The sequence below is a fragment of the Mytilus galloprovincialis genome, chromosome 4 (assembly GCF_965363235.1).
Source record: "Mytilus galloprovincialis chromosome 4, xbMytGall1.hap1.1, whole genome shotgun sequence".
Taxonomy (NCBI): Eukaryota; Metazoa; Mollusca; class Bivalvia; order Mytilida; family Mytilidae; genus Mytilus; species Mytilus galloprovincialis.
Genome location: NC_134841.1, coordinates 59,680,922 through 59,753,010, shown reverse-complemented (window position 1 = coordinate 59,753,010; position 72,089 = coordinate 59,680,922). Strand labels below are relative to the sequence as shown.

Genomic DNA, 72,089 nt, shown 5'->3' with positions numbered 1-72,089 from the left:
TTTACGGTCCACTAAACATGGGAAATGAAAGTGGGAGTGCGGCATCCCTGTACTATGGACACATTCTTGTTTTATTTGATTTTGGAACAAATGAAATCATACGGAACATCTCTCCTAACTAGAAGACTTCTCTGAAATTCATGATCCATCATGTGTGTCTTAGTTGTCATTTTTATTTCTTATTTGAATAACGTATTATAAAACTAGGTTACTATCATGAAAACGGAGCTGTACTCAAAGGTAAAATTCATAATCCTCTTTAATAAAAGTAAAACTAGATTAATTAATGCTAATATGATTGTATCATAATAAAGACTTTATTGTAGCCAATATAGCTATAGTAGAATATACATTAACAAAATACCAATGACATAGCATCAGTGAAAGTGGTACATGTACAAACAATTTTAACAGACAATGACCGAGAATAAACAATAATCAGTTAGTAAATTATAAATAATTCCCTAGTTTTTTTACATTACAGACAGACATGCGTAGTTGTACAGACTTGAAATAAGGTCTTTTCAATAGAAATAGTTTAATTATTTCTTACTTATTGAATCATTTACCCCATGCTAAAAAGATACTCGGCGTCTTCAATTCAATATTTAGTACACTTACATACTGACATAGATAGCTTAACATAAATTCACAATTCTTTCAATTTTCTAATATTTACAGTTTGTTCTTTTAATTTCCACAGAATTTGAGGCCCCCCCCCCCAAACACCACCACCCCCACCCCTCGTTTATATTTTGTGGTGATCTTGGTATTTTTAGAAGTGTTTTGTCCACTGTTGGATGTTTTTAGTCGTTTTTCGTCTCGTACATCTCTCATTAACTAAGTCTTGATTTTTACTTTTAAAGCAAACAATAGATATCATGTGTTTTTAAAATCATATGTATTGTTTTGTTATTATTTAAGAACAAGATATGGACCATAAACAAATATCTATTTGAGAAAAATCAATGATTCGTAAAAAAAACGTGCTTTTTTAGTCGCACTTTTATTTTGTTCTCTTTTCCTACACTCATATCGAAATAAATTAAAGTTATTAATAAAGTTTGATTTTGACGTTCTTTATATTTGGATTAGAATATGACTTTGTCGTTCAAAGAGAATGGAGAGTGTCATTGTGGAAATAAAAACATCTATTTAAAGGACTTATGTAACTTGTATACAGAAAAATACATTCAGGGGCTCTTTTCACATTAATCTTAGGAGTAAAATTATACTCAAGTCATACACATTTCAGTATTACTTACGACCAAATTGTATCGTAAGAATTATTTGAGAATAGAGTCGCAGGAACTGTAATCGAAGACTATAGTTACTTAGCATGAAGCCAAGGAGACACTGTGTGTATATCAATTTATCGCAGAATGCTTTTAAATTATATTAGGGTTTCATGGAACATGTTCAAGAATTAAAGGATATGAAAAGAATACGTAAATGATTCAGCAACCCAATAACACACACAAAAAAATGGAGACATCTTCAGGTTAAAATTAAGGTCTAAAAATATAGACAAGAATCTATACAATATGTCAAGTGAAAAAATGTACATATCCCCAAGTTGTGAATAAATTTAACACAAAATTTAAAAACAATATGGCATCAACAACGAATAGTTGACAAAAATGTAATCAGCTGTAGAGGTTTCTAACTTTTAGACAAGTAAATCCCGCAGGATATTTTGCGAAGTAAAAGCTATTTTTCAAGCTAGGTCTCGATCAGTGGAATAAACTTTGGTCATACTTTATGTTTAACAGAAAGTAATTGCATGATACAATTATCAATTCACGAAGAAACTGAGAAATATCAAATGTTTATTCATAAGAAATAACGCTCATCATTTTGAAAATTAAGTTGATCCCAAAATTCAGTTGATTTAAAATCTAAAATGTTTTAAACTTTTTTTATTTTCATGAAGAATGTTTAACTTTTCTTTATTTTTGATTCAGAAAAAAGACGGGTTTTAACGTGTTTTGAGTTACAATTAATGTCCTCTGATGACATTTTTGTGCGCTTGGATGTCATAATTCGTTTTGTAGAAAGTAAACTGTGAAACAATGTACTGGGCTTGGGTGTCAGACGATCACTAGATACAAGAATAAGATACAAACTGTTTTAACAGGCAACCTGTATAGCTTGGGTGTCAATCCCTGATGAGAGATCGGCTTGGATGACACTCAAAACTGACCAATCATTTGTCATCTCTAGAAAGTGAAGTTGAGTCAAAGATTGAACCTAAATATGAGAGGAGATTGTCCACAGAATCAGAAACTTCTCTCTTTTGGAGGTAAAGACACATCAAGAACTCATAGCAAGGTAAGTCATCATTTAAAAAAAAGTGTTATTTCATTTCATAGTTTTGTGATTAAAAAAAAAAAAATATTGGAACATTTCATATTCAATTTTAAACAGCTTATTACTTATTGTTTTTAAAACATTTATGTTTAAATTTAAAGCACTATAATAAAAATGATATACAAATCAGATAAAAGGCAACATGTCACGTTATTATTCTTTTCAAAAATATTTTTACAAATATTATAGTGATGTAAATTGAATAGAAATATGTTCAATCAATTATTTCAAAAAGTCTTTTATAAAAAGGTTCAATTAACAGATAGTGAAATTGTAGTCAAAACAAAAAACAAGAAAAAACTTGGTGTAATCTCGTATGAAGTGTGAATAACATCTTCCAGTGTTCATAATCTATCATAGTGATTAATACTTAGCTAATTACATACCTTAATCTATAGGTAAACATCAAAGACAATTATTATATATATTCATACAGGTGATAGGTGCATGTCAGCAGGTAGCATTGTTTGTCATTAGGATAATCTTCTAGATGACATTATCAAAAAATATAAAAAAAAGTATAAAGATATCAAAACAAACTTAAAAGATTTAACTGGAGAAATGAAAAGTACTTGTATGTTTTTCAGAGGTGTGAAAGTCAAATTTTCTCTTATATGCATGATGGTACATTAGAAGTATTATTTATTGTCATAGTCAACTGACGAGGACGGATAGGTATTACAAGGTTTTAACAACACTCTATATTTAGAATTATTAAGGAAAAAAATGTAGATTTAAAAATTTGTATACAAATTCTAGAACATTTGTACTTTTATACATACAAATGTTCACCTATTGTGAAAAATTTAATCAGTTAAATTTTGGAAAATTAAAGATTTAAATTTGGGAAAATTAAAAATTTAAATGCAATCCTTTTTTTCCGATTTTAGTACTAGTAAAACTAGCCAAAGTTTGATGTAAAATTTTACCAAATCTGTGATAAAAGCCATATTTTGTATCTTGGCTTTATGGGAATCTGACAAAACAAAGTTTGTTTTACACTTTTCCCAGGGAATTTATTTCACAAGTTTTAGCGCATGACACACCACTTGATCATATTGTATTCGTTTGTGCGTTTGCTTATTTCTGAGTATCGAAATATCATTGTAACTATTTAACCTTTTGATGCTCTTTAATTTCAATTTTGCGAGAATAATGATTTAAATATTTTTGTAGATATTGACAGTAAGAAACATAAGTTGCTTATAGAACCAAATTTAAGAATACGTTCCAAGGAAAGAAGAACAGTTAAAAGGTAAGACAATTTTCATTAAACTAAGAATACATACACACACTATTTAGAAAGTATCGGCTGTAGATGCCTAAGCCAAGAAATTGATCATGATAAATGTTCTTGGTTTCTATCTTGTCCATTTGGTTTTAAAAATTGTGAGAAAATCATTGTAATTTTAGATATGTAGACGCGTGATTGAAACAAAAAATAGTTATAAATACGGAAGAGAGGCATCTTTAATTTCGAGATTTTCTTTACCTGTTGTTTATGGTGAAAACTGAGCAGTAAGATTAGTTTCAAAGTACCAGTAATTCTAAGCACACTTTTGTTTCGCAAAAAACTATAACTGTATTGAATAGCAAATAAATGACACGAGCTTTGTTCCTTAATTTTGATATAAATAGAATAAGAAAAAAGGATGGCAAAGTTGTCTGCAAGAAGCCTTTGTGTCGGTTGTAGATAAAGGAAATTGTTGTCTTTGTGAGTACTTAGGTTAGGGTGTAACTGAGAAAAAAAAAGTTTTCACAAATTTCTCATCATAGTAACCGGAAGGCACTGACAGATGCCAAAAGTTAAGCATTGTTGGTCATCAATTTACATATTTCCTTGTCCATATGTTTTGTCGCATAGTTGTGCACGGAATATTTATGTCGACAACACTCTGAGCCAGACTGGGTTTCTAAGTTTGACCTTACAATTATCAAATCAAATTTAACATACAGGGCTGAGTACTTTGAGCTTGAAGTAACTGCTAGCATTTTATTATATTTAGGCTTTCTACAATTTGTTAACGTATGCTGTATGATAAACACCTCTTGTTTCTTTTTCAGATGACGCAAGAACCTGTTCATAACCTCAGAATGAATGAAAATATCACTAGAGAACTACTTCACGAAGGAACCAGTCAAAGTCCTATTCGCGACCATAATTCGCAATATTACCCATGTGCAGATTGTGAGAGAGTATTCTCTTCCCCTGGCGGACTGAAGCAACACCAACATACACATAAATCGGTGAAACCGTTCCAATGTGATGTATGCAAAAAGTCTTATACACAGTTTTCAAACTTATGCCGCCATAAACGAATGCATTTAGAATGTCAGCAAAAACTAGAATGCTTTCAGTGTAATATGACATTTACGAACCTTTCATCACTTTCGAGACATCGACAACATTGTGTGGCGAATTCAAACAAGGAAACACATGGCAACAATCGTGGTACGTTAGCAGTAGATGCCGAATTTAGACCCGATAGCTTTAGTAAGACAAAAGTAGCTTATCCGGTACCGTTTTACCCGGTACCAACTTTACCAATGCATTTAAGTCCAATTTCCAAGAACCACTCCGTACCTAGCAACGAAGCAATGTTCAATCATCACATGCAATATCAAAGACACTTCCAATACTATGGACGACCAAGCTCAACAGGAAGCGAAGAGAGGTCGCTTGATAGTTCAGGAATTGTATCTGACAGAAGTGCTACACCAAACAGCATGGCCAGTGACAAGACAGAAACTGAGTTTAACAGAAGCACTTCTCCTATCAGTCTAGATGATAAAGAATTCAAGTCATGTACAAGATTGATTTCTCCACTAAGCTCATCCAGTGACGAACGTCTAGTTATAGACGAACATTTCAGACGAAGTGTTTCTCCGGAAGTTGACGTCGAACATTTGTCTGAAGAGGATAAGTCGAATAACCAAGCAGAAATGTTATGTCAAAGCAGACAGCTATCACAAGATAATGGGCCGTATGATTTATCCATACGAAAGGAATCTCCAGATAATTTATATATAAAGAAATTAGGCTGTTATGATTTACCAATGGACTTATCAGTCAGTAACAAACCACAAAACGAAAGCAGAAAAACACACATTTTCGGACCACCAAAGTCTTTTCCAATATTTGCACATTTGGATCATTTTACCGCCAACACACATTTCATTCAGAATATGGCGAATATGGTGGCGATTCAGAAAATGATAATAATGGAAAATACAGTGAAGCCTTCTGTCGACAATTTCATGGGACATATGATGCAGACTGAAGTGAAAAACCAGAGATTTGTTTCTTCGCCAAATGAGAAAAGTGACAAACCAAAAAGACAACTTTCTCCTCAAGAAAGATACACTTGTAAATTTTGCAACAGAATGTTCCCACGAGCAGCTAATTTGAATCGACATTTGCGCACGCATACCGGTGAACGTCCATACAAATGTAAGTCCTGTGACCGATCATTCAGCATCTCATCTAACCTTCAACGTCATGTAAAAAACATTCACAATAAGGAGAAACCGTTCCAGTGCACGCAATGTGATCGTACATTCGGTCAACAGACGAATTTGGATCGGCACATGTATACTCATTTGGAAGACAGCATGGATACAAACAGACAGTTAAGCACACCAGATTTTATTCACGTAAAAGAAAGCCAAGGAAGCAGAGATTGCTCATTTAGCTCGGAAAATGCATCTCTGTCATTCAAGCCTTATGAAGAACAGTTTTTACTTAGACCTGAATACATTGAAAAAGACGATAGCCAAAATTCCAAGAAGAGACAAAGGACTGGTGATATTGACAATGATGATGAAATACAACCTTCAGAAAAAAGAATATGTGTCAATTAAGAGTATTATTGACTACAAATTAAACTGTTTGGTGCAACTTTACAATTTTTATGAAGAGACTGTATTTTCATGAAATTAACATTTTTTGAATTTTATATTCGTTATTGAAATCGTATTTAATTTTATTTATTATATGTACATAAACTTTTACAATGAGATTTTGTTTCTAGCTTTTTTTTTAGTTGGTCGCATTTACTCCATCATAATTGATACCATAGATATTATTTCACCTTAAACTGGCACTGTGGACCGGTTGAGGACCTACTTTTAGAAAAAAAGGTTGTAACTTGATAATAAGCACATACTTTTCATTCTGTATTCCAAAACAGAAGCGAAAGATAATAAGTTTGAAAAAACTAATAATGCCATGGTAAAAAAAAAAAACACACCCAAAAACGGAAAACAATGCAAAGACCAAAAAAAGTATTACACAAAACACAGCATAGACAATTATAAATTAAGAACCACGAACCCCGCTAAAAAAATACAATAGGGTGATCTCAACATTCGAGCAGCACCTGGTTGGTCACTCATCTAAAGATTTTACAAGGGTAAAGTCAAGCAGCATCTGCTAATGCACGAAGCGTATCTCTCTCTCTCTCTCTCTCGGATGATTTAAAATTCTTGGGTTTGATTTTCCATAATAGAGCTTTGCTCCTTTCAAGAAAGTTTTTTTCGCCAGTGGTTCTTTATTGTTAAGTTGAAGTCTTTTATAAATGTTATACGAATCCCATTATAACTTGGTTGACCGTTAAGAAATTACAGTGCCACATATAAGCACTTATATTTCCCATTTGTTGTAGCCAAAATAACGTCCATTCTTTTTCATATATGACACTACCAAATTCAGACTTTTGCTTTTCATAAACATCACGGCTGTTGCAACAAGTGAAGTTGGTACTTATAGTAAAACCTGTTCCATTCCCTTTTTGTGTGTAAATATAGTTCGTGTTGAATTTGCTTTAGTTTCTGTGACGCATTTATAGCTATTTTGTTTTTTCAATGTATGCGTTGCCCGAGTCTTCGTTGTCATAAAATTATGCTCTCATTTAAAATATTAACATTCGGTCACACATAAGGATTGAGATTTACATGTACTGATAATTTATACATTGGCAATGTTTTTTCTTATGAAACAAATTTCCACACAAAATAAAACCGACTTTTCTCACCAAATGGTCATTTTGTTATGGAGTCCACTCCAACATCATATTTATGTTACATGCTGTACTATTGCCCCTGTGGGTCATACACATGAAACCGTAAAAAACATCAAATATCCTAAGTCGTCCTGAATATGCATTAAATATTTGCCACTGGATGCTAATCAACCAACAATCAACCGATCAATGTCTCAAAACTGGTTCATATAACCTCCCTTAACTTTTTTTTTTCAATTGCATTCATGATACCATGTTTTGTTCCTGGATCATGTCCCAGCCTCTCAAATAATATATTGCTAAGTATCTTAAGAAAACTCTTCATATCACCATCCCGAATTCATATCTATTCATTATAACCTTGTCCTGATATTTTGTAGTTCAGTATACCATGTTTTCCCTTTAGAGACATGCCATGCCCCTTTCATTTTATTTAATGAACATACAGGATGTGTCCGACTGAAACATAATCGCCGGCGCTTTACCTTACCCTACCCTTACCTTATTGGACCGTTGTGTTACAGTATGTAACATATCAAAACTATAACAAGAGTCAAATACTGAAATGACTCGCCTGATTACTGTGCATCAGTTTGGTATCGAAAGTCTCTAAGATAAAGGTTTTACTGCGAGTATCAGATAAAATTAAACATTATAAAAAATCCATGACAATGAGGTTAAGGTCAGATACATCCAGTCAGTCAGTCATACAGACATATACACCAAATACAGTTTACCTATCTTGCTTATGGGAATTAAAAAAAAACAGACCCAGGCATAACACAAAATAAATAATGATTGGCCAATGAACTATGAAAATGAGATCAAGGTCAGTTGATACCTATCAGACACTTATTCCATTCACAAAATAAAGGTGAACTATTGTTTATAGTACTCGAAAAAACAGATCTTAATATTGACTAATGACTAAACATGGCATTGTGCAACGCCAAAATATAGGAATCGACAGGTTGTAGGATCGTGAATAATACGCATGTAGTTTTGACTTACTGATAACAAGTTCCATATTATTTAAAGGATTGATAAGTTTACCTGAAACGTATCTAAATTTACGGACTCAATAAACAACATCACCCTCAAAAGTAGGCTGTGTTATAGCGTTTGCAATATTAATCTTATTTGCCACGAAAATGCTTTTTACCTTCTAAAATGTGCATACATAGTGCGGGAGGCAAAAACCTAGATTTGTTCAATAAAAAATACTTTATTTATTGTTTAATAGTTATCTTTTAATCTAAACATTTTCTGCCGTCACTAAGCAATTTTTTGTTCCAATGCTGTATGAAATTTGTAACTTAAATGAATAAAGATGACTAAGATATTATTAGAGTGAAACCACAATTTTTTTCAAACATTGTGATTTTTTTTTCTGCAACCGTTGCTTTGTAATATTACTGTTGCTTAGTTGTTGGTAAGGGAGCTACCATTTGATTTTTATGGGGGGCTAGGATGAAAAATTTTGTCCTGCATTTTTTTTTAGCTGTAATCTCTGTCCTGCCTTTTTATTTTTCACTCTAATCGGTCCTGCCTTTTTTTTTTTAGTTTATCCTGACATTTTTTTACCTAAATTGTCGTCCTGACTTTTTATTTTTTCAAGTGTCACATCCTGCTTTTTTTTTTACTCAAAACTCCTGTCCTGCCTATTTTTTTCAAATTTCATCCTAGCCCCCCCATAAAAATCAAATGGTAGCTCCCTAAGCACCTATTAAACTTAATTGAAGTGGCCCATTATTTATAACTTGAAGTTTTTTTCAATACAATCTTATTCGAAATTGTATTAATTTGTACAGAATGATCGGGCCAAAAGCTTTTTATCCAAGACTGTCTGTAACCCACACAAACAACCAAGTTAGCATATCAGTATAAATTAATACTGTAAAACAGAGATATAAAATGAATACGATAACACGTCATAATGTATGTCAAGAAAACCGCAAACATAATTCATAAACATAGTTCATGACCCGTTAAATGTTGGAGACCAAATATTACTAAAATTTAGTACCTGTAACAAAATTAACGCTTACTTGAACTAATCATTTCGAAAATGTTGCTTGGCCCTATTGACAGTTGACAGTGTTAACAACCTGCTTAGTCCATTGTTTTCGATCATATGGTTTTTCCGACTAATTTTATTTGAAGTGATGGTGCAATGGCGGATTTTAAATACGGCTACTGTAAATAGTCTACCGACCTATTCGATTTTTACATCAGAGGCCCCTGAGGGGCCTCGGGTGTATTGCCATCGCCTACTTTTCAATTCGCGCAAAGATCAAAGAGATGCATATATAATTAGTTTTGGAATAATAACCGACATTATAGACCCGCGGACCTATATAGTGCAGAATAAAATTCCGTATCACTTCTTTTAAATTCATGTTTTCAATGGATACTCAGTTTTTTTAATTTTTCTTAATGCAAAATTTATAATATGAAAATGTTTTGTCGTTAGAAATATTTGTATTTTAATCAAACGATCTTCAATATAAAAAAATTGTTGTTGCGGATGAATACCACGAGTGCGCAAGAGGGCAAGAGCGAGCGTGTAGAAAATCGAGAGGAAATCAATTCACACATTTATACACAGAAAGGTAATTATATTTCAATTATTTGATTTGGAGTAACCTTTTTAAACCGTTTGTAGCATATATTTGTCTATAATATTAACGTAGCAAAACCAGGAAAATTTAATCTGTCATAATATTAAAATAAATTATCAGGTCACGTCCCCAGCAGCCATTTTGAAAATACCAGCAGATTGGGTAGGATTAACAAGAACCTGCAAGGCCTTTAAAGATAAGGTTACTATTTGTGTATTTTTTATAACAACAATTTGTTTTTATAAAGATCTCAACAATTTTTTGAGTTAAATTTCTTTTCTTCGTAAATAACAAGTAGATTGATCACTTGGACACACACACGGAACTATTTTCTGCTTTTTAAGATACTGTTTCGGATTTTCGCTCCTTCTCCGACTTAGTTTGTTGCATTAGTATATGTGAATATGTCCCCTTGAGTGGAAAATACGCGGAATTTGTAATGACTTTGACTATGTCTATGTAAGTAATTCTAATATATAATTATTGGTTGAATTTATTGTTTATATAATATAATTTTCAGAGAAGACTTTTTCTTCTTCCTATAGAGTTGAACTCTTTTTGAGTGTATAAAGACTCTTGTTCGTAAAATCAAGAGTCTTAGGCAGCAACCATTTGATTTTCTGGGGGGGCTATGGTTTATTTTTCTGTACGAACTTTTTTTTTCGCCTGTGGCGAAAAACAATCTATTTTTTTCGCGACAAGTCGAAAACAATTTTTTTCTTTCAATTTTAGCATTACATATAGTGGCAGCTGAGGGTGTAACAAACAATTTTTTTTTCTCAGAATCAAAGACAAATTATTTTTTTCTCCAAAAAAAACTGGAAACAAACTTTTTTTTCCAAAAAAAACCATAGCCCCCCCCCCCCCCCCCCCCCAGAAAATCAAATGGTTGCTGCCTTACTTTACACTGAAATGTCAGAATTTGGGTTAATCACATTTACTGAATTACTATAGATATATTGGGAGAAACCTTACAGTTTTGGAGATATAAATATAGATTAACTGTCCTGTTTTTTAAGTCTTCCTTAGCTTGTAGTATTGTATTATTTTGACCATACATGACATGTATCGCCAAAATTATATGATAATTTGATGACATACTTGTGCTTATCATTCTCTACAGCATTATTTAATTTAAATGTGTAACCATATCCATGTCAAATTTTAGTAACTTATATTAGACATTTGTTCACACATACATGCATATGTGCATATGAGAACTTGAATTGAGCAAATATGATTTAGTTATATCTATGAGAAATACAATCAGTTAACTTTATCTATGAGCATCCATGAGATCTTAAATTGAGCAAATATGATCAGTTATATGTTGAGTAAAATTTGAGCTAGATCTAATCAATTGAGTTAGATATATATCAATTTTGAGACTAATCTAAATGGTTATTTGAGCACACATGAGCCTATTTATACTATTGAGAGCAATATTGGGATACTGCATGAGCAAACTAAGCAAATCTTTATTGAGACAAACCTATGAGCGCTATATTTTTTAATTTGTTCTTGACAATTTTTTGTTTATTTTTAAAAAAAATATAGGGACAACAGAGTTGGTGTATGTGGGTTCGATTCCCACCCTAGGCATTCATTAATATTGGCTGGTGCAAAGCGGGCAGTTTAGCTTAGTGGCCCCACACTGACTCTGTTGTTCATATGTTACTTAAAAAAATTAGGCGGCATCATTCAGGTCTTGCCATCTTTATTTTTCTATTCGAAAATCAGACACAACAAAACCATTGAATAATTGTGAAAATTATACCACAGATAACTCTGGTAAAACTTTAATTGTTTTTGGCATAATTAAACTTGGCAGCCATCCAAGATCTAAAAAGTTTTTATATTGATGAATTATATATCAGATTTGGATTCTTTTGGTCACAAAACATTTTGGATGGTACATGTAGGTAGCGGCCAAATCTTTATTCCTAAAGGCTTAAAGCTTTCAGGTCTGAAAATTGCCCAAAATCATCACATTTTGAAAAATTTGGAACATAAAATGTACTTTTATGAAAAGAACTGATTTATTGAGTGTTAAGACTTTTGAAATAGACCCAAATTACGAACCAAATTGAGAACTTTTTGGAGTTTTATAGTTTAGGCTATTTTGGGCAATAAGTGAAACTTGTCCTTTGAATCAGTGGTTTCACAATAACCATTATATACTAAGTATCTGTTAGAAGATAGCTCTTTCACAGTACATTGTTAAACTTAAAGATAAATATATACCGACAATGACCAATATTAATGATGGAATGAGATTATACATGTATATATACTGTTTTATATTGTTACATGTACATACATAAATGAAAATTAAAACCAAACTGTTGTCATTATTCATAAAAAAAGAAAAGGGAGGTATGATTGGTATAAATCAGACACCAGCTCTAGACAAAATGATGAAAAAGAAATAAAGCTTATAACCATACAACATTTTTACAATCAGAAAAAACTATACATAAATCAGTTAGAAATAGCCATGAGATGTCAAATGTTAAACAATATATACAAGAAAACTAATGGCCACATCTATGTACAATCGGGAAATCAAGATATACACCAAAAAATTACAAGGCCTGTTTTACAGGTTTCTTACAAAGGACCGACACATTCATATGGTAGTTGTGTTCTATATGTATAGTGCAAAATGTTCTCATTGCTAAACCAGTGGTATCCAAAGTATTAAATCCAGAACAAAGTAAAAAAAAACTAACAGTTGAAAAACTATCCAAATGTTGTGATATTCAATTAACAAAAATACCATCATTAGCAAATGGCTATCTACATATAATACATTGTAATATTTACAATGAACCATTTAATAATTAAAAACCAATTGTTCAAAGAACAATTGAAGGTCTTTCCACAAGTGAAGATCTATTTTATTATCAAAATATTAAAAATCAATCTAAAATGTCAGTTCCTATGGCTTTATAATATATAAATATGAATTTAAAGCAAAGGTCAAAATCTAGAACGTGCAAATTACCTATGACCTTGACCTCAATTTCAAGGTCATAAACCAAGGATCTCAAATCAAAAGACCCTAGGTCTTTATTATGTATGGTTAATGAGTTATATGACTTTACGCATAATTCTAAATATAAGATGGGCAAAGACTCCTATTTATTGTTTACGCACCCTTTCAACCAAAATTTATAATTAACGGCATGTCGCAACTAACAATTTAGTGAAAATAAGATGTAGATATGTTATAAGGTTTTGAAAATAAGTAAAAATAAGCCAAAATAAAAAATTTAGAATATGACCTTGACCCTTGACCTTGACCTAATTTTCATTTTTTTTGGACCAAGGATCTCAAATTAAAAGACCCTAGGTCTCTATCACTTATGGTTTACCAGTTAGAAATGCAAATCACTTATATCAAATACATAAGGGGGAATAACTCTCATATGGAGTATCAGGATAGCTTCAGTTAAAACTAAACTCCGAATCCTGAAGATGTAACGAGCAATTTGGTAAAATAAATTTGTCGTAATCTTTTACGGTTGCGAAGGAGTAGTGGCCACAAGAAAAACAGTGTTTAGGGAGATAACTCTTACTGCACGGTTGTCAGTTTTAAAGCGTATAAACTATACGATATCATATTCCAAATATCTAAGCGACATCTTTTGAAACAACAAAATTACGCAAGAAAAAAAATTAGGCGGAAGAAAAAAAAAATTATAATCAGAACAAAATCAATAGGTCTTTCCACGGAAAGGTGGAAAGACCTAATTAGAAAACAGAACCTACAATGTACATGTATAGCTGCTAATTTAAAAAAAAATTAATGGATAAATGATTGACTGTGTTACAATAAAACCAAGATACAAATGTAACTCAGTGAAGCTATTATTAAAATGAACATTTAAAGAGTTTGTGTTGACTGCAACAAAAATCTAGAATAAGGATAGTAATCTTGCTGTGTTAACATCCATTTAATTAGCAATTGATCCAAAAGCTAAATGTTTCAGAAAAAAGACCTGGATACTACATGTACAAACATTGTTAATTAATGCCATTTGTAGAGCAGGATCTGCTTACCCATCCGGAGCACCTGAGATCACCTGTTTTGGTGGGGTTCGTGTTGCTCAGTCTTTAGTTTTCTATGTTGTTTCTAGTGTACTTTTATTTGTATGCATGTCTTTTTCAGTTTTAGTCATGGAATTGTAAGTTTATTTTCCATTTATGAGTTTGCTGTTCATCTGGTATCTTTAGCCCCAAAGTTTCCCCTGGGTCAATTATTTTTTTCGCCACCTCTTTCGCCAAAACAATATATTTTTCCCCACTTTATATTTTAATTAGCCACAATATTACAATTTATCTGTTTTGATATGATTGTCTTGAACCTCTTTTTCATAGTTCAGTGAGTGACTATATAGCTACTCGAAGAATTGTTTGCTATGTTGATTCTCTATTATAAGTTATACGCTAACGATTTTTGTATGTGTGCAACTATATGGTCATAATGCCAATCTAACAGTTCTCATTTGACCAAGTAATCATTGATAATTCACAAAGTTAAGTTTCCTAGTTCAAGTCAGTATCTCAGATATGATAGCATATTATATTTAATATTTGTACTATATTGTATGGTGAACATATCTGTCTGGTATGTATAATATAAACACCTGTCATTTATCAATAATAATAATTCAACACAACTTGAGGTCCTCTGATGTTCAGTACTTCAGTACTTTGATTAATATAGGTCACACTGATATAGCATGTATTCACATGGGTAATATTGAAATAGACAAAAAATAATATTACGTATAAGGGAAAAAACATTCATTCAAACAATCAAATACGGTTCCCAATTACGCTTGACAATGGTAAAATGAATATTTGAAACAAATAAAAATGTACAAATGCTGATATCCTGAGCTTTGAAAATACCAATTAAGTAGCCTAGCTTAGATTATAAATTAAACAACTGCAGATGCCAAAAATTAAAACTCTTTGTCGCACAGAAGATGTATTTATTATCAACATAGAAAAAAATATTGAGAAGGAAACAGTTCTTGTTAGATATTAAAGACTTTTCCAGTTGGTAAGTCGGTTTCTCTGTGAACATAATCAGCTCGCCGTTTCCAAGGACGCTCTTTTACAACGTGATGACCGTGAGGGCATTCCGATGTATTGTTGCCAGATATTTGACTTTTGTTTTTTACTGGTAACCGATCTGAATAAGCAGACATTTTTGAGTGCAAAATAACTATGATCCTTATCGCTTGTCATAAATTCATTCTTCAATGAATAGTCATGAAATTTTCTTTTTAGAACACAAATAAATAATATGTAAATGTTTTGACGTTAGAAATATGCATACGAATATAATCAAAAAGATCATTAATATCTATGCGCACGTACAGAAAAAAAATATCTTAACACAAACAGAAGAACGTTTTGTGGGAAAATATGAATGCCTACTAAAATCTAATCGATTAGATAAATCGAATTATTACAGAAAAGTGTCAACCATGCACTTGCACTGCTTTTTTTTACTAAAATAGTAGAAACGAATGATCTACAAATGGATGAAAATTATATATGCATGTAAGTGATATTAATATAAATTAAGGTACAACAACAAACCAGAGTATACTGATTTGTATCACTAAAATAAAATAGTAATTACGCTGAGGTTGAATTGCCTGCCATTTATTCACCATTTACGCTCGAACTTGTCTCAGAAAAAATATAACTCGGTACATTAAGCTAACTTTCAGGTATAGAGATATGATTTTTTTCTTAGGTAAGTGCTTGTGACCATCGGCAAAACTTGCGGTCATCCGGTATTACCTGGTTCACTACTGAAATGGGTGTACAATGCAAAACAATGAAGTAGTTAGACTGGTTTGAAGGACTGGAAACCAGTTATTCAAGGGGAAAATTTAAAGATTAATAGATATAAGAAGATGGTGTATGAGTTCGAATGAGATAACTTTCCATCAAAGTAATAATTTGTTAAAAGTAAAACCATTATAGATCAAAGAAGGCCTTAAACACGGAGCCTTGGCTCATACCGAACACCACGATATATAGGATCGATTTTGTCGAATCAATCTGAACGAGGACAGTATGGTTCATCTTTGGCACAAGTTGCCAATAAAGAAAGTCTGCCATGCATGTGTTTGGAGAATATCGGATATGTATTGTTTCGATGCGTTCATTGATAAATTTAATAGATGTTGATACTTAGATATATATTTAATTACGACATTGTTTATGAAACCCTTATTTGATTTGTTTTGCTTCCGACACCAATTAAGAGATTTGAAAGATGTTACCAAAACAATTTGAATTCAAGCAATGGCTTTAAAACTGCTTATTAACATACAATACTACTAAGAAGTACAATCACAAAAATACTGAAAATTCAAAAAGGGAAGTCCCTAATCAATTGGCAAAATAAACTGATAAAACACACCAAACGAATGGACAACAACTGTCATATTTCTGACTTTTTTAAACCTGGTTTTATAGCGCTAAACCTTTCACTTGTACGACAGTCGCATCAAATTCCATTATATTTACAACGATGTGTGAACAAAACAGACTTAACACATGGCAAGAGTAAAATCTCTTTGTTCTTACTGTGCTATAATCTAGATAATGCACAGCAAAGGTGTGCATTAACTACCTCAGATATACCGCAGAGTTCAAATCTATTTTTACCTTTAGGGGCGGTTCCCGGATTTTGAAAGGGGCGTTATTCTATCAAATTAAAAAAAACCAAGAATGTGTCCATAGTACACGAATGCCCCACTCGCACTATCATTTTCTATGTTCAGTGGACCGTGAAATTGGGGTCAAAACTTTAATTTGGAATTAAAATTAGAAAGATCATATCATAGGGAACATGTGTACTAAGTTTCAAGTTGATGTAACTTTAACTTCATAAAAATCTACCTTGACCAAAAACTTTAACCTGAACTTTGCACTATCATTTTCTATGTTCAGTGGACCATGAAATTGGGGTCAAAACTATAATTTGGCAGTAAAATTAGAAAGATAATATCATGGGAACATGTGTACTAAGTTTCAAGTTGATTGGACTTCAACTTCTTCAAAAACTACCGTGACCAAAAACTTTAACCTGAAGCGGACGGACGAACGGACGCACAGACGGACAGACGAAAGAACGGACGGAAGAACGGAGGCACAGACCAGAAAACATAATGCCCCTCTACTATCGTAGGTGGGGCATAAATATCACCGAGTGTAGCGAGACTAAAGACAATATTGACGATTTTAAGCTAAAACACCGTACTTTGTCCAATCCAAGGTCGCCCCCACCCCCGAATCCGCCATCTGAACGACTTTTTGAATAATTATTCCTATAAAGAGACTATATTTGGATCGGATTTAATGAGGACCATATTAAAGTTTGTTTTAAAACTGGGTGATTAGCTGGAGATCAATCAGACTTCATTTAGATGGACGTGTCTTAAAAAGTAATACAGTAGATTAAAAGAAATGGGGGGGGGGGGGGGGGAGTAAAAGGTATTGAAAGAGAAACATATTTTCTGTTTAATTAACCTTTTAAATTTAGGTATTACAACATCTTCTTCGGTTCTTTTAAGCATATCATTGAGGGAAAGATATTCAAAAGCAATTAATCTTATTTAAACTCATACACCGATTTGAAAGTACACAATTTATCAAAGTCTTAATCGTCACCAATTAAATAAAAATTGGGAATAAATTAACGGAAACGATTTAAAAACATATACCATTAAATCGCTATTTTAGAATGAGTCTAAATATAAAAAAAAAGATTAATTTAAAACTTACCAAAGTCGTATTTCCCCTTTCTTTACCCTACAAGAAACTTTCCTAGGACCCGTGGATTGGAGAATAACGTCCACATTTCTAAAACGTTCACGTAAATTGATTGCGTCATGTGTTAAAACAGTTATTGGCCAATCAAATCGGTATATGTAATTTAATCTGCACAGCACGAGATGACCCAATAACCCAAACTCCTACGTCGTTCGGGTTATTGGGTCATCTCGTGCTGTGCAGAATTAATGACATATACCGACTTGCTTGGTCAATAACTATAACATAATAGGTGAAATTGTCAAAATATAGGTACAGCAGTTTAATATTGATACTAATTAGTACTAATACTGACATAACAAAAACACCGCTATGATATTTTAAAAGTATCGCATTGATATTAGAACTTATAGCATTTGTTTATTTGTGTACATAAGAAAAACACAGCACTCCAAATTTTACATAAACTTTTGTTTTTAACTAACTTCTGAATGTATATTTAGACTTAATTGTTGTTTATATTTGAACATTAAGTTTTGAATTTAGTATTTTCTTTATTTTTCGTTGACGAAAACAACAGTTTCCGAATATTTACAATTGATATTAGACAATATTGCTGTGATATAAAAAACGTTTTTATAGATTCGCCTCTTCTGTAGACAGGTATTGGTTTGACAAGTTAATGATGTTAATAAAACAACGTACTACACACGCAGGTATCGCTTGACCGGATCGACAAAAACGTTTTTTCTCTTTTCATATTGAAATTTCTTACAATTTTTTAATGTTTTCGACTAAAAACACGTACAATATAGATAGATTAAGATAATATCCATTAACTAAAAAAAAAATATTTTAATGAATTCAATATGGTTTGAAGCCTGCTGTGGCATTTTTAATCATTCTGTATGTACTCGTTATTGAGCCTATCGGCCTACCACATTTGTTTGTAGTGAAATCTTTGTCTCTACAATCTAACATTCATCGCTTATCATATGCTTGCTAATTCACGAGTATTCATAAGCTAAGTTACACACGACCAGGTTAGGCTTTTTTTAAGCTTGTAACCAATGGATGGATGCCGATAACATTAGTTTCTCATCTTTATCTGAACCCTTATCCTGATCCTGATATTACTCGCTTAACCTAAGAGACGATTTTCGTTTGAACTCAAATTGCCAATAGTCTACCACGATACATTGATCTGTTTAAACACACTTTTTTATAGTTCCATAGATACTTAGAATAGATAATTGAAACTGAGATATGCATCAGAGACAACCCGAACAACGGAAACATTACAAGGTCAACAATGGGTCTTCAACGCAACCAGAAAATTCCGCTATGGAAGATGTCCAATCAGAAATGAGGTCGTCAGTTAAAAGTTTCAGAGGAGAGGAAGTTGAAAATAAACTGACAACATCGTGGCTTAAAAATATAAGTAGACGGGCAAAAAACACAACATAGAAAACTACAGACTGAGAAGCACGAACGCCTTAACTGAAAGTTGGGTGATTGTGGGTGATCCAGAAAGGGGCGAGCAGATCCTGCTACACATGTGATACCCTGTAACCCATCATGTTGCTTTGTTTTATTGCATTTCTCGTGTGGGGTTTTGTGTCATTTGGTCTTTGGTAGATAGTTCTCATTGACCATTTTACCACATCTTTGTATATACGTCAGTCTTATTTAGGTTTTTTTTCATGCTTTTTACCGAGGTAATATTTTAAAATGTCTTCTTTAAAATGAAACTGATAATCAAAAAGTCTAATGAACCAAGTCATTGTTTGTTATTGCTTTTTGAACGAAAAATATAAATTCCAGTACTCTTATATACAATGTATGGCAATATTTCTTTCTACTTCTGTTCTTACAAGAACCCCTCGATTGATTGTTGGTTGCTTAATGTCCAGTGGCAGTTCTTTCATGCATGTTCAGAACGAATACCAATATACAGTGAAGTATTAACCTTGTCCTATCACTTAAGATTTATATATTGACTATAGGTTCATTCTATTTTTTCTCTTGTTTTTACAGAAAATCATTGAACTGAGTTTGATGATGGTTGCTACTGTAGACACGGAAATTCATAAACGGTTACCAAAGTGTAGACCTCTATGATGCCAAAAAAAGTCGTATAAACGAAACTAAATCTTCTGTAATACCATTTAAGTTGTTGAAAAATAATTGAAAACAAGAGATATATGATGAGAAAAATACTTTTAGTTAATTTTGTTTCAAATAATCAATACAGCACTATAACACAGTCTTACATGTATAAACTGTTAATATTTACATTCATTTGTTTACTGATACAAAAAAAAGAGGAAGAATAAGAATTATTCTGTAAAGAAATCAATGAAAGAGAACATCAATGTTAATGAAACGGAAGTCATTACAATATACAACAGAATTTGGTAGGCAGTCTTGACTTTGAATGTTTATGATTTCTTGTTCCCTTGATGTTTTTCGTTATTCCCTATATTTGCCGTGTTCGATCCGGTGTTTGATTGCTTGTTCCCAGATTCGGACGGTTTTGATTGGTCATTGAACTTCTGGTTGTGATTTGAATCTTTCTTTTCATCTTTACCACTGACTTGTTTAACTGGGGACTTATTCGTTATTATAGCAGGTTGGACGTTTGAACTTGGCTGTTTCTTTGGGGATAGCACAGCCTTCTTTGGAGATGCCTTTTCTTTCAATTCTTTCTGTTTTTCAACATTTTCTTTCATTGGCTTTTTTTCTGGTTCTTTACTTTTATTCTTCATTGGCGTTACGTTTTCCTGTAATATATTTTAAGTCAGTTTTCAAATTTTAACAATCAAGAATTTGTTCCTTTTGTCAAAGGTGCACACTGAAATAACTAATTGTAAATGTTTTCCATAAAGTTAAATTCAACATTTTAAGGATGTACTCTCATTCCCTACTGTACACTTCACATAAATATTTGGAGGTATTTGATCAACACAAGACAAGTGCCTATACAGTGTGTCAAGCTATGAACCGCCCCGTGCCTAAACAAGTTGTGACTAGATTTAACAGATATTATCACAGATCGGTCACCATAACCAAACTCCTAAAAAGAGAAGAAAATCCCATTAAAATTTAACAAGGACAAACTAATAACAATTAAACGGAAAATCGACAGGCATATTATAAAGCCATAACAGCATGGACATGACAATTCATTGATTGGGTCATATCTACGCAGTTGTGCCTTGTGGCGATAATAAACAAGTTTCTTAACCTCATCTTTAACATCAAGAAGTGGAATGACAATTATTGATACCGTAATGAACAGATTCATCAGATATCAATTCACAAACGGATTCTTTACTTTAGGTTTGGTGGGTTTTTTACATTTTTCTGTCACCCCTCCCCTCCCCCAAACAAGATAATTTTGCCCCTTTTGTCAGGTGTGTACAGGACTTATCAGGAAAGAAAAATGTTTTCCTATAATTGTAAATCACACTTGAATTCACCTACAAATGGCATTGCATTTAATTGAACATGCATTAAAATCAGACAATTACTGAAAACATTCCCAAAGATAAATAAAACATTACGTCTAGTCCGTTTGAATATTTCAGGATCAACTTGCCTTATCTTTGATTTCTACTAATCCACCTTCTCCAAGTTCTACCGTATCAAAGTCACTTTCGTCTTCCTCTTCGTCAGAATCGATGCTGCTGTCAGACTCGTCTTCATCTGTCGGCTACATAATCATACATACATTAGAAATGATTTTTAAAACTGCATTTTTAAATTAAATACAAAGCATGAACAAATTTAAAAATTACGTAACAGTACCATTTTAACTGCTATCTATAATCTAGTTACGATAAGCGTTTAGGCTTTTCCACCTGAAAGAGGAAAGGGTATATGATAACATGCGCTAAGCGTTTATGCTTTTCCAGCAGTAAGAGGAAACTTGTGCTCTTAGTAATATAGATAAGCCTAATATTATTTGTGCTGTTTATACAATACGACGGTAAGGAATGGTTGCCAATGAGACAACTCTCCACAAAAGACCAAATGACTTTGAAATCAATTCAAAGTATAAGTCCCCGTACAGCCGTATGGTGACCTATAGTTGTTAATTTCTGTGTCATGTTGGTCTCTTGTGGACGGTTGTCTCATTGGCAATCATACCATATCTTCTTTTTTATATTCAACAATGAGATAATCCTTTCCGCATAGTCAGCTACGAAAGGCCCCGCAATGGTCTGTAATCTTAATTTTTCAAGGCATGTATTTTGAAAGGGTTCCCATCACCACGAAGGTCGGTACCAAGTTTCAATTGGATTTGAAGACAATGTCATGGTAAACCATCTTCAAGTGAGCATTAATTTAAATCCGATATAAGGAAAGGACGAACGGACGGGCACAGAGACCGAATGGAAAACACTCGACCCCTTTACATGCAATCGTAGTCTGGACATAAATTATGAAAACTACCTCATAATCTGGATCTTCATCAGACACATAGTTTTTCAAGTCCATGTTGACGAGGTCTTCGTCATCAGTAGAACTATCATCCGACAGAATATTATCATGTTTACGTTTTTTCTCAGCATCTTCACTATCCATTAATGGCGACATGTTGAAAGGTCCTGAAAATTTAAGAAGTTTGTATACCTGTATTATTTCAAATCAGGAGGAATTTTACTAAAGAGATGCGATATTATTATAAACAGTAATAAAAAAACGAGAATTTTACATGTACAACACTTTGAAATGTCTCGCCTTCTGCAATAATTGAATTAATTAAATGGGCAAGACTTTCAAACTTAGGGCAAGGTCAAATGAAACTCCCTTATGCGCGTGATTGATATTAAGCAAATAACAATGAAAGCAAGCATATCCTTAATTTTAGTTGCCAAGTGCCTTAAATGATACATTATGAATGAAAACACCACTTACTGCGAGTTCACAAACAAAATATGTCCAGTATATAAATGTAGATTTTTACAGAATCCGCAAATGGCCACAACGCAAATAAAATTTTGTTATCACATATTATAAATAGTTTATTTATTAAAATGTATTTTTACTTTTTAACATTAGTGTAAAATAAAAATGATTGACTCACCATGTTTACTACAGGTCAGAAACTGCCTAATGTCAGTTTGTTTGACACAACTGGTTTGAAATCCTAACATTCTGAAAGCTACACTTTTGATATTGCCTAGGATGGAACTGTTTAGTCGTTTTCTCGGAGAAACCTGTAATATGAAGAAATAAAATAAGAAGTTATGCATTTTTAAAATGAATTAAAGAAATTATAATTAATTGATGATGTTTGGTTGTCGGGCTTCAGTGGGACAATGCACGCGTTTGCTGACATGAATTGTCATTGATATGGTTATATTTATAAATTAACTGTTTACAAATTTTTGAATTTTTTGAAATACTAAGGCTTTTCTTCCTCAGGCATAGATCACTTTAACTGTATTTGGCAAAACTTTTAGGAATTTTAGTCCTCAATGCTCTTCAACTTCGTACTTTATTTGGCCTTTTAAACTTTTTTGGATTCGAGCGTCACTGATGAGTCTTTTGTAGACGAAACGCGCGTCTGGCGTATATACTAAATTTAGTCCTGGTATCTATGATGAGTTTATTTCCATTATGATTATGAATCCTTCTTTGTTCTTGACCGTTACGCTGAGCTGGATTTTTTTTTTATAAATTTGAGAACAAGTGATATCTAAAGCTGATTTAGTGAAAAATAAAAGTTTTTATACCTTTCTTCTACATTCAATCTCCTCTACTTTCTCTGGCGTCAGCGGAGGTCGATTTAATTTACGTCTTGAAGATTTTCTTGTTCCTGATGGCCGATCTGCTATGGCATGTAGCTTCCTCTGTATGACTCTCAAAAAGCGTATCTATTAATAGACGTATCATAATGTAACATATTGAGCAGTGGTTGTGCAATGTCCAGTAATAAATAGTTCATTTTAAATATCCAAATTGAAAACTTAATGATGTAAGAAGTACAGATGTGTGCATGCTATGTTGAATGTAACGTTATACACATTTGTAAAAAATATAAAAAAAACTATTCCAAGTTATATAGATATTATGGAAACTCCTATTTCTTTTCGAAAAAAGAAAACGTGAACCGCCAAGCAAGTAGACTACTTAACAACAAAGCCAGTGGAAACATGAGAGTAAAAGTTGACTGGTAGGCTTACCAAGAACGGCAGTGAAAACATAATATTGTATGATAAAGTTAACGTTGACTGGGCTACTTACAAACACGGAAGCGGAAATATAAAAGGCTAGTGTATGATAGAGTAAACAACTTACCAGCAAAGCGAGTGGCAACCTAACCAACAAAGTATGATAAAGTAAGCGTTGAGAGAACTACTTACCAACACGCCTTATATAAACATAATAGTGTATGATATAGTGGCACTTACCAACAAGACTAGTGGAAACATAAATAGTGTATGATAGAGTGGCACTTACCAACAAGGCAAGTGACACATAGTGTTTTATAGAGTGGGATACTAGTACTTACCAACAATGCCAGTGGAAACATAACAATGTACGATAGAGTAAACGAGGGTTGAATATGCTGGTCATCTTCACGTGTCTGTAAAGAAAAAAAAAACATTCTTTTTAGTCTTCATTGGACAAGAATGTAATGACGAAACGAAACCGTTACTATGAATTTCAAAACATGGTTTTGTTATATCAATATATCTTTGCATATAAATTTATTTTATATAATTAACGCTCACCAAATTTACTTTGGTGATGCACAAGGTTTTACTAAGAACATGAGATTATTATTCATTCCGTTATGGTTTTACTTTCTGTAAATGCACTCACAAGTTTCTTTACCCATTTGTCGCCTCCTCCTGTCAATTTTGTCTGCTGTCCACGGCTCGTCTTAGTTGGTGACATCATCTCGGTTTGTGCGTGTTTTTCAGATTTTGACATGTTCGCTGCCGCTCGATTCTGTTCTTTGAGACGTTTGTATGCGAGATCTGACACGTTAGTTAGAGCATCAACTACAGCAAGGAAAGTCTGTCCAGCACAAGTTCTCAGAACAGTCTGAGCACCGTGTTTTATGTATTTTGATGTTTTCCGTTTGGTCTTTTTGTAGATCTGTAGGGAAAAAATAAGTATCATAAACAAGAGTTGACACACTAACCAACAAATGATTTTTGCCTGAATAAATTGAAAGTTTATGAAATGAAGGACTTATATTTGTATAAGGTTCACATGGAGACAATAACAAACTATACTGACTATGACAAGTAAATGAAAATTCTTTCGATATTCTTTTTTTAATTAGTTATGACGAACTACTTGTTGGTTAACATTCAACTTAACATATGGTAACGGATTGAAGTATCAAAAAATATAATTACAAATTTTGGTTTTCTAGGTACAAAATGAATGCAAAACGCGAAGTGACGAAAAGTTAAATATATGTATAAGATATTAAGGGCTATGTGATGTATACACATATTTTGTAAATTTTCAGCAGATCTATATTAATCTATGATGACATTTTAAACTATTATTGGACTTTTTGTTTCGTCTTTAAAAGACTTTTATTGTTAAAGAATTGTCACCTTGGTATCTTGAACACCATTTTCAATCAATCGAAAGTGTTGCAATTTTATCTCTACACACAAAGAAATGAAAAATTTAATCAACATTTAATCCATAAACTTGTGTACCTTTTCTGGGGTTTTCTGTAGGGCTGGGTAGGTTTCCTTCAGTGAGGCGACGAATCCACTGACAACAGTATCAGCTATATCACCTGTAATTATTAAAAAAACATAAATGATATTCGTACGCACCATGGGTCTCTTTTCACAAAACAAATTTACGCCCAAAATTGACGGCAAGCTATTTTAAGGGAGCTACAATTAGATTTTTAGGGGGGGGGTCCAGCCTTTTTTTTCTTAGTTTATCCAGAATTGTTTACATAAATTGTCATCCTGCCTTTTTTTTGCCAAGTTGCTCATCCTGCCTTTTTTTTACTCAAATATCATGTCCTGCTTTTGCCTTTTTTTCAAATTTCATTCTAGCCCCCCCCCCCCCCCACACCATAAAAATCAAATGGTAGGTCCCTTAAATGTTTATAATCTTTTTTGTGAAATGAGTTACAGACGATGATCTGTAAATATGTAAAGAATCCCCTTACACTAGAACATGTCGAAGTGTGGCGGACTATGAAAGGGACAAAAAAACATGTACTGTACAAATAAGCGGATATTGGGTGTTTCCTTTCTTAAATTTCTTTAATGACAGACAAACACGAGCAGCTGGAAAAGGTTTAAGTGCTCAGTAACGTGTCCAGAACTTTTTATAAGGCAGAGGCACTAACTGCCATAGATAAGATAAGAATAAGAAAACTTTATTGTGATTCGGCATTAAAGTACAAATATACAACACAAGATCTAAGGAGCTTTTGACCGAATATAAAGACACATAAATAACATAAAAACAATCCAGTACAAATAAGAAGGGGTCCGCTCTAGTCCAGCTTCAGTGATTTCTATTAGTATATAATCATGGGTGGGGTTGGCCCGGTGGCCCAGGCCCCCTTCGATTCGTCTATGGGAATAGAAACCTTCACGACGACGAATACAACTTACATGCATTTTGTATTTGAGATAGATACAATCTTTTGGGGCAAACTTAATTGGTTTAGCCTACAACTTTTTTTTTTATTCAATCGCCAGAGGTTTCCTTTTTAAGAAAGCGCATCCTGCTTTTTATTTTAATCAAAACTCCTGTTCTGCCCCCATCCCACCCCCTAAAAATCAAATGGTAGCACCCTAAAAGAAACGCGGGTCTTGCTTTGATAAACAAAATGATTTGTATTGCTGGATATAGACAATATGACAACATATTATAAACTACACACAAATACGTGTGCTCAACTGGTGCAGTCCAGTCCAGTATCAATATAGTCCAGGTTTGTTTTTCTAAAATCTCGTGCAGTGATGAACTACAATTGCATAGACGTCGCGTACGGTGTTGGTGATAATACGGGTTTTGCTTTCCAGTTCGCCTTTATTGCATTTGTAAGACGTTTCGGAATTGATAACTATATAAATGTATATATCAAAATGTGCGTAACTAAAAGTAGAAATGGAATATGCCTTAAAATCAATACTTTTATTCATTTTGTTACTCGAATGATCCCTAATAACAATGATTTTGAGCGTGTAGACAAGTAACAGCGCGATATATGATCAGCGTTGCTTTGAAGTTATTCTTGTCATTTTTGTGATGCGAGTCATCATAGCATCTGATTTTTTTTATTATTGAAAAAGAAATGGATAGTAAACTGCACATTGTTAGTTAAAGTAATGTATTAATGCCAAAGTCAATTATTTAATAAATACAAATAGACAGCAAGAACGAAAATAAAGATTACAAAAATATAAACCGCTTACTAAGTCAATAAAAGAGCGCTGTAAATAGAAATACCGATATTTTAATCGAGAGAACCTAAAATGTTTCATTTTTTTTTTTAAATTTTGGAAATATTGTTTGGTAAATTTAAAATAGATATTTACATACCACAACCGGTTCTTTCAACAATCGATTCTACTAAAAAATTAAGACTTTTCTCTGTCGCCGAACAACTATAGGTCAAAAAGAAGTTTGAGGATTTCGTTCGTGAGTAAACCCCAACTACGCTTTTGACCAGTGGTATATCTTTCAGTTCATAGGCTGTTTTAGATTCTGCCATGCCCAAAGAACAATACTAACTGATGCCAGCCAACAGACGAATGGTCTCTGCAGATTTATCCGAGTCTTGAGAAAAGTGTTCACCGCGAAAGTTTACCTACCTGTGACGGACCATTCCAATTTTACTTCACAGGTGAGTTCGATTTGCCGGAATAACGCGTGTATTGTTGACATACATGTATAATGTGTATTTATTTACATTTCGTTCTAAACGTTACCATTCTATTAATCGGAAAGAGAATTTGAAGTTCATTGTTAAAAGTAAATTTTAGTGTTGATTTTTATTATTAACTACCGTTTCCATGTTCTGTTAAATATTTTAATAATTTAGATATTTGACCAATAAAATTGACTCCATCTGGTGATATATACCCCCCCCCCCCCCCCAAAAAAAAAAATCTTAAGAAATCACATACACTAAAACACACAAAAAAACAACTCTATGAATTTGAAGTTGAACTAATGCGAAGTACTACGTAAAGTTAACGTAGTATTGATATTCTTTTAAGTATTTAAAATCTTTCAAAATTGAATAACAATTCCACTTATTTCTCCCACTAGCGGCAATATATATATATATATATATATATATATATATATATATATATATATATATATATATATATATATAGCTAGCTTCAATAAATGCAAATATTTAGTTCTTAATCTAAGTATTTTAAGTCACAAAGCAATAGGTTAAATATTTTTATTTCTCACAATTTGGTAATTTAATAAAAATTCTTTCATTCTGTGCTTAATTTTAAAGCATCTGAGGTTTATATGTGCACTTTAATTGTTTTTTTTTTTCATTAGCTATTTTACCACCACTGGATATCCTACGTTGTAGGCGACAAGAAAGCTGAGTGTGTAGGTATTTTTGCCAGCACAAAGCCTCTTCACTTTTCAAGACTCTGGTATATTGCTTCCCCACAACGGTTCATGATAGCTAAGTTCTAGCCTTCTAGGCATAATTGTAGAGGATCTTGGAGCAGGAAGAGTCCCAGTGATGCGGTGCGTTTGTCGATGCCCTTGTACTTATCAATCTTGACCCAACTATGGATAAATAGCGTCTCTATCTTGTTTATAGATTTTGGAAAATCAAAGGCAGAAGCCCCCCCCCCCAAAAAAAAAGAAGAGTATCAGACCTTAAATGTCTCGCAACATGAAGAGGATAGGTGAGGTGCGGTGATGTTTGTGTGAGATCTTTGAGGTTCTATTGAAATTGTGGTCTCTTTCTAAATATAGAACAAAGATATAATTTCCGACTTAAAACTGCGTTGTTGTTAAACACATTTTTTCTTCTTCTAAAATTCCTGGTATTCCGAGGCAAAACCACACAATTCTATTGGTGGTAAAACGATATACTAGTACGCATTATTAAATTATGTCAATGGTAACATAAGAAGAAAACCTTTGAAAAAAGAGTAATTTGCATCAAAATTTTCCTCAACAACATTAATTTTTAGCACTATCAAACATTTATAAATACAGATATTATTAAAATCATTGACTTTTAATTTCTGACTCTTATTTTTTTTAGATATCATGGCGGTATTTAAAAAAAAACGAGTCAGAAATTAAAAGTTCTACGAAGTCTTAATTTCGATAACTTTTTTTTTAAATATTGCCCATACGCAACTATTATCAGCACCCGCAGTGCGCATGCGCTAAATTTGATCGCAATCGATATCGATAAATTTACTATAGATTATTAAAGGAAATATTGAATTTTGGTTAGTTGACAGTAAACAAAAATAGATATCTTTTTCATTGGCATCACATTAGAAAATACATTTTCTTAGCTTTCTAATGACATATTTTATAATTGAATCGGAATAGCAGAAGTTACGGCCATTTTCATTTTTAAAAAAGTGGTTCATTCCCTATTACTTCATACAATTCAAAATCAAAAACGTTTGCAAATGAGTTTTCATATATGATTACATCTTTCACTATTTTTAGAAATAAATTCATTGGCATGAATATATATTCTTTGCTTTATAATCTTTCCAATGATATATATTTGATATTTTAGAAAATTTAATGAATCGGGGCCTTTTTTATCCAAAACTGGAGTTATTGTCATTGTTTGAAGATTGCGAGAAAAATTTTAAGTCCATGGAAGTATAATATTGATATAGTACTTCCATGGACCTACCAAGTAAATCGCTAACAAGTCACAAAACAAAGTTTAATCCATTTGCACATGAAATATTTATACATTTAATACAATGTTTTATATCATGAATTTAAAAATTCAGTAAATAAAGTAAAAGAAGTGTAACTTTTAATTTATAAGAATATTTTTGTCCAGCCGTCAGTTTTCTTTATTTTTGATAATATAAAATCTTTCACTACTACATTAACTCAAACTTTTGGATGTTTTTTGTGAAGCGTATTAAAAAAATTGAAATCCTATCTAAAATGATTTTTTTTTTTTTTTGCAATTTTCTTACATATCTTTTTCAAAGTTTTTTTTTAAATAATTAGGCGGCCGTAACTAAACAATTTTGATACTTAAACATGCTCATCTGATTTACATAGAAGTAATAGATACATATTTTATATATATTATTTTCATGTTCTAAAAAGACCAATTAGTTTTGATGAAACAGGAAAAGTGTCATTATCTTAAATTTTTCAGATGCAGTAACACTTTCAGAAGATCTTTTGTAGTAGATGGATTTGGAATGAAATCTTAAACGTCAAATTTTCTTTCATCAATTTTATACCTTTTCACTGCTTTTGATTGGCAATATGAATCGCTGTACTATCTTACATGTACATGTGATGTATACTAGTCTATTGCTTGTTTGATGTACATTCTCCTTTTATCATTTTAACTGTTACTGAGAAAAATAAATCGCATAGAAAAAAATAAAATTAAATTTGTCTCTGTCCTTTCAGAAGTTTCTATCGGGAAATTTATTTATTTTTATACTTGAACATTTATGTAAAATTTGTATTAAAAAGGAAACTTATTTTAATTATTGTTCTGTTAAGGTAAAGTTTACGGAGAGCTGTCTCATTGCAACTCCTACCAACTCATCCCCGGAAATCTTCTTGCATTTATATTGTACATGTATTTGCAGAATTTTTTATTTTTTATTTATGGAATGAATGAGATAGTTGGAATCGTTAAAATTTAGTATTATACATGTACATGCAAACAGATGCCTGCGACCCCTTTTGTTTCGATTAGCATGTTTTCTAAAGATATCCGTGTGAAGTTCACAAATTTCATCATTCATTTGATCACCTGTTGTGAATTTCAGATAACACTGTCAAGTTCATTCAAATCTTTCCTATGCATATCAGTAATATTATTTTCCGGGTAGGGTATCCCCCCTTTTTTTTATATATCATACTCGGAACATTATTGTAAACACTTTTACTGTGGGACTTTCTTTACGGTTTTAGGAAAATTTGAGAATATCAGTACATAAATTCATTAGTATGTGCTTCGATTGGCTTATATCTGTATAAAAAAAGTAATCTAAGACTATATCATTGTTGTATGTGAGAGACCTATCCATCCATCAACGAACATGTGAAGCGTGTATAAATATTGTTGAAACTGAGAAATATGTATTGATATAGTGTCCATTGTAAGATGACCTGCAAACTGATCTTTTTTTAGAAAAACTTTGTCACTTCGGAAAATCCAAACTTTTTAATAAAACAATCCAATTTGAAAAATTGTCTATTGTTCTGTAGGTAGCCAGTGAATGTGATATAGAAGTGTCCAAATCTGCAAATTTATTTTACATAGAAGACACTGCTTTTCACATCGTTAAACTTTTTGTCTTAACTGAAGACATTTTTAAAGAAATTTGAAAATTTAGCTGTACATTTATACTTAGTCATTATTAATACGACAATTAAACTGCATCGTCGCGGACAAACGTACTATTGAGAATTTTGTGTTGAAGGCCAATTTTGAAATGTCTCTCAGAAATCATGTCTGAAAAGTTAGAGAAAATATTGATAAACAAACAATTCTGGGAGGTAACTGAAAATAAGAGTAAAAGCAGAGACTGAATTTATTCTTTTTATAAAGACTGAATTTATTCTTTTAATAAAAAAAACAAAATGTTGCAATGAGTATGTGTATTCAAATTCTACGCCGTCTCATATTCGGGTTTACGTCGAAAGCTATATATATATGTTTGGTAATCATGATCTCATATTTGTCCTTTTTCGACTTTTTATTTTGTATGCATGGTTTGATCACATTTGTTTGATATTCGGTAAAATCATGGAAGTATTATATTGTCAATATAATGCTTCCATGGAAAAATCGAATTGTATTTCTTTCGGAAATAAAGTCAGTTTATACAACTCGTACTCAAGCCGCGGAACCTAGCATGCTACAGTGTCATACATATATAATATTGTTTACTTAGGGTTGTTAAATTATTTGCGAGTGTCAACATTGTCTTTACAAACTCAGCATGTTGTCTTGATAAGATATCACACACAGAAAAGACTGATCAGACGGATAAGAAATCAAAATCATGCGCGATAACTCGTACTGGCTTACACTGAGGACAATAGTTGGCCATGATGTTCTTCTATGTTTAAGGGAGCTGGCTTCTCAGTTTCAAAGTAATTAACTTTTCAAAACACTAGCATATATTGATAGGGGATTAATAAAGGAATCAAAAGAGCAAAAAAATTATATAGGTCACCGTGATTGTTTTCGAGATATTAGCCATTGAAATTTTGGCGGGAAAATGTTATGTTCTCTCTTGACTTTTCATAGCTTTATCATTACGCGTTTAAGTCTTCAAAAACTATTGAAAAGTAATTAAAATTGTATAAGACTTTAACAGACAGCTTATCATTATTCATGTAAAAGAATTATAAAAAGAAGACTGGGGGTCACCGGGCAAATTTTGTTAAGGCATTCAAATGGATAAAACCAGAGGATTCCGAAAATCTTACCAAAATTCCAAAACATGACAAGCGAGCTTCCTTAAATTTGCGACTGTTTGTATCTGTTTCCTTTGTTTTATTTTTCACCAATCTATATCATATTCTTCTTTTTCTTTTTAAAATGATTCTTTGCTGCAAGATATCATGTTAGACCATTGAAATTTTCAATATGATTTATTCACGGTTTTTCTATTGTATGTGGTATTATAAGTTTTTCGTGTTTGTTGGAATTTGGTAATGCTTTCTCTAGTATCGTTCTAGCCTATCTGACGCAAAGGTATAAACACTCACTTGCATCCGTCGTCCGTTTACTTGTACGCAAATCTTTTCAAATGAAACCACTAGTTGTCTCTTTTAAATAATGTGAACAATGCTTTCCCACCAAATTCACTATCAAGGATGAAAACAGAATATGCAAAGAAAGAATTATCTATTATCAAACGACTGAGTTATTGCCCTTAGATGACATTTTTGCCATTTTTTCCAATTTTGAATAAGTCGATCAGCATGACCGAAATCTTTAGTCGATTTCTTATTTTAGTTTTGCCCTTGATAACGACAGGCGATATTTTTTTGTGACATCTACCCATTAGACACCAAATGACGTAAATAAATAAAAGTCATCACATCCGAAGTCGTCAGTTGCTGCCGTTTAGGAGTTATTGCCCTTGATTAACGATGTGTACCAATATGTTGTGGATGTTTAGTGAATAAATACAAAACGTTAACGATGAAAATGATCAGCAACATAAGATCTCCAAAACAGTCTTGAGTTATTAATCAACTGCCAATAGGAGGTATCACTCTTGAAATACGATCATACAGAGAAGTATTTTTAAAACATATGAATTTTTGACGAGACACGGAAAATCTTATTTAGCTGCCAAAATATGTTGATTGCCTGAAAAGGCTGAGATCTTTTGCGGAATCGATAGGCATATATGATTGTGATATTGTAGAAATAATCCATAAATGAATTATTCCTTTACAGATTGTGTAGGTCCAATCCAAGACATTTGCATCCTTGTAAACTTTTGAAAATACACAAATATTCTCTTCTCAAAAAACCGTATCACACATTCAACGAAATCTTGCAGAAAATGATACTAGTACTAGGATTATCATCTAAACCAAATTTAGATATGACCCCCACACTAGAAAATAATACACGTAGAACAATACAAGAACATGCAAAACACACTAAACACCAATCCTTCAAGGATATTCACGTGCTCTGAAAACCTTATTCCAAATTCCAAATATTAATTCAACCGCCGTCAATATTCCCCATCTAAATTTAGCACTTTTTATAATTGTGTTAAAGGTGGCAATGCTGCTGCAGCCAGATTATTCAATAAAAATGCACGTGGATATTCACAAATATTTCCGTGCAATGCCAGAAAATGACAAACCTGTTCTAGATTATTTTCTGATATTACCATTAGGTCAACAGTGAACGGGAGAGCTTTTTCGCTTTCCTTTTCCTGTGACATTAAATGAAAAACCGAAAGCCTCATTTATCTGGTTACATGAACTAAGCCGAAGTGTGGTATACAATACATGTATGTAGGATAAACAGGACGGGAGTTTTTTTAAGCGAACACAGGAACATCTATACCGCTTCCGATAACCTAAGAAATTCAAAAGTATAATTTATCAACATTTAAGTAAACACAACGGTTACCACAATATTAAATTTATTAGATTTCAACCGCTCGAAACGGTCCAGAAACAAGGGCAATCGCATAAACAATTTGAAGATTCCCGTAAAATTATCGAACTGTCTTAGATTAAACGACTTCAAACAGCTTATCCCGTGGGTCTAAATGACAATATACTTGGACAAGGGAACATATCTACTTCTTCTATTGATATCATGAATATTATTGATAAAAAACAACGAAATGACAGGTCTCATGGGAAACGTATCAATCGAAATCAACGAGTTAAACATCGTATAAATTATACACTTGGTAATCTCCTATCTATATTTAAAAACAATGGTAGGCATCAATTATTATGTAAACTGGGTCAAATACCCATTAGTAAATTACACGATATTTTCAGAGAGTGTGACACCATCTCTTTTTTCAGCCCACTGTATGAATATTCTCGTATAATTACAGCTTTTTGCCACCATAGGCTGTTCCCGCGTATCGACAAACCTGAAGATCATAAACGTCATTTTCTGAAAATTAAATTTATTAGCAGAGGTATTGATTTTATAAACTTATCTAGTATATTTAATGACTCTACCGTTCAAAACTTTATACCTCCTAATAGGGACGACATCAAAAGTTCAATGTAGGATAAAAAACTTACTTCACATAGTTTTTTCACTGACCACCCCCCCCCCCCCCCCCCTCTCTCTTAACTTAATTTGGGAAAAATTGATTTACCAATAGGGATATATGTAAAAATCAATTTTAAATATACAAAACTTCCAGAATTTTACCCCCCCCCCCCCACCCCCAAACTATTTGATTTAAGTTTTAATCCTACATCGATCTTTTGATGTCGTCCCTTATTTTGATAACATAGAACCACCTATAATGTCATACACATAAAAAAAAAACAGCAGAAGTTTAATTTTTTAAAATTATACGTCGGTTACATCAGACGTGAATATAGATAATAATACTCCCTTAACTTGAAACTGTGAATCGTCGAGGTTTAGATACGTTCCCTATGGCCAGTGGCGGATGCAGGAATTTTCGAAAGGGGGGTGCTAGCCCAGGGCAAAGGGGGGGTGCAGGGGTGTGCAAACATATGTCCCGATTCAAATGCATTGATCGGCCAAAATAAAGGGGGGGTGCGGACCCCCGGAACCCCCCCTCTGGATCCGCCACTGCTATGGCCATGTTATTACAGGGGACCACAATATCGTCCAGGACAGCGAGGTTAAAAACTTTTTGAAAAAGGACCAAAATATCGTCCTCCATCTAAAATAGATTGGAAAGAGTGTCGTCAAGTCACCAAAGATGCTCTTTCCTCGTTTTGTAAAAAGTGGTGTAAACGGGAAAAATCTGATAAAAAATCTCTTGATTCTTATTTAAATAAATGTATGAATGTGGTAGATAAGAGAATATCACATTTTGAAAATAATTTAGAAGTAAATAATAGAGTATATAATACACCTATTTCCAGAATAAGAAATAAACTTCAAGAACTTTCAAGCGGTTTGTGTTTGTACCGGCCGACAAAGCAGCCAACAATGTGGTGGTGGTATGCCGTAAACACTACACGGACGTTCTTAAGAATGAAATTTGAAATTCATCTACATTCAATTCCATCCGCTCCACAGAGAGTCATATAGTAAACAAGCATATCACAACCACACCAAATCTTAAGGCTTCTTCTGAACATTTGAAGGTCCCTACTATGGCTACCTAAACTACACAAAAACATTTAAATATCGTTTCATCTCGGCCTCTAGTAAGTATTCTGTAACTAATCTTTCAGTGCTTTTAACAAGTTCATTAACTACTATTAAAGAGCTTATCATAAACTATTGTAATAAAATATATGAACATAGTGGTATAAACTATTTTTGGAGTGTAAACAATTCTTTGGATGTTTTAGATAAATTACGTGCTCTTGATGGTCCTTTTGATTCTGTTGACAGTTTTGATTTTTCTACTCTTTACACTACACTTCCACACTATCTTATTAAACAATAGTTTTCCTTTTTAATTAAATGGTCGTTTGGTAAAGCTGAATGCAAATATATTTGCTGCAACTCATTTAAAGCCTTTTTCTCTAATAAGAAAGGGAAATGTGCTAGATATACTTACTGGAGGTGTGATGAGATGATTGAAGCTGTTAATTTTCTCCTTGACAATATTTATGTACGTTTTGGCAACAAAGTTTATCGACAGGTTGTAGGTATCCCCATGGGCACTAATTGTGCCCTTTAATAGCAGACTTGTTTTTGTACTTTTACGATTCACAGTTTATGACTAAACTCAGTAAAGACCCGTCGAAATTGCATTTAATTGATAAATTCAACAACACTTACCGTTATCTTGATGATATTTTTTTTGTTAAATAATCAAGAATTTTCTCAATATACTGCTGAAATTTACCCCAAGGAACTTAGTTCAAATAAATCAAACGTATACGGTAATAACTGTCCTTTCCTGGATTTAGATATTTCGATTTTAAACGGGAAACTCCACAATAAAATTTACGATTAAAGGGACGATTTTTCGTTCCCTATTGTTAATTTTCCATTTTTATATGTTGATGTTCCCTTGGCACCATCTTACGGTGTTTATATTTCACAGCTCGTTCTCGTATCGATCTAAATTCCAAGATGTCTGTAATCGTTGATTATAGAACATAGTGAGGAAAAAGCTTCTTAGCTTTCGTAAGAAAACCTTTCGCACATTTTGAACCAAAGCACAATTTATATACCATATGAAGGCTGAATATAACTTGAATTTTCAGTTTAAAAACATTGTTTGTTAGTCCAGCTCGAAAGGGCAACACATAACAAAGCTAATGGTTTTCTAATGTTATCATGTATATCATGCCAATGGAACTTACAATGTACCATGGCGACTCTAACCAAATAGTACTAGTACATGCAAGTCAACAATGTATATATGTATGCCATCCCTTATTGCTTATCCCTTATTGATATAAGAAATTACTGTTTAACCATGACAGTGACAAAACAACTAGGCCACACAAGATGCAAATTTTTATTTTTGTTTTAAATACACAAAATATCACAGATTTTAATTATTTCAGTTTCGTAACATAGATAACATGAAAAAGACTAACAAATCACATTTTTGTTTACACAGAAATTGGGTGTAAAATGCGTCTATGTTTCAACTAAAGAACATGTGCTACCTTTTCCATGTGCGAGTCGAGTGATTTTCTTTCTTGATCTTATTGCCCTATAGTTCGCGCTTACAAATATAAAATAATAAGTATGTGAATAAGAAGTATTTTACAGGCACTCTAGCTTCGAACTGCAATTAATGGCACAAATAAAGACAAGCTAAATAAATAAACTATTATTATATTATTAGTTACTTTCCTAGCTACGATACCCTAACATTTATTTCAATGACCCCAGACATGCGTAGATGTGACAAAAAGGTGACGGTTCTGTTGAGAACTAATTAAGTTCTTTATATAGAAATAAAATTGGCCCACAACCTCTCATCTATTTATATATACCTCTCTTCTTAATGACATACAACTTTCGATTTTTTTTTGCCTAAACTTCCGAAACGAATCATGTGTTTTAAATTACTTTAAAACAAGGACCACAACTCGATTCAGGGAACGTAAACTCAATCACATCCTTGGTATCCAACGATTATATCCCTTTGATACGAAAACAATCGAAATTGGCAAAAGAACATCAATTTTTCCTTGCAGAAAAGAACCTTGCAAATACATGAGACAGATATGTTTTGGCGTCTATCTATAGTTTCTTGGCAATAGTTTAAATAATGATATAAATACAAATGACAAAATGAGTATAAATATATATAAAATGTCTTAATCTATCCTTTATTCTTCTTTCTGTTGGCTGCTGGAGGTGGATTGGAACCTGCAGATCTTTGTTTGTCTTTACTGTATTTTCTTGACATATTTTGATTCTGAAATTAACATTGATGAAGTTGTGAGAACTGTAAACCGAATTTTCGCATGCCGCTCCTACCGTAGGATTGGTGATATAAAACATCAGTTCAAAGTATCTGGACCATGCACATACACATATATAGTTTTTATTTATCTTGACACTTGCTTTGATCAAGGACGTATGTTAGTTATACGTCCTGGCAGTTCAAATAATCCCCCGATGGACCATTTAAACGATATTCTTTCATATTAATCGTTAACAGTTACCTCTGTTTGGCGATATCATGAACAAATTGCATATGAAAGTGGTGTAGTCTTTCTACAGATTCTATTGTTCTTATCTTTAAGTAGGCTCAAGCAATATCGACGATAAGCTAATATACATTTGAACAATTACCGGCGAAACAGTTGCACCAATTAACTTACCCATACAATATTCAATACAATGGTGATTACTTTAATTTTTAGGTTCACATTACCATATGTTTGATTGATAATATATTAATAATTGAGAGTTGGCTTGCAGCAGAATATATAAGAGTTGCCAAACCCTAACTAACGTTTTCACTCATTGCAATACAATTTCCTATGCTCACGCACAAAGCGACAAAGTATCTTCCGACCGTTTCGTTGATATCGTAAAACTTTTAAAAACGCGTACTCATCGTGATAAAAACAAAATACAACTAACGAATATTCCTGAAATTATCAATGTGAATAAGCTAACAATTACAATTCACACTTTTAAAACAAAGCTGCATCGTCTTTATCACACAAGGAGTACAAACTTATTATGCTTTCACAAGGTAGAATTTGTTTCCTTCATAATTAACACTTACCCATAAATAGAAGGTTGCAGCACCATTACTCACACTCCTGATATCGTCGATAGTAAAATCTTTTTGTAATTGTTCTACTCGTTTGCATGTATGTTCATCTAAGTTGACAGTGTCTGCTTTTTCTACCTCTCTAAGAAGTTTTTCTCTTCCGTGACGTCCTAGAAGAATTTGTATATCAGCCCATTCCTGCAAAAAAAAAAATTGTATACCAAAAAATGCAACCAAACAACCAATTCAAAATTCGTATATTCTGAAAATAAAATTAACTAAGAGTTAAGGAGCTTTGTTGTCCGAAAAGTCTATTTATCTGGACAAAACATTCAACACTTTATCCAATTTTATTTTAAAATCCCAACCCCTCCATTTAACAAAAGATACTGTTTCACTTGTTACACTCGTCATGTTACGAACTACAATCAAAGATCGAGAGATAAGTCGTATTTGGTGCTAAAGCACTGGAAACTTGGCTACAATAAACGAACCACATGTTTAGTCATTTGTTACACCATTTTCACTTATGAAGAAATGTTTCAAAAACATATATGAAAAACTTATTATTACCAAGTATATAATAACGAAGGAAAAGAGAGAGAGCCTGTGTCGCTCACCTCGATCTATCAACAAAAGCTATAGCCAGTCTCAAATATAGTAGGCTAAAATACAATCCAAATATACTAAGATAAATATCCCCTCCCTGAAACCCCCTAAGTCAATATGTTTTTATACTGTCCCCATAAACCTTGACACAGTATACTTGAATCCTGGATGTTGGACTGATTAATCAGCATCAATTATTTACCTTTAATTTAGACTCCTCATATCCAATAATCAAATATGTGCTCTTCATGACCTCTTTGACCCCTGCAGGTGGGTTTATGTAACTACGCAGTTCTGATATTGTTTCTTGTTGCATTTTCAAAATATCATGACTAAAACGGTTCAGTTCTGTTAAATGCAGCTTTAATGCCTTCGCATTTTCTAAATAATGCATTAGTTCTGAACGATACTGTGATGACTGCACATTTGCAATAGCTTTATCTAAAATTCCCGGATGTCTTCTTAATATAGCGTCTCTTATTTCTGTAAAATGAAAAAAAAAAATATAATAAAATTAAAATTTCTCAAATATTTACTCACCGGTATAAAACTATTCAAAATAATGATTAAACTATGCTGTATATATGGGCTATGCTCATTGTTGAAGGCCGAAAGGCGACCTATAGTTGTTAATTTCTGTCATTGTGGTCTCTTGTAAAGAGTTGTCTCATTGGCAATCATACCACATCTTCTTTTTTATATCTCAATATTGCAGAATCCAAATATGGGGGAGCATTTTTCGTTATTTTCTTATAAGTGCTTAGTAAAAAAGCTGATGTCATTTCGGGGCCTTAATATTTTGATATGCGGTATTGGTTTTGCTGATTGCTGAAGGCCGTACGGTGACATATAGTAGTTGCCAACTTTTACGTAATTTCGGTCTCTCGTTGAGAGTTTTATTGGCAATCATACCACATTTTACTATTTTTACAAAGTAAGTTATTTCTAAAGAATAGAATCATATTACGCGTTCCATTTTGTATTTTATATCTGCGACAATTTGATTTTTTACCGGTAAATGCAATCTATTCAATTTCACACATTGTATTTTTTCAGATTAAATAAGAACAAAGTAAATTATCAAAAGAAACTGTCGTTAGTCGCTTACATAATTTATAAATCTGTTAAGCTAAATATGCAAATCTATATTTATGTTTTAGAACTATGAAAAATTCCTTCCTCGTTACGAATCTAAAATACTTCAAAGGCAACTAAAGCAGTATAATGCTGTACAAAGGAGACATATAGATATATACAAGCGTGTTATATGTTTCTGTATATGGTCTTGACAGACATACCAATGCAGGCATGAAGACAAAAAAACCCACAAAAACATCTACCTTTTCTATCGTACTGTCTTGACCTTTTATATTTAAAAAAAAAAAGTCGGATCACATCCGTCGATAATTTTGGAAAGACAATTTTTGGTTTAAAAAACAGATACCATACCCTTTTATTGGTCATCTGTACGATCGATGCAATAGGGACCAAAGATCAGAGTTTAGAGTAAATGATAGCAAAAAATCATTGTCTTTCAATCCCAATCGCGAACGAAGACAACATCAATTTGTTGAAACACGATAACCAAAATATGTGTTTTAATATTTGTATCATTTGTTTGCCTCTTGTTACAGTGTAAATTGTCTAGAGTGTTAATAAAGTTCAATAACAATAGGGATTACAAAACCCTTTGTATACTCAGTAATAGGTTGAGGATAAAGTATACAATAAATGTGAATCGTTCTGACTTGAAGAGGTTAGTTACCAAGGAATATTCATTTTGGCAAATCATGACGTATGTAGATATTATATATTTTAGGCATATCCACTCTACCGGTAGTCGTGAAAAACACGAATTTGTGTAGAGAACAAACGCAAAAATATTAGAAAAATATACAACGCCTATCAACCCCTAAATATATACATTCTTATAAGTACGAAGCTTCTTGGCTATTTCCTTTTTACTTTTGAAGGAGTGTACACGAATGACTAAACGGCAACAAAAATCTTTCACACTTTATAAAGTACATTTCTAAGATGTCTATTTGATATTCAATTTACCTTTCCGCAAGTATAAGAATTCTAATCGTTCTTGTGCATCCTCTAAATCACCATTATCTTCTAGTTTATTTTTCTCAAACAATTCAATGGCGTGTTCGATTTCTTCAATATCTGAGCCTGTTGCCGCTTGTCGGAGATTTTCACGTATTCTTTTCTGAAATAAAGAAAACCAATCGTGAAAGTAATCAGGAATACCATATCTGGAGACTAGTATTCTAATCCAATTAAAAACCAATCCCGCATCGCTTCCGTTTTCTAGTATGTTGAACGAGAGCGATGCGAGATCACTTAGATACGATTGCTTGTATTCAACAACCTTTAAAGTAAAGAACACTTCAAACATATCATACTTGCAAATAACACGACAGACGTTTGTTTCGACAACATTAAATTTAATCAAACAACAATGGGGTGAGACTTATATTGGAATACTAAAGTAAGTAAATATGTTCAAGAGTTTTTATATTCTCTATTCACTTGTTTTTTCAATGCAAACAATTCACCAAAACTATCTTTTAACATTACCAACGAGAGAAAACAACAAAATTGTTGCATATTTAACGAGATGATATATACCTTGTATCCCTTTTCGTTGACTGGTTCCTTTACAGCCTGGTTTCTTTTCCCTTTCTTAGCATTTCTGTTTCTAGCGTCTTTCTCAGATGTAGAGTTTTGGCTACCTTTGACGGACGCATTTTTCTCCGCTACAGCTCTTTTCTGTAAATGTATATATAAAATTAAATATTGTATTATTTATTATAACAACATATCATGTAGTCGTTTGACTGAAAATATCCAGTCATTTCAAAAATACATATTAGCATCATGATTATACATGACATCCTATCACAATATCTAATTGATATCTTGACTATGCATATATGAATTATGAAAAATTACAAAATATAATATGGTATGTGAAAACTCTACAATAACGTACACAAAGCTCATTGAATTGAAAGGAAAACAAATTCATCTTTACTATGCTCGATATGATTAAAATATACCAATAATATGATCAGATACCAGTATCCCCGTTTCGCTTACAAAACGCATTACTGTTCCCTCTTTGCTTACAGTATACCGATCTTGAGTCAATGCTCGTAATATACCTAAACCAATATTAGGCAACGATTATATCCATTTACCATATTATACTCTTTTATGATATAGATGCTACAATCTATATTGGTTAAAAACCTAGTCATACTGATATAACTATGAAGGTATTCAAATAAATGGTTATAACTGCTTAACTATATGAATGTGTAAGATTGCGACTTATTATTTTCTTTTTTCTTCTATATGTTAAAAAGTCTCCAGTAAGACAGTATAAAGGAAATGCCAATTTTAGTATTTAATATCAAGATGTATGTTAGTGAATATACCAAAACGTTCGCTATATTCAAATAAAAGTGAGCCAATATACGAGGATGTTTGTAGGGTTTACAAAATAGAGAATAATGGAGTAAAGGTTCAGAATAAAGGGTTTGTAATAATAAAGGATATATTATAATGGGATGCTTGAATATTAAGGATAGAGATTTATTCCTGACATTCTGGTCACGGCACCAAAATATCGGGAATACGCGAATTAAGTAAGAAAACGTTGCATGTTGTAATAATGCAATCGATCTATATAATGCCCAAGTATACACGGGTAAAGAATAGAGGAAAATGGTGTACAAAAATAAAGAATAAATATTTTAGGGACCACCAATCCAGACCCTTATATAATGGTGAATGGATAATCCATGTGCTACTTTGACCACTTTCCAAAGTTTGTGTTACCTTCATCATTGTTTACATCCCAAAATTATATTTTATTACATAAGAAGGTAAAATTTATTTTTTTGTCATAAAAATGTTAAGGAAAATAACAGTTATTAAATTTAATGTATGAATTTCTTATCTGAATTTACCTGCATCAAGGATTTGTATAGTTCTTGCCTGCATTAGAAAATTTTAAATCTAAATATTGATAAGCCAAGGAAGAATGGACATTGGGCGATCTATAATATGTGACCAAATTGGACTAAAATGCAAAGCCAAAACCAATTATTGTCACATTTGTCCGAGAAGTACAAACTTACCAATTTATAATATCTTCTAAATGTATAAATTTACTAGTAACTGTTGACCAATAACTGTAATACATGTAGCTTTTTTAAAACTTCTATGGCATTTGGTTTCTGATGGAGAATGTGTCATTGGCAACCATAATACCATATTTACTTTTTAACTTAGAAATGTATATGTTTGTCTTGTGTCTACAACAAACTGATCTAGATTCTATCTTCTTCTTTTTTTTCTAAAGTAACTGATTTTGAGAAACTTTGAGAAGACTATGGCTTTTTTTTCTAAGAAAACCCTACACGTATTATAAAAGAAAAAAAAACACGTTTTACATATCCGACACTTGCCACCATACACAGTATTATATATATATGTTAAAGGCATTTTCTAAATTTAGGCATTTTGTAAAATGCCTGAAAACTTTAGGCATTTTCTATAATGCCTGCAAGATTCAGTCATTATACATAATGACTAAATTTTCTAGGCATTTTACAAAATGCCTGGAAAAATTGAAAGGCATTTTACAAAATGCCTGAAATTATTTTATCGAATAAAAACTTCAGAAAAACAATTGAAAGAGGGACGAAAGATACCAAAGGGACAGTAAAACTCATAAATCTAAAACAAACTGACAACGCCATGGCTAAAAATGAAAAAGACAAACAGAAAAACAATAGTACACATGACACAACATAGAAAACTAAAGAATAAACAACACGAACCCCACCAAACACTAGGGGTGATCTCAGGTGCTCCGGAAGCTTTGAACACCAGAGCTGTTTTATTTATGATAATTACTGAATTAAAAAAGAAGAGCTTTTATAAAAAATAATCCAGAATACATTTTTCTGAATTATTACAAATAAACTCATCATAGATACCAGGACCAAAATTTTATATTTACGCCAGACGCGCGTTTGGTCTACAAAAGACTCATCAATGACGCTCGAATATAAAAATTTGAAAGACAAATAAAGTACGAAGTTGAAGAACATTGAGGAACAAACATTCCTTAAAGTTTTGCAAAACACAGCTAAGGTAATCTATTCCTGAGGTAGAAAAGCCTTAGTTTTTTCAAAAATTGAAAGTTTTGCTAACAGTTAATTTATAATTATGAGCATATCGCATTGATAACTCAAGTCAACACAGTTGACTACAATTCACACAAGCACAGAACTTGACATTTTTGTTTATTTCTCAAAAATTTTGCACGACAGAACTGTACACAATATTTCATCTGTTTTAGGCAAATACATTGTTTGGCGTAAAATCTGATTCAGCACTCCGACCACATTAGGAAAAATCAGGATCATCACACTTTTAATTCTTTCATTACCTCTACTGATATAACCCTTAACGTTAGGCAACATAAGGTTTTGCAATAAGCACACACGTCACCAATGCATATCTTCTTTTTCATATGTTCCCAAAAAATCAAAACTATATTATCCGCATCTTTTGACCTATAGCTTTAGACGGACTCAAACAGATCTGCCAATGAAGGGTGATCCCTCTTTTTCTTGAAACGCTTCTCCTGTCAATGCACTGTTATTTTTCTTTTCTTCGTCGATTTTTAGCTATCCTAGCCAAATGAGTCAAATGAGCTATTCTCATCTGGGCGGCTGTCTTCCGTCTTCGTCTGTTAACTTTTACAAGAATGATATCATATGGAACTACTAGGTTAAATTTAACCAAACTTGGCCACAATCATCATTAGAGTATCTTGTATTAAAATAAACAGCAATCCGTCAATTAAAAACAAACTTTTCTTTACTTCAAATGTTTCACTTTACTGTTTTGAAACTACATTTTCTAAACATGCGATTGTAAATGTTGTTCTATTGACAGAATAATTTGTCTGTTTGCCATTTTGACAAAATAATCATAAATTCACTGTTGGTATCATAAATACAGAGGGAGTACATGTACGTACTTAACACGTAGTTTCACTAAAAAGAACATATCATAAGGCATAGAAAAAATTCCGATCTGGTTTTTGGAGAAAACTAAGTTCTACCGAACTATTAGTTATTTTCTTTGCAAGATATTGTGCTTTTGTCAACTTTTGCCATACGCATCTCAATGATATCCTCCTTCTACAAATTGCCTGAAACTCAACAGGCAATTTGTGGAATTTTGCTTCAAAATTTCAGTCATTTTACAAAATGACTAGGTATTTTTAGTCATTTTGTATAATGCCTGTCAAGGTTAGGCATTTTCTAAATTGCCTGAAAATTCAGTCATTTTACAAAATGCCTAAATTTAGAAAATGCCTGTAACATATATATATATTTATAAAGAGAACACATATCTCATTAGTAAATAGAATTATGTTATAGTTGCTAAACATGTATAATTTATTTGTACGACCGAAACCACACACACACACAAAGAAGATTTTTTCTCAAACAAGTTTTTACCCATTTAGCAGCAGCTCGTCCCCCGTAAAGGGCCTGTTGACATAAACAAAAGTATAACAATTGACTTACATATTACAGTTAATTATACAGTTATTAGAAACAATGTAGCATGTGCTTATGCCCATGCAAATGATAAAATGTACACCAGAAGTTTTCTTGTAACATGCACGTGCAGATATGTTTACTCTGGAAAAGAGGCATTGTGGACTTTGTATAAACTTATCATATTACACAAGTTTTACAGAGATAGTAAGAGGTAATAAAAATGTACACCAAAAGTTGCTTGTAACATGCACGTGCAGATATGTTTTTACTGTGGAAAAGAGGCATTGTGGACTATGTGTTAGTTTTCCATAAGATACAGCTTCTACAGAGATGATAGTAAGAGGTCATTTGCACAAGTAAGAGTGTTCTTACTTATCATATATGAAATTATTATACAATTTGCAACTATGAAATTTCTCATTTATAATGTAACTGAATTACATACATTAAAAAGGTACATATTGAACTTAAAGGCAAATATAAATTATATCTACATTTGTAGTCGTTTGAACCGCTACACCTTGGTTAAAAGCAGAGAACATAAATAAGCATGCATGGAAAGGTAATCAATTGGGGGAAAGGATTCATATATTGTCAATTGGTATATGTATACCCATATTACATTTTGTATATGTATACACATATTTTTATTTGGTTCATCGAGACTCTGGTCCTTTGGTATTTATTTAAATGGGGCTATACTAGTATTGGATTGTTCATATATCACAGAGTAAACTTTTTTTTTATAGCAAAAATTGTCGATAAATAAACAAAAAGAATTGAAAAGCTATTTCATTTGATTTTTTAATTAAAAAAAATGGTATGCCACAAATCTGTGTCATTTTTCTGTGTTCTAATAATTGCATATATGTGAAAATCCGTCTATTTTAATGTACTTTTAAAATTGTTATGAATTATTGTGTTAAATGGATAAATAAATATTAACCGAAAAGTATGCAATAAACATGTTAAAAGCATTATTTCTCAGTGAATGTCTTCAACGAAAAAAGTCAACGAACTATATATATATAGACTAGTTAACGTTGATACTCGATAAACCAAATATATCTATACAAGGAAAGCTAAGATTTGGGTTATGCATAATGATGATCAGGATCTTACCGTACTGTTCTGAGTTTTAGTTGACTGACTGTCTATTTCTGAAAGCTGATTTAATACGATAACTATGTTAAAGCACTACCAATACACATGTTTACTAAATTCTATAATCATCTATTATGTTTTTACATTTGGTCTTGCACACATAATCACGAATCGCGTTAAATTTCATTCTCGTTTACATAAATGCAAATATGGATAAGAGGTCGAGTAAAATAATGACACAGAAACTATTATTAACAGCACTTGATTGCATGTCTCCCCTGCTTTACTGATTATGATTGAATTTATACTTAAAAAGTTAACGTGTGTTCTATAAGAATCCCATGAAATGAAAACTATCTTCGATCTATGTAAATGAAGTCAGGTCAGATGGAAGTGTTGAACTATACATTATTAGAATCTCAAGACGGACCTGACAATGAAAATTTGACATTGATAAAAAAAAACAATAAAAAGGGGAACAATCGGACAAGCGAACCAAGAAAATGCCGTCAAAATTAGATGAACCATCTAAGACTGATAATCGTTTCATTCACCAAATATAGATGATAAATGCTTATACCCAAACATGTTACCCTAGATATAGACTTGACCCCGAAAACCTAAAGTAATGTCAAGGTCAGGTGAACTATGTCTGATGAAAACGAAGACCTTAAAAAGATCAAATTTAGCAAATATAGTTATCATACTACTCTAGCAATCGCTAAGCCATGAAAATGATTTCAAGACTAGACGAAAACTCCACAACATCAGGACTATGTATAAAGGGTATGAAGCATCCAGGCCTTTTACCGTCTGAAATATAAGCTTCAGGAGCTTGCGTTACGCAAATATTGTATCCCACTGGAAACTGCACTACTCATTTAACAATTAAATCATATCAAGAATTCAATCAAAATCAAATTAATAATCTAGTAAAATGATCTAAGCCAAATAATGATAACAAAATAATAATGCACAAAACCACTGCACCAATATTTAAGGTCGGTCAGTAGTCTAACAAAGGATTCTTATATGAGAAAATGCTGCTAAAATCCTTGGTCTCTAAATCTACGGAGACCCGTTAACCTCACCTACGATAAACTAATTTATAACCTGAGTTATGTTCTTGTTCTCCGTTTGTCCTTCTGTTGTACTCATATTTTCTTCGTCGTTTTCCTTTTGATGTGAAGAGTTTGTATGCATAAATTTTATTTAAAATGAAAAATATCGTTTAATTTTACATTATATTATACAATTTGTCTCCATACAGGAAATCTAGGGGTGGGTGGATCAATACTTTTCGACTTACTCTCTGTAGTGTGGAGAAAATTCAATACATTCGGTGTTATAATTTCTTTTTTGTAACACCATATTAATTTTTCAAAAGATCAAAAAGCTGAAATAGTTTCTTGTTAATAACCTTATTAATTTTTAAAAGACTAAAAAGATTTTTAATGAGTCAATTATTGTTTTTTTTAATGTCTTTCTTTCATTTTCATTGAAACAGAATACATCAAAGCAGAATGATAATTGTTTCAATTTGTATACTCTATGGCCTATACGTCGTAGCTTAATCTTTTCATATAGAATCTCTGAATAGCTTGATTCGATATTGTGATTATATTGACTAGCTTAAGATTGATACGTAGCGTTAAATTAATACTGTGTCCCTCCCCAAATACCACCAAATAAAAAGTATGTGTGTTAATATCCGTCGCTCGGCCTATCTCATTTCTAGCCATCAACGATTAAATCGGATAAAAAAGAACACAATATCTCACCTATAGACTCAATGATAAAAGTGTTAATTAAATATACCCCCATACCCCCCCCCCTTTTTTTAACCTACCGACCCAGTGATAGTAAACAATATAAACTTTGGGGACCATCCAAGCATTTACTTACAATACTGAACACTCTACATTTAACAAAATACTACTGTGGGGGAAAACTCACCCTATCAAACTTATTAGGTGCTCGTTGTTGTTGTTGTTGCGGTTGTCCTCCTCTTGGAGTTTGCCCAGATGAAGATTTAGAATCACCACATCCCATGGTTTTGTTGATTTACACACTACTACAAACAGTTCTTATGGGACCATAGTTCTGCAAAATTAAAGTATTAAATGTTCAACAATGCATCATCCATTCGGGAAAAAAGAAATGAAGATGTGGAAGTCAAAGTAAAGAAATGAAATATTGTTCAAAATAACTTTTTACATGTATTTTGGTGTTGCGTTGCATAAGACCCTCATTATCCGCCACTGAATTTTAAATCTAGAGCTGTCTACATAAAAAAAAATAGGAAATAGATTTCTGATTGAAACTATGAAAGTGCATATAATAGAAGACCTGAGTAGTTAACCAATATGCATAAGTCCTGAATTCATTTTAAATACAAACCCCACGAGATAGAGAAAAAAAGCTATACAGGTATCACACAAACGCCGAACGGAGCTAGACTGATTGTTATCCAACTTAAGAGGACTACTGTTTGAGATCAACAAACAGTAATTATCGTTATCTTTTATTTCAAATAAATACTTTTTTTTTTGTCTCAAATAGCATCTAAATCTCGATGCTTTCTCAGAAGTATCAGAATTGTTTTATTTGGTTCACAAAATATTCATTACCAGGCTTATATTTTACAAACACGTTACGTCTGAAAAAGACTCATTACTGTTCCTCGAATAACGAAATTAAAATAACAAAAAAACAAATGAAGTACGAAGTTGGTGGAGATTAAGAACCCCAAAATAACGAAAGTTTTTGCAAAATTCAGCATATGAGAAGTTATTCCTAGGGAAACAATCCTTTAGCTGTTAGACATCTCAAAGTTTTGTTAGCAGTTTATTTAGAAATATGACCATATCAGTTATTAATCATGTCAACAAAGAAGTATTAACAACCATGGCACCGAAAATCGTTTTGCCTTTGTGGTGGTGGATTATTATGACACCGTTGCAAAAAGCATATTTGTTTGCCTTCTAGAAAAAGGACAAGGTACGATAAGGCCAGTTTTTGGCCCCCCATTTTCTCATTTTTCAAATTGGAAAGCTACTTATCACGTTAAAACATTCCCGTAGGTTTGAAGTTTGTTTGGCTGAACTTCAAAACAATTAATTTCACAAAATGAGTGAGGTTAGGGGTAAAGGGCACCAAAAACGCAAAAAAAGGAAAAATAACGATTTTTGGTCATTGTTTCTTAAAATTTAATAGAGTGCGCCTACGTGACCCAGAGAAAATTATGTCGATTTTGACAGCAAAAACAGTGCTAATGACATTGGAATAAAAACAGTCCTGGGTCACGTTGGCGCAGGCACTTAAAAACTAAAAAAATGTTGTACAAAATACCTGAAAAGTGAATAATAATTACAATATTTGAATAATAACAGAAAGTTTACCCCCTCAGCTCACCCAGTTGCTATAATTAGTGGTTTTGAAGTTCATCCTAACAAACTTCAAGCATTTAGGAATATTTTAACATAATAAGTAGCTTTCAAAAACAGAATTTGAAAAATGAGAAAATAGGGGGGCCAAAAACAGGCCTTATCGTACCTTGTCCTTTAAATATTAATTTTCAATATTCCGTTAAACATTTAAGAATACTTTATATGGTACTTAAGCATTACCCTAATATTACCTAATTGGTTTTCGCGTAAAAATGTGTGATCTATACCATCCATGCTATTTTCTATCAATGTCACAATATTTTCTGCCTAATTAATTTCAGCAATATTATCTTTTTATTAAAAGAATATCGTTTTAGAAAACGATTATACAATATTGACGTTTTTTTGCTATTGCCTACAAGCTCTATTCTATTTAATGTTGACTGTAGACCTCAAAGGTATTACGATGATTGATAAAGAAAAGAGATATCCAAACAAGTGATGAATATTGATGTTTGTTATTATCCCGATGAAAGGAATTCAAGTCTCGCGTTTGTACAATTAATTTCGTCTTTATGTTTAATTAAATATCCGGTTGAAAATGAATAAAATGTTAATTTCACCATGACGACATGGTTTCATATTTTAGATAAAAAAAAAAAGACCAAAGAATCCACGATTAGTGAAAATCGTGCTTTACCTGAAGCTACAAAAAGTTTATTTCGATCTTGTTTTTTTTAAAGTTCACCAGCCGAATGTCGGAATGAAGATAATAGTTTGTTGTATACTGATAAAAGATATAAATTAAATATTCGTTATTTTCCGAACTTAAAAGAACTATCATAATTTTGTGAATACAGATAATGAGTGTAGTTTTCTTGTTATTTAGCCTTCGGAAGTTCCAAGGAAGAGGTGCATTTAAATCGAGGTGTTTGCTAATATAGCTATCCTTACTACATTCAAAATTGATAACAGCAACAGGCTGAATTGAAAAGGGGAAACAATTTATTGTGTAACTAAGACCAGTATTGGATGCCGTAAAGTGTCAACGGAAGTGAGATTGATTGATTGATTGTTAATTGCTTAACGTTCAGTGGCAAATATTTCATGCATATTCAAGACGATAGTGATTTTTAAAACAAACTGCATACGTTTAAAAAGCCGAAAATTTTATTGTGTTTAAAGTAAATTGAAACTTAATGGATATGAGCAATAATAGGCGACCTTCAACAGTGAGAATAACCCATAGACAATCGACATATATATTATATGAGCATGGTTTTATACTCTTTTTATAATAAGTTTGTTTTATAATTTTATATCAGAATAAGGTTTTTCGTTAATGTTTATAATTAATATTCAAGTTAAACATTACTTACATAAAAGAGAAATGGTTTAATGTTGGGAGGCGGCTTCAAACTTCGTTAAACATAAAGGAAACGTATGTGAGCATTCAGTGTATATAGTTTATAGTTCAAGGTTTCTTCACAAAAGTTTGTTTTATATCCCTTTTAATACATGCCAGCAAAATTCATTATCAAAAAACGATCAACGGCACACTTTAATTAATCTACTTTTTTTTCTTGATGCATCATAAAACAAGTGTTAAGAAAAGCATTTGTTTATTGGGTACCATGGTAATAATACCATTGATTTTATTATCCCTAACATATAATTCTGTGTGATGCAGTTTATATCGGGTTTTTGTATCAATTGTAGTCGTTCATTAGGACCATGACAACTTAACACAGAATATCTGTGATTATTGCAGGTCTTTAACTTAATAAGATTCCTAGTAATGAGGCCCCTCATGGGGGGTCCTAGTAATCACATAATCACCATTTTTTTGCCAATATAATCAAATAATCATTAAATATTTGCTTATCTTTAGTAATCAAATAATCATAAACTAAAAATACAGTCCTAGGTAATCAAATAATCATGAAATATTTGGCTTAATAATCAAATAATCATTAAAAAAACGGCCAAGTAATCACATAATCAAAAACCCCATGAGGGCCCTCAGTAATACTAAAAACTTAATGCTATTTGTTTGTATGTGTTTGACGTAGAATTTTAAAAAACTATATTCAAGTATGAATGCTTACAGAGAGAACCATTTTTTTTACAGTTATGAGTGATGGGTTTCTTTAAGTTTGTATTCCTGTTCTTTTTTATATAGCTCACCTGACCTGTCGAGCTATTTCGTCACTTGGCGTCATTCGTTCGTCGTTGTCGTCTGTTCACTTTGACAAAAATATTCTCATCTTAAACTACTGAACCAGAATTTATCACAGTTGTCATTGAGGTATCTTGTCTGAATTAAAATAAGTCTGATGAACCTGGGTGCCAACCAACATTGTTGACATGGCTTAAAATAAAGCACAGGAATAAAATACGAGGTTTTCTCTTGTATTGACAACCGATAAAAAGAGAAAATCTGATCAGAGCTAAAATTTAAAGAATGTTGATATTTATATCAAAACTATCATATACCGTCTTGTAGATGTTGAGCTTAAATGACGAATTTTACATTTTTTTTTTAAATTTTTTGTCTTATAGCTTGAAAATATAAAGTTCTAGAGAACTGTTAATAACAGTCTTCCAACACGGAGCCTTGGCTCACACCGAATAGCATGCTATAAATGGCCCCACAATAACTGATGTAAAACCATTCAAACGGGAAACCAACGGTTAAATCTATATAAAAACGAAAAACGAGAAACACCTATGAACCACATCAACAAACGACAACTACTGTGATTGTTTTGGTATTATTCACAATATACTAGTATCACATTAACGATTTAATATAGTGTCAATGGGAAAAAGTTGTGAATTGTAGAAATTGTGTAACTTGAGCCTGACTGAATGTTTTTTTTTTACTGAAACTGTGTGGTGGGCCTGGTCACACAACACATGCATACTATGAATGGTAATGACAGGCTGGGTGACTGACTGAGTCGGTTGCCAGAAACTCTTCATATGAAACTCTGGTGCAAACTACTCGAGACTCTGGAACTCGCGATGAATAGTTTAATAATTCAGCATGGATTTTTTTTTCGGACGGACTGTGTTCAGTGTAAAAACCTGAGTCCAATCTAATGCTCGAACATTATAAACGTTGTCTCTTTGACGCATTACTCATTTTCATTTTCAATTTTATTTATTCAAATTTGAATCTGCTGAATAATAAACATAATAACAAATAACAATTAATCTGATTGATATTGTTTTCTGTCAAAGAGTATAATACTATTTTTAGAATTTTGAAGAATAAATGTAAAATGATAATCTGATTATGACAAGTAAGAACACACACGTATGAATAAGTTAACTGGGAATTAATAGATAACAAATTTAAACATGTCACTGAATGTCCAAAACTAAGAATTTCAAATTAAAACATAAAACATGTTCATTAAAGTTATGGATAAGAAATATAAATAGAAACCAAAATATAAAACAAATAATAAAACACAATGAATTTAAGTCCCAAATGTCAGAATATGAAATGTTAATCAAAGGCCAAAATAATATGTGAAGCTACTTTAAGCTTGGTCCAAAGTAAAAGACAAAACCTGAATCGGTAGTCTAAAGATGTTCTTATAATTTTACGCTGTCAAATCATAACTCATCAAAATTCAAGTCTTCATGTTCTATGCATGAGAATATATATATAGGAAAATGTGGTATGGGTGCCAATGAGACAACTCTTTATCAAAGTCACAATTTATCAGTAAAGTATACCATTACAGTTTAATGTACTGTCTTCGAGACAGAGCCTTGGGTAACACCGAACAGCAAGTTATAAAGTGCCCCAAAAAATACTAGTGTAAAACCATTCAAACGGAAAAATCAACGGTCAAATCTATATATAAAAAAACGAGAAACGAGAAACACTTATGAAGCACACAAACAAACGACAAGTACTGAACATCAGATTTCTTTTGCATTTACTAATAATTACATTAGATGTATGTTTCATTATAATATTTTATTCTGATTGGCTAACTGCACATCACGTGTTATTCCGTAAGCAGTTGCATTGCTCAATAAAACTTTTCATTCATGATAACACGTGCTCCAACAATAAAGTGCACAGGAGAATTAAATAATAAAATATATAAAATTCGTGTTTTCATAATCATATCTAAAAAATGTAAGTGTAAGTATTGAATGCTTCTTTTTGTAACTTTATAGGGTTGTAAAAGTGTTGACCGTGCGTACATTTTTAGAATGAAGCGCTTCGTGTACTTCGGTCAACGCTTTTACACCCCAATAAATTTACAAAAAGAAGCATTCAATTCTTAAGTATGAAATAGCACTTCAATATTAAACTTTTTTAATTGTTGAATATCATTGATAACTTTCATAAACAAAAAGCATGGAAGGAAACAATTTCCACAACATTTAAACAAATTAGAATGAAAAAGACTTCTGTTTTCACACCCAAATACATTTAAAGGTTCTATAATAAACTGAGATGCTCGCTTCATTAACTTTCAATTCTACAAAAAATGTTAAAATAACATACTAAGTATATCAAATATGAAAACTTACATATCCTCATATAAAGAAAATAATATAAAGGTTTTTATAGCCTAAATTGGAAAAAAGCACAGCACATGGCACCCAAACGGAATACTTACTTTTAAAAGACTAAACACCCAACCTTATCAAAAATGTTCTCCTTCCAGTTTCATTGTTGTCAGTAGTTACTTCAGTGCATGACGTAATCAATTGATACTGAACGTCGTGCAATAGAACAATGAAGGTAATTAAAATTAAATTGAAAATAACGTTATTGTGTTTTTGAATTTTATTTTGTTTTTGTATAATATTTAATTTTGGTTCGTACTTGTTAGTGAAATATTTTCTTCATATTTTTTTTTTGTCACAGTATTGAAACATTTGTAATAAATCGCAAATACACAGAAACTGTGAATGTATTGTATTCGACGTCCTGTAAGCTATATTGATATATATAAGCTATGTAAGCAAATATCATTATTCACAAATATATCAAACAAAAGAAGGAGAGTAACCAATGTAGGCCTAGCTTTAATAAGTAGAATCCGCGTATAGGTCTCAGTACGAGAGATAGGAAGCTCTTGAAAACAATTAGTTCAGGACCTAAGGCAGTTATCAGTACAAAGCGGCAACCTGTACAGGAAACTAGGTACGAATTTAAGAAGTCGGTACGTAGGTCACCGCTCATAAAAGAGGATATCGGCTTTTAGAGCATTTTAAAACTGTTAGTTTAAGTGCAGGACGCAGGATAGCTCCTAGTACAGGAAGCTGGATAATTCACAAGGATACTCGGAAAACTGCTGAAGGTCGAGTAATTTGTAATTACAACAAATAAAAGTGCAACAAAGATTTTTATGAAACACAAAAATCCAGTACTTCAGTGAAGCCAGGTATTTTTTCGGTACAGCGAAACCAGTTACATCTTAGCAAAGTAAGTCGGGCGTTTCTGAGGATATGATGCAGGTTAGTTTAAACTATACATAAAACAGGACAGTTACTCAGTATAGTAAGCTTGAAAGCTTTCACTACACAAAACCAGGAAGGATTTATGAAGGATTTAGTGTCGAGTATAGAAAGCTGGATAGCTCTTTGTATAGAAAGGCCGAAAGCTTTTAGTACATTGATCTTAATAAAATAAGAATTTAGTTTATATGTCAACAACAGTAACAGTTATTAAACGAAAAAAAAACCTAAGACAATAGCTCTAAACACAGTGGAACGGTTATTGATTACAGCTGTCCTCGTCAGAAAAGAGGGACGAAAGATACCAAGGGACAGTCAAACTCAGAAGCTGTACGTTTAGTTGTCAAAGTAAATGTTATAAACATATTCTGCTAGTTTCAAGTGTTATCTGCATTGCCTGTTTAAAGTTCTCAAGTTTAAGATTTTCCAGATGGATAGGTCCTTGTGTTTAGGTCATTTTGTTTTCCTCATTTTTGATGATTTACCAATTTTCTTGTATCATAATCTGCCCTTTAAACAAATATTTCTTTAAAGCAATGCCTTTCATCCTTCCTGATTTATGTTTAAGATAAATGGGGATTTTTGTAATGTTTATTTTGCATTTTGGAAGAACTGTTATCTTTAAAGCATAAGAATACTAAATTCAAATTCGGATTTTACATAACAACAGTGTCATATCCCTGGAAAAAATTTGAATATCTACATTGTGTGCATATACCTAAAAAAAAACTTGCATAGAGACCCAACCCCTTGAAAGTATACATCTGTCATTTCCTGTACTTAGTACTCCTAGGATGACCATGTTTCCAAAATCTCAAGCTAAGGACAACAAAAGTAACCACAGCTGTTACAGAGTATGACAATGTAAAAGTATACAACTACACATATACACGTTTTATAAATGTTGACAAAGTCAACGTTGCAATATTCAGTATTTTTGTTTAAGCCTTATATATGTAGCATATTATTTAGTAACTCTTCGTTGAAATAATAGGACATACATACACAAAATCTACAATACCTCTAAGTTAACAGAAAAATGTCGCCATAGAAAGTATTCCTCTTTCAATATGTCAAAAACTGTGATAGATGTTGTATTAATCCAAGACAAATTGTACACAAATTGTACACACAAACTTAACATTATACATTCAGATCTTAAGTTAAATGTTAAAACTTGATAACACTTCAGTTCTTTTCAGTTAAACGTGAAAGTTCAATAGTGTTAAGATTTAAATGCAGATAGCACATTAATTTATACTTTAATAAATAGAAACGAAGAAACATTCATTTTTTATCTGTCACTACTATTATGGGATATTCAAAGTATTTTTAATAATTGTCATGTTCAGTTGTATGGGATCACAGTTGAGAACATAGCATGAATGGAAAGGACGCATACAAATAACCAATCGATACCCAATTTATGTTTGTGATATTTCAATGAATATTTTAACTCGTTGATTAAATGGTTTCTCTATAAGCAAATATGACCTTAACTTTGTTGCAGTATGAGAATTGATTCTGTTTTATTAAACTTTTGTTATTTTTTCAAAACAAAGTACTTTTTAGAGGTTTTAGGATAATTTAAGTCATTAACATAATACTCTCACTTTAAGTGATCTAATATAATTCCAAATATTATAATCTGTTCCGTTTTAAAATTTACAAAGGCATATTTTAAAATTTGTTTTAGTTGCAATGTATTTAAAGCTGTTGAAATACCGTTGTAAATTGATTAATGGAATAGCTGGAAATCGATAGATGTTTTCATTGGGATTTCTAGTGGAATTTCATTACTTGTGTAAATATTAAAACTTTTATTAGAATATCAGAAATCATAGGCCACTTTACATAAATCCTTTGTTCAAAAGAGCTCTGTTTGTTAAGGGGCTTGGGTGATAAGATATAGCAACCGTGTTATTGAAAACATAAATGTAAGTCAGTTTCGAATGTACAGTAATCCTATTTGTAAACATATTTTATTAATAATTTTTTCTCATGCAATACTACTATTTAAAACAAGAACAAAGTATATTATAATTATTCTCATGTTTAATATTGGCCGGGATACTAGTGAAAATCACAAACAAAAAAAGCAATGTACTAAACATAATTTGTCCTGAACATGCATGAAATATTTGCCACTGTACGTTTAGCAAAAAGAATTAATCAAACTAAAATAACAAGTTTTGGCTCTGCATACTTTGTATATTGACAATAAAATTGTTAAAAATTTATGGTTTAAAAGTTGAAAAAATACTGCATGATTTGTTCTAATCTGGTTTTTAAATGTAAACCAATGAATTATAATAACTTTTAATAAATGTTTAATGCGCGTACTGATGATCATAATCTGATTGCCTTTTTTTTTTTTTTTTTGCCTTTCTTGTTTACAATTTGTCTTTTGTATTTAAGTACTAGTTTAAAAATTCTTTGGTATAAATCATTTGCTCATTTTATAATATGTAAATGAATTTGAATTTTGAAGGAGTATTGATATGACGTAAATCTACATAAATAAGAGTTGAATTGAAATAAATGAAGGTGAAATCGGTTTTGAAAATTAGAATGAAATGATTTTTTCCCAATGGAGCCAAATTCAACAAACACAACGGTAGTTAATACAAACATTTATTATATTTTACAAATTGCACACCACGCCTTAATAAATCATATTTGAAGTACAATTTAGATTATATTCACGATTCAAGTACTGTTCAAATACCAACCTTTACCAAAAAGTTGTACATTATTTCGGTATCAGATAAAAATTGTCAACGATAATTTGAGCTCTCATAAGTATAAACAAAGTGAACTACCGAACGTATTAACACAGTGAGCTTCCGAATGTATAAACAAAGTGAGCTTCCGAAAGTATAAACTTCCTAAAGTATAAACAAAGTGTGCTTTCGAACGTATAAACAAAGCTTCCGAAAGTATAAACAAAGTGCTCTTTCGAAAGTCATAATAAAAAAGTGATCTTCCGAAAGTATAAACAAGATTAATATGAATAATTATATCAATAAGGGTTTGTAGAACTTTCGACAAGGTTGTTATGCTTAATAGATACGAATCATGATTCTATGGAAGGCAACCCCTGTTCCACTGCCAACCATTTCGAAAAGATAGTCATGTCCTATTTCTATTTCAAAAATTAAAAAAACAAAATTTAACAAGAAGTAATTGTAACAGGATGCTGTTACGAAGTCTCCCAAACAAAGCTCCGATAACTCCCCATTCATATGGTCCCATGTTCATTTGATTTGATTTCTTGTCCCATACAAGAATATATATGGCTTACGAGTAGGGATCTCCACCATTTACAAGTTTCCAAACAGGAGGGGGTGGTGGTGACCCCCAGGGACTTTACCTACATTTCATTTGATTTGTTTTATTGTCCCCTACAAGAAAATATATGGTTTAGGGGTGGGGATCTGGACCGTTTACAAGATAATAGTACATACTCAAATTGAACGGGGTGGGGTGACCCCCAGGAACTTCCATCTAATTTGATGTGATTCGTTTTATTGTCCCATACAAGAATATATATGGTTTAGGGGTGGGGATCTGGACCGTTTTCAAACAAGAGGGGTTGGGGTGACCCCCTAGGGACTTCCCTTTTATTTCATTTGATTTGTTTTATTGTCCCCTACAAGAATATATATGGTTTAGGTGTGGGGATCTGGACCGTTTACAAGTTTTCAAACAAGAGGGGGTGGGTGACCCCCTAGGGACTTCCCATTTATTTCATTTGATTTGTTTTATTGTCCCCTACAACATTATATGGTTTAGGGGTGGGGATCTGGACTGTTTACAAGATAATAGGACATTCTCAAATTGAACGGGGTGGGGTGACCCCCAGGAACTTCCATCTAATTACATGTGATTTGTTTCATTGTCCCATACAAGAATATATATGGTTTAGGGGTGGGGATCTGGACCGTTTACAAATTTTCAAACAAGAGGGGGTGGGGTGACCCCCTAGGGACTTCCCTTTTATTTCATTTGATTTGTTTTATTGTCCCCTACAAGAATATATATGGTTTAGGGGTGGGGATCTGGACCGTTTACAAGTTTTCTAACAAGAGGGGGTGGGTCGACCCCCTAGGGACTTCCCTTTTATTTCATTTGATTTGTTTTATTGTCCCCTACAAGAATATATATGGTTTAGGGGTGGGGATCTGGACCGTTTACAAGATAATAGCACATTCTCAAATTGAAGGGGGTGGGGGTGACCCCCCAGGGCATCCCCCTATATTTCATGTGATTTATTTTATTGTCCTATAATCATTTCTGAAGACTGCATGCATCTATCACTTATAGTTTTCAAGTTATATTCATTTAAAAAATTTTGAAAATAAAATCCCATAGGGTTCTATAGTAAAACCCTCCCTGCTTTCTACCCCCCAAAACACCCCTTAATAGACCCCAATGCACAAACGAAAGATTGATGGCTCACCTAGATATATTAGTCTACCATTTTATGAAATCCTAAGTCAATCTGACAAGCGGTTTTGGAGAAACGCTGCGGACAAGTTCATTTTTTAAAGCGGCGGAAGAAGAAGAAGAAGAAGAAGAAGAAGAAGAAGAAGAAGAAGAAGAAGAAGAAGAAGAAGAAGAAGAAGAAGAAGAAGAAGAAGAAGAAGAAGAAGAAGAAGAAGAAAAGAAAGAAGAAGAAGAAGAAGAAGAAGAAGGAGAAAAATAATAAGAACTGAGCAAAAACAATAAACTCCAAACTTGGGAGACTTAATAAACCAAACACAAACAATTGAGAAAATGCTTTTCTGAAAGCGATCTTCGAGGATCTTCGAAAATGCATTTTATTATTATCTGTAACTTACCGAGAGCGGAAAAGTTCGTAAAATCAGTGAGTCCTGATGATATTGAGACAAGGTCTTGACAACCCAATACTGATACAAAATTGTAGCTCTTTGATAATGATATTCTGTTTGATTGTCAAGCAAGGTTCCCACGAAAGATAGGCATACTGTATCTAGACTTCAGACTAAAATACGGCTTTTGATACAAATACAAATGCCAAAAACATAGCTTAAGTGTAAAAATAAACACGCATAGCCTGCACTAATAAGAAAATTAACGGTGGTATATTTTCTACTTTACAAGTCTTGTTTAAACTGAAGCCTCTCTTTATGGTTTAATATATAAATCAAAATTCGATTTTAATTTTCTTTGTAGAGAGACACAGTGAGACCTGTCAAAGAAAACATTTTATATCTAATTTTGTATTTAAATTTTGGTACTTTATCAGTAATATAATCTGGCCTGACTTGGGTAGTTAAGCTACCCCATGATGGTAATAATCGTAGTTCAGATAAAATGTAAACAATTATGTCTATTATCCAACTTATTTTGATCCAATTATTGGCAAATAAAGTAACAAAGGACAAAGTTTTCATTTATAATCTACTTAAATATTACGACAAGCATGAAGCGACACATTTTTTGAATGTGGAAAATTGTTGTCATAATCTATGTTTTGCAAGCGTGGATCCGGGATTTGATTTTTAAGAGAGAGTGGTCCTGCCGGAGAATTGGAATATCGAAAATTGGCAGTAGTTTTATCTTTATTACATGATTTTCGTTATGTGAGGGACATCCTGGATCTGCACCTGTATATAATACCATCGTCCCTTATATATAATAGGACTAATTATGGTTCGGATTGGTTATAATTATAAAAAAAAATATACGATTTAGTAATATGTTCGAAAACACCAATATTTCTGGAACCTTCACAAACCAATCTTGATACTGTGAAATTTAGAATGAAGATGAGAAGAAGAATTAGAAAGTGGGACTACGAAATCTATTAAAGGGAAACTTGTCCTTTTTTGTCACCGGAACTACAGGTGTCACACCATCAATTCATCAGCTCACATCTAGAAACCATGAGACATAAACCCTTCAAATGAATTCACTTGAATGAAACTTTTTCTGAGTCAAAAAATCCTTATCTGCTTGTGAATGAACATGCATCACTCTTTCGGGGGTTAATGTATTTAGTAGTTTCAGCCTAGTTAAGTTTTATTTTTGAAAACTACAGTTCTTATTTGTATGAGTAGGGGACTTCTGGACCAGAAACTTAAAATACTGGTTAAAAATTGTCATGTTGAAGGTTGCTATGTGTATAATTCAGGATATAGATGATACAAGATGTGGTATGAGTGCTAATGACACAAGTCTCCATCCAAGTTACAATTTGTAAAAATTAACCATCGTTCTAGAAGTAGACACGATATATATCAAAAAGAAAAACAACAGAAACTTATGACAAAATGTATAAGTAAAAGTTATAATAAGTAATACTGGTATTCAAAATTCTCTTTAACACAAAATTGCATGACGAAAATCCCTCATATAACGCAAAAAGGCAAAGCAAACATTATTCTTAAAATGGAATGACACAATCTCGTATTTTAGCTTTATATTAAGTTGATTGAATAAATGCACATTTATATCCCAATGGGGTTGAAGGCATACATAAATCAACAAAATAACTGTACAAAGTTGTGTGGATGCATTGTGCACTTGTCTCAGAAATTATTTGATTAAATTTTGTCAGGTAGAGATCAAAGTTTGCAGGTGGTAATTACGTGCTGATTTGAGTTAGGTTGATGGTTATTTGATACATGTAGTCCCACTTTAATGAAAAAGTCAGCGATATGATAGCTGTAAAATTTAAATTAAACGTGTTTGGTATGGATATTATTGGCAACAACTCTTTGAAGAACTAATTGTTTGTGGATTAACACATACATGTTATAGAATTGTAATGTAGAGGTGAATTTAACAACTCTGACATTACATGCATTACTCTACTTTAAAAGAAAAAAGACATAAATTCAAAATGAAAATGATTTACAGTTCAATTCCAACATTTAATAGAATACTACTCTCGGTGTTTTTTAATTGAAAATAAAATTGAGAATGGAAATGGGGAATGTGCCAAAGAGACAACAACCCGACCATAGAGTAGACAACAGCAGAAGGTCACCAACAGGTCTTCAATGCAACGAGAAATTCTCGCACCCGGAGGCGTCCGGGTAAAAATATCTTTTACATCATTACATTAATGTATGTTAGATGCATGTATCTTTTATATATGATCGAGGTTCTTGATGCATGGAGTTTATAGATTACGGATTAAGTGTTAAAAGTAGATAAAAGAATGGAAAAACAAATTTGGAAAAATGGATAAAATGTAAAGAATAGAGAATAATTGGATGTCATATATAAAATGTACTAATAATTAAGTTTATAGTTTATAGAAACGGTTTTAAAGATGTAAATATTAGACATTTCCTGAATTTTATCGTCCGATTATTTGTCTAAACGAGATATAATTTTGCAAGAAGGTCACAAGTTGAATTAGAAACATGCAAAACTTAGCCTCGAATTAAGAAAAGAAACAAACACATACAGAGATACTGAGATATTTACAAATTTATTAAATCGACGAGACTTAACCTTATGACACATTCTGATAAAGTATGCTATAGAAAAACGATAACCAAAGACCACAAAGCACATAAACAACTGTCGTATTCATACTTTGAAGCCAATATATAAGACCCTTAAGTAGAAAGAAATGTACAAATAATCTAAAGATATTGAAGATTTGCCGACATTTAAGTGTATTGTCAGGGATCAATTTGTTTCTAGAAAATGTATCAAGACCTCACTTGTTTGTTTCACAAAGTTTCACAAAGATATAAAGAATTGTCATTTACTCAAATTTGTTTGTCCTGCAAAAATGAGAAATTAAACCACTGCCAAAAGTTTTGTTTTTATTTGAAACTTTTTCCCTTCATGCAAAAATTCGCATAATTAGAACAAAGTTACACTGAGTAGTTGGAGAAACTTACACAAAAGGAATATATATATATATATAGTTCTCTTTCTGATGACACAAAAAGATTGTGTTATTATTATGACACCCTGACAAAAACAAAACACTTCTCATGTTTCCGGAACATTAAATTTTTGTTTGAAATTCATGTTTATTTTAAAGGAAAACTAATATTAGAATTTACCTGTATATCTATCATATTTTGACTTTTTAAATTGATTCTTTTTTTAATTATCCATAGGGATATGTAAACATTTTCATACATTTACAGAATTTAGCAAACATCTATTTCAAAACTTGACAATCTTGAGGAAACAGTTATGTTCTTATGATAAAAAAAAAATCAGATTTTGAAATGTAACATGTGTGTTTTGAATATTTCATAAAAAATAATGTTTTAATATATAAGTTCAAACTTGACTTACCTTTATTTTTATGCATAAATCCCTTGATCTTTAAATACCTATGTTTAGGTGTAGATTATTCCGTCTCTAATCTTTAATTCTTTTAATTTTTGTGTATGAATTTCACATCAATTATAACTTGAGATAATTAGATTTAGAAAGCTGTTAGGACAGAAATCGGTGCGCCAGTTGAAGTGTGATATATGAAAATGTTGTATATTGCTTTCCTTCGCAACGGAGATATCAATACATTGACAGTACTATCGTATGTTGTTTACTCATAGTGATTCAGTCGTGTGAAGCGAGCAGTCAAAATACTCTCACTTACGGAAACTATTTAACGTGTTCTATAGATTTTTTTACTACAATGGAATAAATGCAAACGTTTTGAAATCTTTTGAACGGGTATGTCACGGGGTGCGCTATTTTTTACCTGTCTGAAATACGATTTGATTAAATTTATTTGTTTACTTTCACAATTGATTGATCGATCCGAAATTAACAACAGTTAAACAAAGAGGTATTTGCATTGTTTAGTTGATACTTGATAATATGAAGTTATTAAAATGTTCAAATAGGCTTAACTAAAACAGTAAATATAAACAAGAAAATAGAAGTGACTTTACCAGACTGGGGCTTTTAGACTGTTATGTATGCCGATGAGTTAAAACGATCGCCAATATACTCGGACAAAAGATAAATAGCAACAGTAAACGTTATAAGACCAATGTTAACAAAAACAAATTGACAAACTATGTTATAGGCTATCTATTGCAATAAAACATAATTATGTTAATTATACATTTCAGTCAATGTCTAATGGTGCAAGCCTGACGGAAATTTATTGACAGAGTGTAAAACGTGCAGCAGCAAATATTTCAACATATTTTGAAGAATGGCATGTTATATGGCAGGTCTTTTCCAAATAAAAACGATAGAAAGATGTAAAACAAACTATTTGTATAGAGTTTTGAAAAAAAAAATTATCATGCTAAAACAATGTTATTTCTTAAAAGTAGGTTTTTTCTCTCAAATTCATATCGTATTTAATAATATGGATTTACAAACCAGAGACCATCTGCTGTTGAACAGGGCTCTTCACGGTTAGTTCGGCCATATTGGACAGGGGCAGATTTTCATAATGGAGGTAAACTTAATGTGAAAAATACGAGACACATCATTTAAACAGAGCAGTTAATTAGAAACATGCATAGGATTTTCTATACTTTCATACTATTTCCCCCTTTTTCAAAAAAATCTGCCTCCTATCCAATATGAATGAACAAACTGTAAAGGTTCCTAGTAAACCATATCCTATATTAATTACACGTACAATCACCAAAAAGACGTTAGCATTTGTCTGTGTGTGAATAATAGTATAAGAAGGATCAAGAGTATAACTAAATAAGTACAATGAAAGGAAAACCATATTGTAGATAACAGGGATAGTACATTAATGATTTATATATACAACAGCAAATACCATATGCATATACATGTATCCGGGACCCCCTTTTCAGGAAAAAAAATAGTTGATTATATATAATAAATGAAGCATTTTTGGCAGTCGGTGGGTCCCCACTTAGGAAAATTTCTGGATCCGCCACAATAACTTGGTATTAACACATGACATGGATACAATCTCTTTGTTCTTACTGTGTTATAATAGGATACTGCACAGCAAACGTGTGCATCAACTACCTCAGATATACTGCACAGTTCAAATCTATTTTTACCTTTAGGGGCGGTTCCTGGATTTTGAAAGGGGCGTTATTCTACAAATTAAAAATAATATCACCGAGTGTAGCGAGACTAAAAGCCTGCCTTAAAACTACGACAAAGTTGAACTTTGTACAAACATCGTAGTTTCAAAATAGGAAAAAAGAAGGGTCTCTCATTCCTTTTTTTTTTTTTTTTTTTTATCTAAGCTGGGACATAAAATATTTTATCATATTTTGTGTACAACGTAAATCTTAAATCAGTGTTTTAAAAGTCAGAAAAAATGTATCTTAGAATAGCCGAATAACAGAAATCTGATTTTGATTAGTTTTAGTGTCAATGTAATTTATAAAGACTTTTTGAATATCTAGTCCTATAAAGTGACTATTTTTGGATCGAATTAAATGAGGCTCATAGTTGAGTTAGTTTCAAAACAGGGGTGGGGGGAGGGAGAGATTTGCTGGAGATCAATCAGACTTCATTTAGATGGACGTGTCTTAAAAATTAATACAGTAGATAAAAGAAATTTGTGGGGTTGAGGGAGTAAAAGATTAGAAAGAGAAATGTATTTTCTGTTTATTTAACATTTTAAATTAAGGTAATATAACATCTTCCTCGGTTCATCTTTCTCTATGCTTTGAGGGAAAGAAATTCAAAAGCAATTAATCCAAACTCAAAAACCCTTTCAGTTATGATTTTTTTTATATACCGATCATTTGAAATTACACAATTTGTTAAAGTCTTAATCGTCACTAATTAAACAATAATTGGGAATAAATATATCAGAATCGATAAAAAAAATCTACAATTAAATCTCAATTTTAGAATAAGTCTAAAAATTTAAAAAAAAAAAAGTTAATTCAAAACTTACCAAAGTCGTATACCCCCTTTCATTACCATACAAGAAACTTTCCTAGGATCCGTGGATTGCGGAAATCGTCCACATTTCTAAAACGTTCACGTAAATTGATGGCGTCATGTGTTAAAACAGTTATTGGCCACTCACATCGGTATATACCATTTAATCTACGTATATACCGACTTGCTTGGTCAATATTAACTATAACATAAGACCTGGTATGAGACAATGTGTACTTAAAATAGTCATTTGCATTTTTGTCAAATGGATGCTTTATTTGTTTAATTCGTTTAATTTTACAGAACTGATAGTTTTTTTGTATTATTTCTAAGCATTGTTTTAATTAATGACAATGCTAACATGCTGACAGATGTTTCACTTTCGGTTTTTATTTCAGCGAGAGAGAAAAATGGCGGCAACCAATGACATATTAGGATTTAAAATCTAAATTTTAAATCAGTTATCGGTAGTGCTCATACCACTGTCCGTCGTTATACTACTTCGTCAAGTAATAGTATTTGGTTTCTAGTTGGATTATCGATCTTTGCAAGTGATTGATTTACCCATAATCCTCCTTTTGACGTCGACATTTAGGAAAAACAGACGCATTTTTAGCCATAGATTTATCTCCTGAAAAATCGACACCAATCTGACACATAAGTTGTTAAAAACCTTAATTTTTTAAAAACTGTTTCAAATAATTTTTATCAAGGATTTAATTGTCGTTTATTTTGACTCGATGGATACAATTGTTGAAGGGTCATGGCAAAATTATGATTCTTAGCAGACGGCATGGTCAGGTTTTGTCGTCATTCCGAGAAGAAAATAGATTACTTTTTCATCGAATTATTTCTAAATTCTATTTCCGATATGCAATTTTGACAATTTGAATTTAGTTTAAATTTAGAGCAAACTTCTAAATCTAAATTTAGCAATATTTTTGGTTGATTAGAGACGCACGTTAAAATATTAAGATGGCTGGATTATTGATTACTAAATAAAAAATAGTGTTTGTTTTACGATGGATAGGCCATTTGCAAATCTTATATTCATTTTTTCCCTCGTGCTTTGAGACACGATCGGCCACAGCAGAATCGGCAGATGTAATGGTTTTTTTTAACGTTTTTTCGTTGTTTTTGTTTGTTTCTTTTGCATTGTTTTAATTCTTACATAATTTATCATAGCATGTCTTTTTCAGTTTAAACTGCTTATGGTATCTGGTAGGAAGAGGCGACAATGTGGTCTACATCGGCTAGGAAAACTTTTTTGCGTTCAAACATTGATTGAGATTCCGGTGTCAACAGATCTATAGAGGGTCTAGTAGCAACAACTTTACACAGTTCAGAGGTTATGTCTATGACGATCGCTCCGTTATTCACGACCGATAATTCTACTTCAGCTAATGATAATCAGGTAATTTTTCAGTTTTTCAAAACTCATCTCCGTGTAGTATTAAGGACAATGATGAGCTTGAAAGAATTGTCGATAAGTTAAAACATTTCAGGAGAATATGTTGATCTGACCTTACCACTAGTTTATTCACAGGCCTCTTGTGGGGATAATTAGAAAGTAGTTATTTCACATGAACTTTTGATACCCCGGAAAGGAGGGGGGGGGTTCTCCCTATATTTTTGTATGTACGATTGTGACGCAAAAACAGGGTCCCTTATTTTCATGTCTTGCTGATAAGAACAGGGTTGTTTTTTTATGCCCTGCTGTCGGGAACAGGTTTATTTTTAAACAATCGATTTAAAAAGGACAGATTGGATACTGGATATTGACACAAGTATGTTTTTGCTTACTTAATAAACTGTTTGGTGACAGGTTTTATATTTCTGAACTAGTCTAGAAAATATAGGTCTCTGTCCAGAACAAGGTATACAGTTTCCGAGTGTGTCTAGAACAGGGTATACATTTTCGAATTCTAAGCATGTCTAGATCGAACAAGTGATTTTTTTCAATTTTTTTTTCTGGTTAGATCAGGGTATGATTTGGAAAGTGCTGTCGGCACAGTTATACCCGAAAAGATAGACAGTTACTTCCCCCTCCCCCAGAATATACACAGATAGGTACATTGTGTAACTGGACAGATGCGTTTTTTAGTCTATAATTTAGTATATTTTGTACTACTGCTCACTCGACTGTTTTTCAAGATTTACTCAAGTACATGCATAGTATACGGCTAGGCGCTAAGCGGTGCGCACTAGGATGGAAGTCGTACGATGAACAATATTGTCTCAGAATGTCACAGGATCCAGCTGGTTCCTGGGCTTTCGTTGACCCTGACTTATGGCTGCTCAATATGTATCCTCCGTCTAGTATTGGTATTGGCAATAAGTATGGGGTGCTTAAAATGTTACGCATTCAATTAACAAAGTTCATGCGTGAATCAATCAGGTGCTTATACTCATTCTTGTTTAAGATGCTTTGATCAGCACCCACTTATGATTCAGTGCCCCAGACAAGACTGTTGACCTGAAGGCAGGCAAATGTAAGATTGAAGCAAATTAGACCTCAGTTTAGACCGAGATTTAAGGCTCGTGTATGCAACTCGTTGCAGTATCCCATCAATACGAACTCGTATACTGGGCAAAATATGAAGTGAATTTTTAGCAAATGCAATTACAATTGATCTTAAAGAGATATCAAATTGAGAATGTTTGTGACATTTATCTTATGTTTAATTTTGTATAGAATTTGGATTGTATTGATTTCGAATCCAAACTGATGTATCATCTATTGGATAAAGGGTGGACTCCATTAAACACAACTGAATTAAAAGAATGCAACTTGGGGGTTATACAAAAGTGTAGATTCCTAGCTCCGGCTGAGGGGTTTACTTTTGGCTTAAGGTTATCATATGAACTACCGCAAATAAATTTAATGTCTTAAGCCCGGAAATTCGTATTATGTGAAAATCAATCAAGAGCTGGGATCGGATACTTTTAATCTTATTAAATTGTTAAATGTTAATTTGATCCTCTTAATTTAGCAACAATTTTTTTTTATTATTTATTAAGAATATATTAAAATCAAGCACTATATTTGATAATTAACAGCAAATATCAAAACAAAGTTAGTAAGGATGTTGATTCGTCCTCTAGTATTGTTATTAAAGAGTAAATATATTCAGATTCGAGCGTTGTATATTCCAGGCTCAATTAATGCAGGTGCAGATTCTCTGTCTCCTTTTCGGGTGATCCGTTCCCGTTCATTGGGACTGGAAGCATTTATTATACCAGACATTCCTAATATGAACTTTCATATGGTCATTTCGAAACTGGAATAGGCTTTCAAATAAACAATTCGGTAGTGATAGTACAGAAAAGTTTACCCGGGCTTTAAATTTGTTAAACAGTTTCAGGAAAGATTTTGGTCTTGCCAAAGTATGGCTCCTTGCTGGACATTGTTGCTCTTACTGCATATATGTTAAATTAGGTTTGCTTATTCAACAATACGTACACATCGATCAGGCTTGTTCGGGCTTAGCATTTACAATAAGCTAAATGATTATGAAGACTTTACTAAAAATTAATAGTAAGCAATGGTTTTGAGCGTTCAAGGTTGCTTCAGAGGGACACTAGGCTGACTTTTTAAGAGAAATATTGCATCGTATTTTGTCAATATTATCAGGTATACGAAGTTCTGCATACAAAGCTAGGCTTTTCCAAGCGGTTTTTTACTGGCTTGACGTGGTATTTTTATCATGGTTCGGGAGTTAACAGTTCAAAATATGAGCAATGCATGTTCTACATATCATGCTTTAAACAAGAATGATGTCAAAATTTACAAGAAATATGTAGAAATTCATTTGGTTTCATCTAAGACCGATCAGTTTGGTAGAAGGTTACCTATACACATTCCTGCGCACTTAGGCAATTTGTCCAGTGGCTTTTTTTGCTTTACTATTTGCCAGATAGACTTGCAGTAGGTGGACCGCTATTTTGTCTTTTGATGGTTAGTTAGTTTGACTAAATACCAATTTTCTGCAATACTCAAAATATCTATACATGCTTTAGGTATTAAATATTCTCGTTGTTCGTCGAACTCATTCAACATAGGTATGGACCTATAATGGTTTTCTTCTATAAATTGTGACTTGGATGGAGATTTGTCTCTTGGCACTCATACCACATCTTCCTATATATATATATATATATGGAGATAGCATGTATCGTTGATGGATTATCCAATAAAAATATTTGGGTCGTTTGAAAGCGGGTGCATATTTGCGTTACATAATTATACGAATTCCCATTTAATTGTGTGTATGTTGCTGTTTCTCCTATAAGGGTTTGGATTGTTTGGTCGTCAATTATTAAGAATGTGTTTTTGGAAGCAAGACAACGACCGGGAAGAGCGAACATTTGATGGTAGGTTTGTTTTTACCGATGGATTAACTATCTCTAAGGTGAAGAATCGCATTGATATAATGCGAAGATTTGAAGATCCTCTCAGCTATATTATAGTGCACAGTGGGAAATGATATATATAAGATATCAAACTAGGTTACTTTCATTATTAGCTTGTTCAATTTATGTCAAGGTTATATATTGATTTGCCTGATACAACTTGATTTGGTCTCAAGTTTTATTGCCCAGACTGCAATGACGGTCTTCAAACAATGGGAATTGTAATGTATGGACAAGTGCAGGCGTCTGTTAAACAGCTCCATTGTTGTCCACATGACAAAGCATGGATGTTACATTCGATATCCCTACATAAAAGCTAAACACGAGTCTCTAGCAGAAGATGGGGTGTATTTTACAAAGAGAAGAACATTTTTTTCTGAACTTAATACAGGAAGCCCTAGAAACAATAATTTCTAGTAAGACGGGTAGCATTACTTTTCCAGACGACTATTCCATGCTTTGACTCGTTGTCAGTAACAAATGCCTATATATGATCTTAGTGAACAGTTAAACGAAACATCGGCGTTATTGGGTTGTTTTATAAATAATACAAATAGTTGCTTGTTAATTTACAATTTATTCCATATAATGGCATATTCATTTATCAGAAATTATTTTAATCAAATTTTGCTGGAAATGGCACAGCTATGCGCAGCTCCCCCCAATTTTATTGGCGGTTGACGGTTCTGTGAAAATTTTAACTGTA

At 32.3% G+C, this 72,089-nt stretch overlaps 2 protein-coding genes and 1 long non-coding RNA gene across 16 annotated transcripts; 1 reads left to right on the top strand and 2 right to left on the bottom strand.

Annotated features, from left to right (window-relative positions):
• The first annotated feature begins 2,094 nt into the window (after positions 1-2,094).
• LOC143072571 (uncharacterized) lies at positions 2,095-6,389 on the top strand. 2 transcript variants are annotated; one of them, XR_012977239.1, is made up of 4 exons: positions 2,095-2,331; positions 2,958-3,055; positions 3,547-3,625; positions 4,435-6,389. It is a non-coding gene; the product is annotated as an uncharacterized LOC143072571 (long non-coding RNA). The 2 variants fall into 2 exon arrangements; XR_012977240.1 differs by lacking the exon at positions 2,958-3,055 and having other exon boundaries at positions 2,109-2,331.
• Positions 6,390-20,024: 13,635 nt separating this feature from the next.
• LOC143072569 (uncharacterized) lies at positions 20,025-27,659 on the bottom strand. 4 transcript variants are annotated; one of them, XM_076247578.1, is made up of 9 exons: positions 27,569-27,659; positions 25,519-25,601; positions 24,659-24,937; positions 24,345-24,419; positions 23,566-23,706; positions 22,914-23,046; positions 22,280-22,434; positions 21,423-21,536; positions 20,025-20,604 (listed from the first exon to the last, which is right to left on the bottom strand). In XM_076247578.1, exons 3-9 carry the CDS (start codon positions 24,767-24,769, stop codon positions 20,263-20,265), a joined length of 1,071 nt encoding a protein of 356 aa, XP_076103693.1. In that variant the 5' UTR covers positions 24,770-24,937; positions 25,519-25,601; positions 27,569-27,659; the 3' UTR covers positions 20,025-20,262. The 4 variants fall into 4 exon arrangements, with proteins under 4 accessions (XP_076103693.1, XP_076103694.1, XP_076103691.1 ...); XM_076247579.1 differs by having other exon boundaries at positions 24,671-24,937; XM_076247576.1 differs by having other exon boundaries at positions 27,377-27,642.
• A 9,518-nt stretch (positions 27,660-37,177) lies between these two features.
• LOC143072568 (uncharacterized) lies at positions 37,178-64,780 on the bottom strand. Of its 10 annotated transcripts, none has more exons than XM_076247565.1 (9): positions 64,415-64,780; positions 49,188-49,334; positions 48,345-48,407; positions 46,083-46,115; positions 42,163-42,303; positions 41,587-41,740; positions 39,728-40,008; positions 38,929-39,114; positions 37,178-38,106 (listed from the first exon to the last, which is right to left on the bottom strand). In XM_076247565.1, exons 2-9 carry the CDS (start codon positions 49,281-49,283, stop codon positions 38,011-38,013), a joined length of 1,050 nt encoding a protein of 349 aa, XP_076103680.1. In that variant the 5' UTR covers positions 49,284-49,334; positions 64,415-64,780; the 3' UTR covers positions 37,178-38,010. The 10 variants fall into 10 exon arrangements, with proteins under 10 accessions (XP_076103680.1, XP_076103685.1, XP_076103684.1 ...); XM_076247570.1 differs by lacking the exon at positions 48,345-48,407 and adding an exon at positions 47,250-47,294 and having other exon boundaries at positions 64,415-64,779; XM_076247569.1 differs by lacking the exon at positions 64,415-64,780 and adding an exon at positions 60,961-61,064.
• Between the last annotated feature and the right edge of the window lie 7,309 nt (positions 64,781-72,089).

Bases quoted from the DNA above. Each gene is read 5' to 3' on its own strand.
- LOC143072569 (XM_076247576.1), bottom strand. From the start codon at position 27,548: ATGGCAGAATCTAAAACAGCCTATGAACTGAAAGATATACCACTGGTC. The intron at 23,707-24,344 runs GTAAGTACTAGT...GTCTATTAATAG, and splicing joins TGTTTCCACTGGCATTGTTG to ATACGCTTTTTGAGAGTCAT. The intron at 22,435-22,913 runs GTGAGTCAATCA...TTAAATTTTCAG, and splicing joins TCTGACCTGTAGTAAACATG to GACCTTTCAACATGTCGCCA.
- LOC143072568 (XM_076247565.1), bottom strand. From the start codon at position 49,283: ATGGGATGTGGTGATTCTAAATCTTCATCTGGGCAAACTCCAAGAGGA. The intron at 41,741-42,162 runs GTATATATCATC...TCTTTATTTCAG, and splicing joins TCAACGAAAAGGGATACAAG to AAAAGAATACGTGAAAATCT. The intron at 38,107-38,928 runs GTAAGTGTTAAT...TGTTAATTTCAG, and splicing joins CTGCAACCTTCTATTTATGG to AATCAAAATATGTCAAGAAA.